This window comes from Gobio gobio (genome assembly GCF_949357685.1).
Source record: "Gobio gobio genome assembly, chromosome: 5".
Taxonomy (NCBI): domain Eukaryota; kingdom Metazoa; phylum Chordata; class Actinopteri; order Cypriniformes; family Gobionidae; genus Gobio; species Gobio gobio.
Window position 1 is genome coordinate 25,499,746 of NC_137101.1, and position 72,089 is coordinate 25,571,834.

The 72,089-nt window shown below is 37.9% G+C and overlaps 1 protein-coding gene across 5 annotated transcripts; it reads right to left on the bottom strand.

Annotated features, from left to right (window-relative positions):
- Positions 1 to 36,580: 36,580 nt before the first annotated feature.
- On the bottom strand, positions 36,581 to 53,301 carry gata3 (GATA binding protein 3). Of its 5 annotated transcripts, none has more exons than XM_079817232.1 (6): positions 52,986 to 53,301; positions 46,565 to 46,925; positions 45,014 to 45,547; positions 42,669 to 42,814; positions 40,790 to 40,915; positions 36,581 to 37,990 (listed from the first exon to the last, which is right to left on the bottom strand). In XM_079817232.1, the coding sequence occupies exons 2-6, from the start codon at positions 46,791 to 46,793 to the stop codon at positions 37,700 to 37,702; spliced, it is 1,326 nt and encodes a 441-aa protein (XP_079673358.1). In that variant the 5' UTR covers positions 46,794 to 46,925; positions 52,986 to 53,301; the 3' UTR covers positions 36,581 to 37,699. The 5 variants fall into 5 exon arrangements, with proteins under 5 accessions (XP_079673358.1, XP_079673361.1, XP_079673360.1 ...); XM_079817235.1 differs by lacking the exon at positions 42,669 to 42,814 and adding an exon at positions 42,569 to 42,609 and having other exon boundaries at positions 52,986 to 53,259; XM_079817234.1 differs by having other exon boundaries at positions 45,071 to 45,547; positions 52,986 to 53,149.
- Positions 53,302 to 72,089: the final 18,788 nt, after the last annotated feature.

The window sequence follows — 72,089 nt, forward strand, 5'->3', positions numbered from 1 at the left end:
CAATGCACATCAAGAAAGGAATGTTATTTTACTATTTAAGATGATACGTATTGGTAGCCCGTCCGGAAAACACGTAACCCCGGGACGTTGGGCTTTGCGTGCCCTGTGACAGTGGTAAAGTTATGTTTAGTTAGACATGTACACAATGTAACATTGTATTTGATCTGTAAAAATGCAATAATATCACATATAAAAATAAATTGTACTCACATTAGTGTGTTGCTTCATTCATTCATGTAATCTCATCCTGTCTGCAAATCCAGTCTCTTGTTTACAAACAAATCCGTGGTTAAATGAACATACGTGCAATGTCTTCTCCACGTGAGCTGGATATTCATTAAAAATAAAGTTCAACCACTCATTTCTAATATTAGAATCCGAAGGAAGCTTATGCACCGTCTGTGTTCTTCCACAACCAGGCACAGCGCAATATCTTGCTATCTTCGGCATGTTTATTGCTCGGTATCGCGCTCAGTTTAGCTCCACGAGTCTGTGGGCGGGGCTACAGAATCAGGCGTTCATATTTATCTGTTGAGGTGACGTTTCAGCATACGATGACATCAAGGGTCAACATATTCTGCTGCTGTCAATAAAAGCTTTTCTTTGACTAACAAGGTAGTTTTCAGCTCTGAAACTTACAGGATATTCTTATATCCCGATGAACTTTTATATACCAAAGGTTCAATGGAAAGTTGATTTCTCAATTCATCACCCCTTTAACCTTCATTCAATAACTAAAAACATCAAGTGTCTATTGTTGAGTATGACATGTATAAAATCAAGGCTGGAAATTTCTCTTGCCTTCAAAAAGACGTCAGAATCTTTAATGGTGCTATATACACGTGCCGCCACTGGCCAAGCACACGTAAGTCTCTCTACCTGCAATTTGAACCGCGGTCAATCACCCGGACACCGCCACTCACCTTTCCACCCGTCTCCATGGCGACAGGGCACCGTGCGCCAGCGCTGTGGTCAGAGGACTGTGTGTGTGGGGTAAAGTGAGGAGTGTATGTGAGCACTAATCTGCCGTGGGGTCACGTGCAGGGGAGCATTTTGTAACCTTAAGTGAACGTTTTGTAATAGTTAGAAAGTATTTTGTATCAGTTAAGGCAACCCAAAAGAGCCACGTGGGGCAGCCTAAAGACCCCGTTCTAGTTAGCACGATTAGAGAACTGCTGGCTGCAGGGGGGGTTGCCGGGTGTCACAGATCAGGAACTTCAGGAACGCAGAGAGCAGGTGGCCTATCAGGATATGAAAACACACACAATCTTACCTTTCATTCCAAAATGCTATATGTAGGGCAGTCACATTGGGAACCTCTCTAGCTAACAGAGGACAATTGTGGTGTATACGTGTGTCTTTTAAGGGGCTAAAACTGGTATGATGGGAATGAGACATCAGATTGAGACATTTTGAGGGGGTTTAGCCGTGAGCTATTAGCCCAAGGCCGTATCTCCCTCTGTGTTCCCAAATCATTGCACCTGGACTAAATCTAATAAAGAGATCTACACACTCCTCAGGTCACAGACATTTACTTTTTTTTTTTTTTTTGAAAATCTATTTTAAAACAAGTTCTTAGTAATGTAATCGTGTTCATGATGGGTTTGAAACGCCGTCATTTAAAAATGCAAAAATTAAATGGTTAATGATTAAAATAATTTTTCTATATATACATACATACATATATAGTATAAATTTTTTTTAATCATTAACCATTTAATTTTTGCATTTTTAAATGACGGCGTTTTCAAACCCATCATATATATATGATTTCATGGGCGTTTCAAACCCATCATATATATATATATATATATATATATATATATATATATATATATATATATATATATATATATATATATATATATAATATATATATATATATATATATATATATATATATATATATATATATATATATATATATATATATATATATAGTATATATATATATATATACACATACATACATATATAGTATAAATATGATACTATATATACTGTATGTATATATATATAAATATATATATATATAGAATAAATATTATACTTTATATTATGATATTTTAAATAAATTATTTTACTTTTATTTTACTTTTTTTAAATTACAATTATCACTTGAGTGTATCAATTAAGTGTAAAATTACACTTATAAAATAATTAGGGTAAAAGTACCTATTAAGCTCACCAAAGTCTACATTGAGACATTTTGGTGCACATGCAACTTGAAGCGAGTTAATATTTAAAGTCTGTTTATGAAATATTTACATAGACGTTCAATGTGGGTTAACTTAAAGGGAGCACACTGAGCTTTATTGGAACAGCAAACCTTTTTTTTATTAATAAATATTATTAAATTAAATTTAAAAGGACAATTTTGCTCTTATTTTGTATTTTGTATTTTGTATTTCATACATATTTTAATATAAACAGCTATTATTGAAAATATCTATGAAATTATACTTTTTCTTATTGATGTCACACTGAAGCTGTGATTTTCATAGTAGTGCACCCTTTAAGCTCACCTTAAAATAATATGAAATGTTTAAAAATTACAGCAGTGTAAAACCACAGAACATCAATAAACTGTAAATTTATAATATAATGGATTTAAAAATACAAGCCAGTAATGCCTGTGAGTTAATATATTAGTGTAGCACACAATCTTATTTAAGCTAGTAAGCTAACAATGTTCCGTAGCACCTGCGCTATGTTGCTAAAACTGTCTTTTGGATCAAACTGTAATTTTTTTCCCACATCCAGGTTCCAGGTTATAATATGCAGTCTAAAGATTAATCTATTAATTTTGCAGTAAGAAGTTATTCAAAATAAAGGCTTAAACATAAAAAAATTGCACATTTAAGGGGCTCCTCTTTTGGTGAAAGTTTTCAGACAGCTTTCAAAATGGCCACCAGACAGTGTGAACACATGAATACCCATATCTCAGTGTGTAATGATCTGATTAGCTTGAAATTACAGGAGGTATATAGTAACAAACATATCAATTGGTTAAGACAGGATGATAAATATTTGTTTTTCTTTTTATAATCTGAGCTCAAAGATTGTAGTGTGCTTACTTGAGCTTAATAGGTACGTTTACCCTAATAAATAGCATTTAGGTTTTGGGGAGTCACCTAAACTTGACTTTTCATAAAAAGGTCAAATTATCTGATATAAACATATTGACCTTGACAGTCATGACAGTTTGTAGGTTTTCCACTCTATTAAACATTTTTTCTGTTTCTGCATATTCATGCTATACACAACTTTAATTTTGTAGACAGAAGTGTAATAAAGAAATAAAAAATCTAAAAAATAATAATGAAACTTTACACCAAGCTTAACTTACTTATTAAAGGTTTTTTTTCTTCATGATATAAGAAAAAAACATATTTTATTATTGAATGTGCTTGAAAAAAAAAATAGGTAGGTTTGTCATTGACCTGAATGTCATTGTATTAGAGAGAAATCTGCAGATAAATTATCCTTTGGTTTGATATTTAAGGTGTGTTCACACTTGTAGTTCGGTTCAGTTGGTTAATTTGGTCCGGATCAAAAAAAAAAAAACATTAGTCCTGGTCCGCTTAGCGTTCACGTTTGCATTTTTAATTCAATTCAATTCAATTCAATTCAAATTTATTTGTATAGCGCTTTTCACGATACATATCGTTTCAAAGCAGCTTCACAGAAAATGCATCTACATTACAATTTAATTGATTTGTACATGTTATGCATTTCAGAATTGCACATATACAAGCACACAGATTAGCTAACTATCTATTATTAATCAATATAATAGCTATGGCATAGAAATAAGAATACAGTTTGTTAATGAATACACCGAACACCGAACCTAAAGATACTGAACCTAAAGACAAGGGGATACACTCTAAAAAAGAATGTGTTAAGATATGGTGCTATATAGCACTAAAAGTGGTTCTTGGTCGTAATCACAGGGGAACCACTTTTGGTGCTATATAGCACCATATCTTAACATGTTCTGTTTATGGTAGCAGTGATATATAGCACCTCAGCCAAAGAAGCGGTGAAGAACTGCTGAAGAACCACTGAAGCACCAAGGGTGGTGCTATACAGCACTTAAAGAGGTTCCCCTATGATTACGAGCCAAAAACCACTTTTAGTGCGATATAGCACCATTTTCTTTTTAGAGTGTATACATTCACAACCTGATTGGCTTTTATTCTGTATATTTCGAGACGGAACTTACCGAACATCCAAAACAATGCTGTGTGCTGGACTAAATGCGCTTGTTGTATGTGCGTAGCCTATATATATGATGGTATTTTGACCAGCTGAGAACTTGTGAAGAGCTTATAAAATGTATGAAGGAGTCAAATCAGTTGCAGGAGTCTCTCCGTCACACACACAATTGAAGATCTGCTGTGAGGAGGCGTGGTTCTGATGCCTGTACCGAACTGTGATGGGCAACATTGTGACTATGACGTGAAGTAAAAAAAGGTATGCTTGAGCATTCTGTGCTGTTTTTGGTTCGTTTATATGTCTTTGGACATATTTCATTCGAACCGCATCAGAGTCAGTTTGGAAGCGGACCGAGACCCACCTTTTCAGGGGTCTCCATCCCCTTGTTTGGTGTGCACCAGGGTTCGCATCTAGCGCTCACACACGTTCAAATGAACTGCACTAACAGAGCAATCGCACCAGAGTTCGTTTTAATTTAACCAAACAAGCCAAGTGTGAACACACCCTTAATCTATTCAATGACATCCAGACCTATTAAAGTGCAGCCTAAGTGTCCAAATACTTTCGGGTCGACCATAAACCCACTCTCCTATTCACCCCATGGAAAATAAAACATCAAATTCAAATCTTACCTGCAAGAGCGAGAAACCACTCATGCGAGAACACACACACGCTCACACACAATCACAAAAGCCTATTGTTGAGCTCTCAAAACTGCAACAACTGACTCACCAAAAGCACCCAAGGGATGTACCCTTCACAGCTCAATCAATTCAGAACCCGTGCATCCACTTCAAACAGTCAAACACACATACAGTATATAAACAAACGCACTGTTTTTATGAAAAAATACAATCTGAATGGAATGCATGCAGTGTACAATAACCACACTCAATAACTCTTATTTGTATTGACCTGTGTGTGTCTAAGAGCTCTGGGAATAGTTGTAGACAACAGCTCTAGAATTACGACAATTGAAGCTACTTATTCTTCCCCAATGTGAGCTTGAAAGGAGGCCTCTTTAAATTATCGGCTCAAACTCTCTCTCTCACACACACACACACACACACACACACACACACACTGCTCCAGAGAGCCTAATTAAATCACATTGATTTGGAGGTGCATTACAGTTCCCTAGAGCGATTTAAAACCACACTTCCAGAACAGTTACAAAATCTACTTCATAGATCACCATCAAAACAAACTGAACTGACCTGACCTGAAAATCATACAAACCTTTTTTGGTGCCATATGGTGGATTTCATCCGGAATAAAACTAGATTTTTAAACTAACAACCCTGATGATAGGGTGCTGTGGGTGGTTGCTAGCTCATTGCTGTGGTTGCTAAGGTGTTGCTATGGAATTCCATGGGTGTTCTGTGTGGTTGCCAGTGTATTGTGGGGGTTTCAAGGGTGGGTGCTGGCCCAAGTCTTGTGGTCTATATGACTTGGGTTTCTCCTTTAAAATTAGTCTATGGGATTTTATTGCTCTTTTGTTTTCAACAAGGCAAAAAAAGTAAAAGTACACCTTTCCTTAACCGCTCCTCAACAAGCCACGTGATTTGAGGTACAAGTTATATATATAGTCCACAGAAAACTATTCATATCATTGTGAAACAAGACAAAGGTATGTAATTGTCAAATATGAAGCTTTGCAATTGTGTGTGTGTGTGTGTGTGTGGGCATGTTTTTGTGAAATATCAGGACACAAATGTGTATAATGACATGGGTATGACATAGGTATTACAAAAAGAGGGTAAAATATGAGGACGTTACCCATGTCCTCACTTTTCAAAATGCTTATAAATCATACAGAACAAGTTTTTTTTCACAGAAAGTGAACTGCACAGTCTCCTGTGAGGGCTAGGTTTAGGGGCAGGGGCAGTGTAAGGGGATAGAAAATACGGTTTGTACGGTATAAAAACCATTACGCCTATGGAATGTCCTCACATTTCACAAAAACAAACGTGTGTGTGTGTGTGCGTGTGTGTGTGTGTGTGTGTGTGTGTGTGTGTGTGTGTGTGTGTGTGTTGTTGCAAAATATTTCCACTTGGGTCCAGTGTGATTTCAGCCAAGATTGTGTGAGATTCACTCTCACACTCCAAACCCTGAAATCTCTCTCTCACACACACACACACACACACACACACACACACACACACACACACACACACACACACACACACACACACACACACACACACACACACACACACACACACACACACACACACACACACACACACACACACACACACACACACACACACTTGAGAAATCCATATTCACACTCAAACCCCACAGCTGAGAAGACTCACAAACAGCCCTAAAAACATGAACACACATTTAAGAAAAAAAAAAAAAAAAACGTGTTAGGTTCCACCTAAAAAAAAACTTGAAGAGACAAACTTTCATGGTATGAGAAAAAAAAAACTGTGTGCATGAATAAGAGAAGAGGAAGAACGATGTATAATTCATTCACCAGTGATTCATTCACCTGTAATTATAGTTTACCTGTTTGAAATGTGACTGTTAGTGTGTGTGTGTGTGTGTGTGTGTGTGTGTGTGTGTGTGTGTGTGTGTGTGTGTGTGTGTGTGTGTGTGTGTGTGTGTGTGTGTGTGTGTGTGTGTGTGTGTGTGTGTGTGTGTGTGTGTGTGTGTCTTAAGAACATGGCTGCAAGGCAGCATGGTTCGGGTGACAGAGAGTTCAGAAATGCAGCGTTGCATTTTTCAACATTTACCTCAGCATTTTCTACTGTGTGCACACACATAAAAGAGTTACAGTGGACAGTGTTACATGCCACGTGCGTTTAGTGGAATGTACAATCCCATATGAGCGAGAGAAGAGACAAAACGCAGTACTGCAGATAAGACATGTAGAAAGCTAACGTGAAACGCATTACACTTTCTCTCTCTTTTAACATCTGAGCCTTCCAACTTTATTTATCTAACTTCTGCAGGAATGTGGGACTTTTCATTGTTTTGTTTCTCCAGCCAACAATTACAGGAACAATTTCATCAGTGAGGAATTTTTATAAATGACTTGAAGAGGACAAATCAAAACAAGAAACAAAGACAGAAAGAAAGTGTATGAGATTAGCTTATTGAAGTATAGCGACACTAACACTGTTAAATTAATGTTCCCTCAGTAGAGAGGCATAGCATAGGTTTTCGTAACATTTTGCTTGATAAAAAGCTTGATCTTGATGTTGCATTGTATAACACAGACTTGCATGTTATCAGGCATAACATCACACAAACAAATCAAACATGCTCAGAACGTCTTCTTTAGTAACACTGAGATGATTTATTTTAGCCAATCAGTAAGTTTGAACTATTTATTTCGCGAATCAGTTTCGTTTAGACAGTTCGTTAAATGAAGATTGGTCAGTTCATTTTAGTCACCAAATAAACCTTTTTTTAAAATATTATTTTATAATTCCAAGATTCCATATTTCTGCTGCCTTCACGTGATATCGTTAATTTCCCACTTCCCACTTCTGAAGTCGTAAATTACGGGCTCAACGCATTCAAGTGCTTTGTTGTCAGAAAGAACAGGAATCATGGAGGACACCAGGTTTATTAAAGGCAAATCTAATTAAGGATTAGTTCACTTCAAAATGAAAATTTACTCACCTCCATTCTCATCCAAGATGTTTATGTCTTTCTTTCTTCAGTCAAAAAGTTTTTTGAGGAAAACATTCCAGGATTTTTCTTCACATAATGTTGAAGGTCCAAATCAATGCCGTTTTAAAGCGATTTGAAGGGCTTCAGAGACTCTGCACGATCCCAGACGAGGAATAGGGTCTTATCTCAGAAAACGATGGGTCATTTTAAAAAAAATTACAAATTAATATACTTTGTAACCTAAATTGCTCATCTTGCGCTGCTCTACGGCCGCCAGTGATTGCGCAATCACGTTAAGGCGTCACACACGTTGAGGAAGTACCGCCCCAAGCGACTGTGTGAGAACTAATACAAACGCCCTTTACCAATAAACAGTCCATCTCAACTTCAAAATCGGCCAACATCATTGTTTTACAAAAAAAAAATTTATTAGTCTTCGCATGTGCTCTTTGTAAATGCGTGGGCGGTACGTTTTCGATGTGATTGGCACTGGCGGCTACAGAGCACCGCAAGATGAGCAATTTAGGTTTAAAAGTATATTCTTTTTTTTTTTCTTTTTTTTTGGAAAATGAGAGATCGTTTCGCTAGATAAGACCCTATTCCTCGTCTGGGATTGTGCAGAGTCTCTGAAGCCCTTCAAAGCGATTTGAATGTTGAAGCTTTGCAATTGTGTGTGTGTGTGTCTGTGTATGTCTGTGTGTGTGTGTGTGTGTGTGTGTGTGTGTGTGTGTGTGTGTGTGTGTGTGTGTGTGTGTGTGTGTGTGTGTGTGTGTGTGTGTGTGTGTGTGTGTGTGTGTGTGTGTGTGTGTGTGTGTGTGTGTGTGTGTGTGTGTGTGTGTGTGTGTGTGTGTGTGTGTGTTGTTGCTAAATATTTCCCCTTGGGTCCAGTGTGATTTCAGCCAAGATTCAACCTTCAACATTTTTGGTTGCCATTGAAGTCTATGATGTGGAGAAAAATCCTGGAATGTTTTCCTCAAAAAACATAATTTCTTTTCGACTAAATATAGTAAAGTAAAATATAAGGAAATTTTCATTTTGAAGTGAGCTAATCCTTTAAAGCCAAAATGATATTTAGCATCCCATATAAACATTCACAACTCTATTTAGATCTAATTCTGGAGTTTTGGTCAAATACAGGCTATTTACGCTATGTATAAAACATATAAAATGCTTCAAACGGTTATTCATATATGTAAATATGCACTACTTTAAAGACAAGACAAAAAACTAATAAAGAATACCAGTCACAGCAGCAATCGTTCTCCCCTCTGCCATGTTTAAAGTTTATGGTCCGCCTAACTTGAAAACTTGGGTATCAAAATTTGTTTCTCAGCACGTCCTGATTTTGCAGAGTTAGACATGTTCCTGGGTCAGCATATTTTGTTGATCCTGGAACAACATTCCTGTCCAAAAATGTAATGCTAACCCTAGACCTAGCCCTAAACCAAACCCTACCCATAACTTCTACCTAAAATCAGAAGGAAATGATAGGTGAATAACACTGATGTGGAAGCACCTAACCCTTGTTTTACGTCTAAACTTGACATAAACAGTAAACTTGTCCCTCAAATCTGATTGGTTGTTTGGAATGTTGTTCCAGGATTAACAAAGATGTTGATCCAGGAACAAGTTGCACTTGGTGAAATCAGGTTCTGCAGTTTCTCAGTAGTAAATACGACTTGAGAAGGCATTAATTTCCGATTTTCTACTAGGAAACTTGTATTTACGATAATTCCGAGAGCATGTGAAGGCAGCATTTGCTGTTGGGTGTTTTTTGTTAAAAGTGCATCATCCGGGTATTTAAAGTGCACTTCTTGTTGGAAGAAAGAAAAGAAAAAAAGAAAGAAAGAAAGAAAGAAAGAAGGTAGAGACAGAGACCAGTGAGTTCATGCTACCCTGCAGCAGTTCTCCGTATCACTCCAACATGCTACAACAAGTCTGACCCAATCCTGGCCTCAAGATCACCTCTCTCTTTCTCTTAAACTCTCCCTCTCTACACCCCCCCCCACCTCCCCCTCCCCCTCTCAGCTTCTCGTTTCTATCTATATCTTTCTGTCTGCCTCAGGTGAGTGTTTCATTGGTCCATTTATAGAGACCTGCTAGGAAACCAAACATATCTTTTTCTCCAAACAATCATCCAGCTCTAAAAATGATTTACGAACCATTTAATAATGAACTACGTATAACGCCCAATGGCATGATTACGTAAAGTACTTTGATTGTATCAAAGCCACACAAGACGCATGGAACATCATCACAACACTTTTTTCCAAAATCTATCAAGGCTGCCTACCTAAACAACATTTTACAGCATCATAGATACTGACGGTATGCAAATTCTGCTATGTAAGTAAACTTTTTTGGCCAGATTCTAATGCATATCCGTCACAGACAAGGTAATCCCAGAATGCATTGTGGAAAGCTCAGCAAAAGAAATTCATACAAGACAATGAACAAGGCAAAAGAAATACTGATTATAAATATACATTTAGGCTATATTACATTTTATTATAAAAATAGAATGAATAAAAACACTTAGTTAGCTTAGCAATTCAATTTAATTTACCTAACAAAACATCTTTAAAAATCCCAAATAAAATACAAGAGACTTAAAAGAACTTGTCATTTTTTCAGCCACTATTGGGATATTGTATCAGTTGGGATATGCTCCTAAAAGGCAGCTACCTGAGTAAGTAGCTAATCTTTGAAACAGAGCTAGCAATCTTTGTTTACATCTAAACTTCTGTGTAAGTTCTCAAAGTGCCAGGGGAATAAAGGAAAATTAGGGTGAGACATTAATTATTAGATACGCTAACTTGTGAGGAGATTTACTACTGCAGTACAGCTAAGTCAGCTAGCATGTTAGACATCTCTGCTCTCTTCTACTGTAACAAGCTGTAATTACAAAGACAGCTATGACAATGGCTGGCTGCTAGTTATGAGGAAAAGAGTGTATGTATGTGTGTGAGCTAAGTCACTGAAGGGAAACAAGCACAAAGACTTGTAACCCCAAGCTGATTTGAGCAGAACCTCGGAACAAAAAAAAATCTGTCCTCTTTCTCTCCCACCCTCAGCTTTAACACTCAACTAGTCAGCGCTAAGTCTCTCGGAAAACTCATTGTTTTAGGGAAAACATTCCCCATCCCCCGCTCCAAAAACACCCCACCTCCACCTCTGCCCCTCAACCTGTTTATCCAGTACACACATACGTAAACAGTGTTCGACCGTTAGCGTCAACCACCTGCCTTTTCCTGCTCTGCGGCCTGCAGTAGACCAAGCAAGACCGAAAAAGAAAGGTAGAGAACAAGAAAGAAATACAGAATGTAAGAAACAGAGCGTTAAAACAAACATGCCAGCAAGAATGCCTTCTGAGTGCTGACAGCAAAGCATTCCGCATTTCAGCTACCCTCGCCAACTCAACCTCGTCCATAAAGGGGAAACGGACGGCCAAAAATCAACATCTCTATGTAGCAAGACTTTGTTGCTTCTCAATTTTGCATAGTTCTACTAAGTACCTGCAGACTTTGCTGTTGATTGCAAAATGTGTAAAGGCAGTATGCCAGTGTTGTTGCATGATACAGTCATACAATGGCATCTGGTTGCCACAGACACCTTTCTTGTATCAAAATAGTGCATTAAAATGGATGTAAGCTAACAGGTTGTCCAATTCTGAACAACTCCATTCCCTTTATCATTTTTTAGCCCCAATGCACTCTGATTTACACTGTAAAACCGATGTACATTTAACACAATATTGCACACAATCAAAAGAGCTTCCTTTATTCTTCGAATTGTTATTCCGTGCTGGTAGTCTTAAACTTTTTTATTGAACATTAAAAATCAGTGGTGGTCATTTAAAAAAACTACATAAATGAATGAAATATTTTGGCTAAATGAATCAACTGTTAAAACTCCCTGCAGTTGCACCATGAAAAGTTTTGACTCCCTTCTAAAGATTCCCTCTGGTATGATCTGTTTCAAAAGTTACCTCCATTAAGGTTTCTTCATTTTCCAAGATTCAGCTTAAAGAGCATTTGGATTAGCTTTCCCGAGTGTCATATGAGATTTAAATTGTCAGAAGAAGATTCCCGCTACTTGCAATGAACGCCAAGTTTCTAAATATAAATGTTTGATATAGAATGGCTTAGAATCACTGTCAGTCAACTTGCTGACTTAGACAGAAAACCCCGCCATGCAATCTTATTGACCAATCAGTGTGCCTGCCAATAGATACTATCAGTCAATTAGAGGAGTGATCCATATGCTACCCCTCTAACTGGCACTGCATTACTCGCCATCTTTAATAAGAGGCAGACCGAAAGTGGAGAAAAGTTCCAGAGCTTGGGATAATTCAATTTCTGTCCACATTCATTGGAGTCACATTGAGTTATCAGTATATCAAAGTGGACAGGAGGCGAGTGCTGTCAGAACTAAGAGGAGACAAGCCAAGTAAAGAAATGGGCACACACAACATGTCATTCTAACGCATTCTTCCTTAATAATGTTGAGAATTAAGAACTGGATCCATATAAAATATGTCAGTCGATTGAAAGTCTCACAACCATCTCGGACTGTGACCCACCGACGTACACTCTTAAAAATAAAGGGTGTTTCTAGAATAACCATGTTTTTTCCCCCAAAGAACCTTTCAGTGATCAGTTCTTAAAAGACCCTTTTTTTCTTAATTTGAAGAACATTTTAATCTAAAGAACCCTTTTCCATTGTAAAGAACCATTTGTGCAATGAAAGGGGTTTCATGGATATTGACGGTTCTTCATGGAAACGTTAATGCCAATAAAGAAATGAAAGCTTTAGCGTAAGTTCTGCCAGGAAGATTCAATGTTATGTCACTCGTGACATTCAGGCCTAACCATTCATGTCCTAATTCACAGAGTATAAAATATGGTCACTTACTCATGTCTGAGTTCGCAGATGCTGATGCCGACATTCACCTCCAGCCTCCCCACCACCACCACCAGGATGGTCCCCGCCTATACCTCCCGGGGATCGGCTGCGCCCCTGCCTTCAATCTTCAGGCAGGAAATGCAGAGTCCGTTACCCTCATAACGAAAGCTAAGGACGGGGCCTACGCCAAAGAACCTCTAATTATCATACTTGCTGGGCTATCAATAAACTTGTTTCTTTTTGCACTTCATCTGGCTTCCGAATCTTTCTGGTAGAACCTACTATCTGAGCCTGCTGATTCAGCTTTGGTTCTATGGAAATTACATAACACGATGATCTCATGTTGGGCACACAAACTCATGCCCATGCACGGCTCTGACACTGCCAGGCATTATTTTCTCTCTGCTCAGACCAATCAACTTTTGAGTGCGAACAAATTTGTCTTCTGTGATATTGATTCCTTTCTAAACTCACAGACAAACTGTAGTTGTTGAAAGGCATGTATTATCTAGGGGTGCAATTAATTTTCCCCTCAAATGAATAAAAGAATAATTAACGGAATCATTAAGGAACCAGAATTGTTAAGTGAAATCGGAACCAGATTAGCTACATTGCTTAAAATTCCCACCCCCTACTCACAAACCTCCAGGAATCAAACCATGCAGCACGTGGAATCACAGTGGTTAACCTGAGGCCTCCCTGCATTTCCATTTCCTCTCCCAGTGAGGTGTCCCTGACCACAGCCACATCTAGTGACCTCAACTCCAGCCTCAACTCAAATGCTTCAGACAAGGACTGTCTAGAAGGCAAGGTGTCCATTGCCAGCTGATGTTTTCAGCTTTAGAATAAGCAAACCGCCTTCAAAAAGATGAATATATACTCAGAGAACCAGACGAGACGCTGCAGATGCTGCACTCTTGCTCCGTCACATTCCCACTCTCTCTCTCCCATGCGGTCATATCAGGGCAGCATTACCTCAGGAAAAGTCGAGCACTACAAAAACACACACAGTCTCTGCTGAGCTCCCCGCCTACTAAACAAACACAGGCAGAGATCCCCAAGAGTCCATGTCCCAGACAAACTCACTCCATCTTTTTCAGTGAGGAAGTGAGAAAAAAGAGAGTGTAGGGGATTAAAGGCATGGGGAAGCCCTGTGTGAGTAACTTCCGCAATCAATTCTTCAAACTATCTGCAGTATGTTGAAAGCAGAACATTGGTACGTCCCTGATGGGACACTATATACTACTTAACTGCTAATTGACTACACAAGAAATAGTTGTAGTTTCTGGGAACAGTGCAAAAGAACATTTTATATATTTAGAAGTATATGCACCAAAGAATTGTATAGACATTAAAAAATGAAAATACAACTCAGATAACTTCTAATCCAATCTATCCATTCTCCAAAACGCTTGTCCTTGGTAGGGTCGCAAGGATGCTTGAGCCTATCCCAGCATCTTGGGACAAAGGAAGGGATTGCAGGGATAACACTCAAAGACATACACCCATTCACACTCACATTCAAATTCAATATAGGGTCTCAAATTCACCCTGCATGTCTTTGAATTGTGGGGAAAACCACTCATATATAGGGTCAAAAAAAGGAAAATCCACACAGAAAAAGGCTTGTGAGGCAACAATGCAATCTACTAAGCCACTGTGCTGCCCTGGCCCACCAATACAAACCTAAATATGAAACTATACTATCTAGGTTTAACATTTTATAAAGAGTCAAGCTTGTCCAAACAAACGTAAGTGCCACATTGTGTGTCAAGTGCATATATTACGCTGTGTGTATAATTTTTACAGTGTTTTATGACTGTTGCATGTCAGACTGATCCCCGATATGATCCCAGTGAGATCTTGAGTAAAAGCCATGGTACACTGTGCAACACTACATGGTCTTAATCGTCCGGCTGACAGCTGAAAGGAGCAGTCACACTTCATGACAGCAAAATTTGTGACTTAGCAAGAAATTTGTCAGAGGTTAAAGTGCATCACGAAGGCAATTAATCTGCTGTTGGTGAATGTCACACTAAGCGATTAAAGACGTGAATGTTTTTAGCATGTTTCTATACAGTTTCTATATAATTGCTAGGTGGTTGATTGAGTGGTTGCTTACCAAATCTCATTTGGTCAATGAAATTCTATGGGATTTTTTGGCCTACTATATTCTAATCTGTTTGATCAGTCAGATCATATAGAATATTAATAGACATCTCCTTAACAAACTGTAATAGTTCCGTAGCGCAAACGTGTGGCATGAGTAATGCTCCAAATTTAAAAATCTAGGCCTATGTTTCAGGGCAAAGAACGATTTTTTTGTGCTAAAAAATAGCAGAGACAGTCCCAAACACACAAATCATGGATAAGGATGGTGACTTTTCATTACTGGTTACGTTATAAGAGAGTATTAAAGACATGCCATAGCAATGATGATGACTAAGAAAAGACTGCCAAATGCGACACTTCAAACTCACTCATGCTCACGACTAGTCTATGCCAAGAATCTATCGTTAGGTGTGTGGATGTAGGTGTGTGTGCGTGTGTTTATGTGTGTGTGTAGTGGCCGCCAAAGGCTAAAGCAACAAAATGAAAAATCTCAACATCAACACCTGTCTCTTTGCTCGCCTAGAGGAAAATAGTATTGCTCAGAGGTAGCTCTTTCATATCTTACGAGGCATAATAGAGCTCGTAGTTGTAACTCAACTGGTTGTTTTGTGCTTGCAACACAAATGTCACAGGTTTAATACAGTTTTGCCCAATCGCCAAGGCACTAAACCACATTCTCTGAACCAAATTCTCAAAGGCCTAAAATTTGTCGAATAAGTCACTCTTTCTTTCTCAACAAGTCCAAGCAGTTATAAACCATTTGCAAATCTCATGTACTCTTTTTGCAAATCTCTAAACACATTCTCACTCACTAAAACACATTTTGTACTGCTGTGATGCACTTGTGTTGTAAAACGGTTATACACAACTACAACCCAGTTGTCATCGTTTACACACAACGGCTAAAATTGCTCACATTTGTTTCTAATGATGTGATCAAACAAACTGTACAAAATATATGCCGGCTTAGGTTGCACAGGTGGCACAGGTGCACTGAATCTTGATACCAACCATGGATGGAAACAATCTGAGAGGGAGAGGAAGGGTCAACGTGATTTAGCCATGACATGTTCCAGGATCAACTTATGATTTGAAATTACTCTTTTTTAATGGAAGTTCCCCAAACTGGAAGTACCACCCATAATTCAAAACGCAGTAGGCTCATCAGGAATAAGGTGGATACAACGCAATACAATATGATACTTACAGTAAACAATATATTCACCTTACTTAGTCGGGATTACTATAATTGTTTACGTAACTGCAGATTTTGTTTACTGTATACAATATAATTTTTTTTCAGTAACTACATGCTCTTTTTTTCTGTAACTATGCTCTGCATATGGTGTTCTCCATTTTGTTATGTAGTCTTATAAATTATCTGTAGTGTTTAAATGGGGAAAAATCAAAGATGACGTCAGTAGACTATGGGGTGCCGCAAGGATCCGTGTTAGGCCCTCTGCTATTCTCTATATATATGCTGCCACTTGGTAATATTATAAGAAAACATGGAATTAATTTCCACTGTTATGCTGATGACACTCAATTATATATTTCATCACGACCGGATGAAAACGCTAAATTATCTAAACTGACAGCGTGTGTTGAAGATATTAAATACTGGATGACGTGTAATTTTCTGCTATTAAATTCAGATAAAACGGAGGTGTTACTTATTGGTCCAAAAAACTGCCCACAAAACCTCTCGCAATACAATTCTACCTTGGAAGGATGTCCTGTCACTTTATCCACTACAGTAAAAGACCTGGGTGTTATATTAGACCGTAACCTGACATTCGAAAATCATATTTCATTTGTTACAAGAACGGCATTTTTCCATCTTAGAAACATTGCTAAGCTACGTAACATGCTATCTATTTCTGATGCAGAAAAGTTAGTTCATGCATTCATGACCTCGAGATTAGATTACTGTAATGCTTTATTAGCTGGTTGTCCTGCATCCTCAATAAACAAACTACAGTTAGTCCAAAACGCGGCTGCTAGAGTTCTTACTAGGTCAAGAAAATATGATCATATAACACCAATTTTATCATCTCTACACTGGTTACCTGTGAAGTTCCGTATCAATTACAAAGTATTGCTACTAACCTATAAAGCCCTAAATGGTTTAGCTCCAGTGTATCTAACGGATCTTCTATCGCCCTACAATCCATCGCGCTCTTTAAGATCACTAAACTCTAGGCTTCTGGTCATTCCTAGGATATCTAAGTCCACTAAAGGAGGGAGGGCTTTTTCACATTTAGCTCCTAAACTCTGGAATAGTCTTCCTGATATTGTTCGAGGTTCAGACTCGCTGTCCCAGTTTAAAACTAGATTAAAGACGCATCTCTTTAGCCAAGCATTGACATTATATTTATCTTTTTATACTACAGTTAAATCGGATCAAAAGCATTAATATAATATTCTGAACAGCAGCTACGCTAATCATTTCCCATCTGCTTTTCTGTTGTTATCTCGGGACACTAGTCCCGAGGTAAATAGTTCATCAGCTCCAGTTTGTATCCAGCCTCTCATGGAGACTTCGGATGCCCCGACACCTGTGATGAGACGACTCCACGCCTGTGAAGAGACGACTCAACGCCAGCGTTGTTATGGCCTAAATTAATACACGATTGATTCACTTTTTCAAACATTATTCTTTAACATTGTCTTTCTAACATTTTTACTGTACATCTATGAAATGCACTTTCTGTAAAGCTGCTTTGAAACAATGTGTATTGTGAAAAGCGCTATACAAATAAATTTGAATTGAATTGAATTAAATATATTGACCGGCTGTGTGTATGATCTGAAAGCAATGTTTAATTATGAGGTGAAATAGTTTTTAAGGCCATTGTTTGATTTTGCCACAAGAGTCAGGGGGTTTGTGAATGTAGTTTGAAGGTTTAATGTTGTGAGAAAATGCGTGAAGGTTTCAATAAATGTGTCTTAGAAATTGGGAAAAATTGTAATAGAAGTTTATACAAGCAGCTTTAAATAAAAGTTTCATTTTTTGTCAGTATGTTCAAATACTTTCTCCTTTCCAAGATAATATGCAAAAACAACTTTAAAAAGGCCACTGATAGATTTACTCCCCTGAAAAGTGTCCACAGTGTGGCACTATCAAAACATTGATCTGGGGTGCGTTTCCCGTACAACGACGTAACTCACTGCTTAACTACCATAGTACGATGCATTGTTGAAAAAATCAACTAGCTAGTCACGACTGTTTCCCGAAACCGTATTGTCGCAAATATGTCGTTCAACCACGTTGGTTAATGATGTCACGCAGGTGGTGGAGTAATAAATGCTTTTAATTAATTATTTTGAGATCGAATTCATGCTAGATTTTTTGCTACACATTATGGATATGGCACCTGAGGAATAATAATTCAAATTTTTCTCAGTTATTTTGCTTTATTTCCAGATTCAAATAGGCTCTTTTTTACGTACTAGAGCACGTCCGCACATGCGCACTCTTCAAAAACGGTGCTTTAAATCTCTTGACAAAACTAAAAGGCATTAATGACATTTGTATGTATTCTAAATAAAAGATATAGGTTGTACTGAATGTCAGCTTGCTTATTTTGCTCAAGATAAGGATTTATTAAGTCCACATGTCATGCAAACAAGAAACTATGCTTCTAACCACAGGTAGAGCGCTGTCGTTGCAACCACACAAGTTTGCGACGCTGTTTGCGAACGTTCGTTCGAACGATGGTTTCGGGAAACACTGACTGGTTGAACTATGTTGATAACGATGGAACTTGCGACCATAGTTGGCTAACGATGCTTTTGGGAAACGCACCCCTGTTTGTTTGAACTACCTGACACAGCAACACTGGCTTAACCAATAGCATTGAGTTTGGAGCAGGGAACAACCAATGAGAGAAGATGGGAGTGTTTGAAATCTGTTGAAAATCCTTTTTGCAATCCCAACTGGTTACATCAGTGGTGCAAAAATTACACATTTCCCCTAATAAAATTAATGTGGACAGCAATTTGTACTTGGAATAATTTAATTTAATAAAAATAATAATAATAATAATAATAATAATAATTTAAATCCATTTAAAAAAAGATTTCAATTTTCAAAAGAAGAGAAGAGAAGAGAGAGAAGAAGAGAAAATTGCTTTTTTTGTTGTTATTCTAAACTGCGTTGACAGGTTCATGCAAATAAGGTAATTTTCAGGTCACAGTTTTGCCTTTGGCATCTAAAAGTCTTGTGTCCGTTAGGATGACTGCTCGGAAAACACAAACACATACATTGAGGATCATTCTTCCCATTTCATTGTGGTAATGGTAACATGTATTGAAAAAGTATGTGGAGTGTTTTGCTACCGACTAAAAGGCTATAAGAAAAAGTCAGTTTATCATACCATTTTTATGATGATTTCACAAAGGGAGGGGTACATATTCTAAAGGTTTGTTCATTGGATGGTTCTTGTAAGTGAACCGGTTAAAATAAAATAAAAAAGACTCACAACAATTGTATTGTGAAGAGGTCCAATTCATTTTAGTTAACCTATTAATTCGGATGGTTCATCTAAAAATATTTTTCATGTAAAAATGTAGTTTTTTGGGGGGTATAGTTAACATGTAGGTAGTTTTTTTTTAGCAGCTTTTATCACAGGTTACTGTTTCAAAGTAGATTCCCAACAATGCATTTTAAAACCAATTCCAGTTTCACCGCCAGACAGTCACTGTTATGTGTATGTTATTGGCTGCTCATCCATTCAGAAGCTTAGATTTGTTTGAAAGAGGATCTGTGTTTATGGTCACACATATGCACACACCTTTCCCTCTCTGGCCTTCAAATCACCCCTCATACCCACTAAAGACGTGCTCTTTCCCTCTCTAAAAACCCCAGAAGCCCCTTCAACTCCTCCTCTTCTGTCTCTCTCTCTCGCTCATCATTCACTCCATCTGTCGCTGTTGTCATCTACCTGAACGCCCCCTCTTTATGCTTTACCAAGTGTGAACTGCTGAACTCTGCGTAAGTGTGTGTCTGATTACCGTAATGCCCCATTCTGTCCCTGTCTACTGATGAACTGATGAACTTTTAGCACCATGATTCCCCAAGCTTTCAAAAGCCACAAGTATTTTACTGCATGTGTGTTGGAAAGTACAATTGTATTTCAGTGAAATGTTTAATCAGATGGTTCAAGTAAAGAAAACCAGTTCAAAGGTTTAACACCTTGGTTAAAATGGTCAAGGTGTTGTTTGTGTTTGTTAGAGCATTGTAAGATGGGTGGTCAAAAGAGTGCATGCTCAAAATTCTCAATGATTTTTCCCCCCACTAGTTTTGTCAATCATTGGTTAAGAATCATGTTCAATTACTTGGAAAAGTAATATTACACATCTACTCAACAAGTCGCATGATTTAAAGGCACCATTCATATCTGTATTGGTGCTATATACTCCAAAGTTTAATAGGCTACTTAGAATATACACAACAACAAAGGTTCCAAAAGGGGAGTTTCGCACCAATATTTGGTTCCCCAAAGAACCTTTTGTGCAAAGGAAAGATTATATGGATGTTGACGGTTCTTCAACGAACCATTGATGCCAAAAATAACTTTTATTTTTAAGAGTGTACCCCAAAGTTTGAAGGGTTGGTTCACCCCAAAATAAAAAAATATCCCATAATTGACTCACCCTCAAGCCACCCTAGGTGCATATGAGTTTCTTCTTTCAGCCAAACACAATCAGAGTATATATTAAAAATATCCTAGCTCTTCCAAGCTTTACAATGGGAGTGAATGGTACCTTAGACTTTGAAGCCCAAAAAAGCACATCCATCCATCATAAAAGTAACCCATACGGCTCGAGGTGGCAAGTCCTTCTGAAGCAATGCGTATTTGTAAGGAAAAATATAAATTTTTATAACTTTATCAACTATAATGACTGGCTTCTGGTAACGGCCATACACGAGTCTAGTTCGGACAGCAGAGTGACCTCTGACCCGACGCATGACGTATAGGCGAACGCAGAAGAGCAGATGATAGAGCGAAGCATCAGTCACATCAGTCACAAAATTTTTAAAAGATACATTTTTTAAAGAGAAATGTTGGAGGAATTTGATATAGAAGAGGGGCTAGAGTTTGTTGCCCAGCCCTATTTGTTTGAACAGTGAGAGGCGTCTAGTTAACTGATATAATCACGCTTGTGATTATAGTTAATAAAGTTATAAGCATGGATATTTTCCTTACAAAAATGCATCGCTTCGCTTCAGAAAGCCTTTATCAAACCCCTGGATGGATGTGCTTTTTTGGGCTTCAAAATCTAAGGTACCATTCACTCCCATTTTAAAGCTTGGAAGAGCCAGGATATGTTTAATATAACTCCGATTGTGTTTGGCTGAAAGAAGAAAGTAAATCTTGGGATCATTTTCAATTTGGGGGAACTAACCCTTTAATAATAATAGTAATGCTTGCCTAACTCAACACCACTAATGAATACATGAACTTCTTTATCCAAAATTATTCTTTTACATATAGTATTATTGCGATATTCCACCAGAGTGTGACTATTAGTGTGTGTGTGTGTGTGTGTATACGTGTGGCAGCCGGCATGTAGTCTCGTCGACTGGCCACCCTGCAAACCCCCAGGCTTCCCCAGTCGAAAGAGAGATGATTATCTGTTATCTTCCATGTTTTGACGGGAGATTATGCTAAAGATTTACGATTGCTGAAAAGACAATGCTGAACACCGCATTCTCAAGTGGCAAAAGAGTGTTGAAAACAAACATACAGCCCACAGATAACTGCTCACCTTAGCAACAGAGGGACACCATTCCCGACGTTTTAAGCACAACTTCACAGACACTGCTCATTACAACATCACCACAAACAGCTAAACCGCTCTCATTTTTATCAGCATGAAGCATGTTTTTTCACGTACAACTTGGCTTCAGCCTTATTAAAATTCTTGGCAATAGTTCATTGGGCTGGGCCACAAAAGTGCCGAACTAAGAATCTGAAATTAAACTGACAGGCTTTGTAATTGAAGTCAATTGTGGTTATTGTCATATGTGTTATACTGTTTTCAGATTGACTGTTAGGCTTTAATTTTCCGTGATGACTTTTTGCAATGATAATGATCGTTGTGATTATAGCATGTTACAGAGATATAGGCTATCATTTCATTTTGTTTTATTTCATCTAATCACCAGGCCACACAGAATCTGCGCTCGCAAAAAGTTGCACAGAAGTTGGCTTCACAGTCAGTTAACTGTGTTTCTTATTTAATATTTTGGCTAATGTGATCATGCTTTTCGCTATCAATAAACGGGTCAATCAAATTTCCTTGGATCTATTAATTTATATAGAAGTACTGTACATTTAAAAATGCAATTTTTTCTGAATTATATATATGCAAATGTGAAAAAGAAAGTGCACCCTTTGTATGGTTTTACGTATAGAGATCATTATTTAACAAAAATAAAGCCAAAATGGAGAATCCATGTGTGACAAATTAAGACAACCCTATGACTTGTAGAACCACCTTTAGCGGCAATAACTTGAAGTAATCATGATTTTGGCTGACTATATTCTTTACACCTTTGCTTCAGTTCATTGAGGTTTGTGTGCATCTGTTTGTGCACAGCTCTCTTAAGGTCCCGCCACGGCATTTCAATCGGGTTGAGGTCTGGACTGGGCCAGTGCAATACCTTGATTCTTTTCTTTTTCAGCCATTCTGTTGTAGATTTGCTGGTGTGCTTGGGATCATTGTCCTGACCCAATTTCGGCCAAGCTTTAGCTGTCAGACAGATGGCCTCACATTTGACTCTAGAAAACTTTGGTATACAGAGGAGCTCAAGATCGACTTAATAACTGCAAGGTGCCCAGGTCCTGTGCCTGCAAAACAAGCCCAAATCATCACCCCTCTACCTCCACCACCACCACCGTGCTTGACATGCTGATATGCTGTGCATTATGGCCAGACATCTCCACTTTGGTCTCGTCTGTCCAAAGGACATTGTTCCAGAAGTCTTGTGGTTCGTTCAGATACAAGAGCAAACCTAAGCCGTGCTGCCATTCTTTTTAGAGAGATGAGGCTTTCTCCTGGCAACCCTTCCATACAAGCCATACTATTTTTTCTAGTCATGAACTTTAGCATTTAACATGTTAACTTAGGCCTGTAGAGTCTGAGGTGTAGTTCTTGGGTTGTCCGCAATTTTGCTGAGCATTGCACATTGTCTGACCTTGGGGTGAATTTGCTGGGACGTCCACTCCAGGGAACTGTCTTGAATGCTTTCCACTTGTCAATAATCTTCCTTACTTTAGAATGATGGACTTCATATTGTTTGGAAATGGCCTTGTAACCCTTCCCAGATTGATGGCACCAACAATTGCTTCTCTAAGATCATTGCTGATGTCTTTCCTCCTTGGCATTGTGTTAACACACACCTGAATGCTCCAGACCAGTAAACTGCTCAAACTTCTGCTTTTATAGCGGTGATCACACTTGCTGATGATCAATTAATCAAAAATATTTGATTAGCAGAGCATGACTGCTACTTACTCTCTTAATTCCTATGGAAGAAGTGAGGGTGTACTTAGTCTTTCACACATGGCATCTCGGCCTAGTTTTTGTTAAGTAAATAATGACACGTGTGATATGTCATGTTTTATTGTTCATCTGTTCATTTGTATTTACCTAATTCTAAGACCTGCCAAGAACCAGATGTTTTTTAAATATGCTCTGATATGATTATTTTCCACATGACTGTATATACACACACACACATATGCATACATATACAGATTTTTGTTTTAGATTCCGTCTCTCACAGTTGAAGAGTACCTATGATAAAAATGACAGACCTCTACATGCTTTGTAAGTGGGCAAACCTGCAAAATCGGCAGTGTATCAAATACTTGTTCTCCCCACTGTGTGTGTATATATACATACATATAGCCCACAAGACAAAAAAAACAAAGCTGTATTTATAAGAATGACCCTGTTCAAAAGTTTATGAACCCTTGATTCTTAATACTGTGATGTTCCACCACTGTTTTGTATTTTTTTTTTTTTTTTTTGCGGGTGGTTCTTGAGTCCCTTGTTTGATGTTCTTCAGAAAAATCCTCAAGGTCATGGAAATTCTTCATTTTTCCAGCATCTTTGCACGTTTGAACCCTTTCCAGCAGTGACTGTATGATTTTGAGATCCATATTTCCACACAGAGGACAATTGAGGGACTCAAACACAAATTTTAAAAAAAAGGTTCATACATTCACTGATGCTTCAGAAGGAAACACGATGCATTAAGAGCTATATCGTTTCTTGTGGACTATATGTAAACATCTTTTATGTAAAATATCTAATTCAGAAATTAAAAATAACATGCATTTTGTATGATCCCTCTAATTTTGTAAAATGTATTCACATTTCTTTTAAATCCTGAATATATAAATGCATGTATTGTCTAATTAGGGCCTGAATTTTAGCACAGGATTGTGGGTATTGCATATCATTTTACTCAATCTAACAAGTTCCATGCTTATAATGTATGTGCTAAATTCCTGCAAACAAATAATAGAATGTAGGTTGAATGAGAAATCTAATATAAACAGTTTGGTAATATATTATAATAGCATTATAACTGGTAATATTAGCTGGCGTTTACTATTAACTGGTCATTTTGACTTTATCGCTCAATTCTGATTCTGTTTCTCAACAATTGCGGCGTTCAAACTTGCAATTGTGAGGAAAAAAAGTCAGAATTGTGAGATAAAAAGTTGCAATTACATTTGTTAACATCTGATAACATACATTTAAAACAAATCTAAGAATTAGTGACATTAGTGACAAAAATATTAGTTATTATTATTCATAATTATTATTCTAAAAGATTGTCATTTTTCCAAGTGTTATACTCTTTAAAGCATAGAAAATTCAGCTGCATGTTAATCACCTATAGGCCTTCTGTGAAACAATGCATAGTAATTACAGGGGGAAACCCGGCCAGACAGATGTGTAGTTGTTTATTTTTTTTTTTCCAACACAGGCATCTCTTTATGTGTGTGGTTAGACTAGCTCGGGTTTAGGTGTGTCTAAATGCGCATGTGGTTTCAAGCAAATTACTGTTCAGGTATGACAGTAAGAATTGTAATAGGTCACAACACAGACCAGAGACGTGTGTAAAAGTTCAAGAGTATGTTTGCGTGTGGTTAATTTAGGTAAATATGGAGTGGTTTGTTGGAGACCCACATGAATCCCATGGTGTGGTCATATAACCACTGACACACTTCATTGAGCAGTCACCTGATGCCGAATTAATAAGGACTCCCTGGCCATTCCAGTGAACGAAATATCATAACGTTATAACGAAAATGCCTGGTTAGGCCCTCATTAGCAGATCTAATCAACATTTTGCATTTAACTCAGCCGCCGCTGCCATATCAAGTCTAATAAGAAAGATTTCCACCCTTTAAAACAATGAACAGGAAGGAAATCTGCACCGCTGACATTCAACTGCTCAAATTCTTGAGTTAAGCCAAATGAATAATTGCATTACAAGCAGAATCTTGGCTCACAAATGGCATCAACAGAAATTTTTATTATATCGTGAGTTGCTTTTGAGGAAAATAACTTGAGCTATGGTAAAACAAGATACAGTAATGCAAATGTACATGCATTTTTGACAGCTGCTTTATACAAAACAAATTAGTGTGCATTCAAGTTCTAGCATTCAAGTTTTATTTATATATTCATATATATATATATATATATATATATATATATATATATATATATATATATATATATATATATATATATATATATATATATATATATATATATATATATGATACACTGTCGATTTTGCAGGTTTGTCCACTTACAAAGCATGTACAGGTCTGTAATTTTTTATCATACTCTTCAACTGTGAGAGACGGAATCTAAAATAAAAATCCAGAAAATCACATTGTATGATTATTAAGTAATTAATTTGCATTTTATTGCATGACATAAGTATTTGATACATCAGAAAAGCAGAACTTAATATTTGGTACAGAAACTTTCGTTTGCAATTACAGAGATCATACGTTTCCTGTAGTTCTTGACCAGGTTTGCACACACTGCAGCAGGGATTTTGGCCCACTCCTCCATACAGACCTTCTCCAGATCCTTCAGGTTTCGGGGCTGTCGCTGGACAATGCAGACTTTCAGCTCACTCCAAAAGATTTTCTATTGGGTTCAGGTCTGGAGACTGGCTAGGCCACTCCAGGACCTTGAGATGCTTCTTAGTTGCCCTGGCTGTGTGTTTCGGGTCGTTATCATGCTGGAAGACCCAGCCACTGAAGGAAGGAGTAAGAGTAAGAGTAATTTCCACCTCCATGCTTCACGGTTGGGATGGTGTTCTTGGGGTTGTACTCATCCTTCTTCTTCCTCCAAACACGGCGAGTGGAGTTTAGACCAAAAAGCTCTATTTTTGTCTCATCAGACCACATGACCTTCTCCCATTCCTCCTCTGGATCATCCAGGTGGTCATTGGCAAACTTCAGACAGGCCTGGACATGCGCTGGCTTGAGCAGGGGGACCTTGAGTGCGCTGCAGGATTTTAATCCATGACGGTGTAGTTTGATACTGATGGTTTTCTTTGAGACTGTGGTCCAAGCTCTCTTCAGGTCATTGACCAGGTCCTGCCGTGTAGTTCTGGGCTGATCCCTCACCTTCCTCAGGATCATTGATGCCCCACGAGGTGAGATCTTGCATGGTGCCCCAGACCGAGGGAGATTGACCGTCATCTTGAACTTCTTCCATTTTCTAATAATTGCACCAACAGTTGTTGCCTTCTAACCAAGCTGTTTGCCTATTGTCCTGTAGCCCATCCCAGCCTTGTGCAGGTCTACAATTTTATCCCTGATGTCCTTACACAGCTCTCTGGTCTTGGCCATTGTGGAGAGGTTGGAGTCTGTTTGATTGAGTGTGTGGACAGGTGTCTTTTATACAGGTAACGTGTTCAAACAGGTGCAGTTAATATAGTTAAGGAGTGGAGAACAGGAGGGCTTCTTAAAGAGAAATGAACAGGTCTGTGAGAGCCGGAATTCTTAATGGTTGGTAGGTGATCAAATACTTATGTCATACAATAAAATGCAAATATATTATTTAAAAATCATACAATGTGATTTTCTGGGTTTTTGTTTTAGATTCCACCTCTCACAGTTGAAATGTACCTATGATACAAATTCAGACCTCTACATGCTTTGTAAGTAGGAAAACCTGCAAAATCGGCAGTGTATCAAATACTTGTTCTCCCCACTGTATATGTATATTAGTGCTGGGCAATCGATTAATCGTGATTAATTGCATCCAAAATAAAATTATTATGTATATATAAATACACACTGCTTCATGTATATATTTTAAAAAAAAATTGCATGTATATATTGTATATATTTATATAATTTATCTTATATATAAGTATAACATATTTTTCTTAAATATATACATGAAGGAGTGTGTATTTATATATACATAATTATAGTACACACACATATTATGTAAATACAAACTTTTATTTTGGATTCGATTAATCGATTGCCCAGCACTAATATACAATATCTATGTATAGAGTTATAGTATAATTTTGAGGTTTATAAATCTGGTCCTTTAATAAATGTAATAAATCTGGTTATTTTATATCACTGAGAAATTATTATACTTTAAAGATTTTAATTAATTGTTTTCATTTTTATTTCTAATTTATATAATTTAGCAAATCATAATTTTTTATTTAATTTGATTAAATTTAGCTGCAGCTAAATTTAGCTTTTAATGCTGCATTCACGCCATGCCGCAATTACCGTAAATGTAGCTCCGTATGTTTTAGAATCGCTCTCGCTGTACTTTAATGTCATACACCGAACAGTCTGCACAGCGCCGTTTCAAGTTGAACTCACCTGTAGTGGTCACATGGTATAAGTCATAGGTCTCCGAAAATTACGAGTTTCCACGCTATATTTACAAGTTCAACAAAGCACATGAAGGCTTTTTACAGTTAGGAATCGCGGTAATTACGGCATGGCGTGAGTGCACCTTACACCATTTATTGATTTTATCAGTAGCCTACAATTAATGAAATTTTCATGAGCCTTTTCATGAAGATTCAGCACACAGACCATGACCCAATGACAGAGGTGGACAAAGTACACAACTCTATTACTTGAGTAAAAGTAAAAGTACTACTGGTCAAATATTACTCCGTTACAAGTGAAAGTTCTAAAAACTGATTTTTACTTAAGTAAAAGTACAGAAGTATTTGTTTTTAAAAGTACTTGAGTATCAAAAGTAAATTTCCTTTTTTATGTCAATGCATTATTTTATTATCGTTGCATTGTTGTATAAATGCACGCTATGCCATGGTGGTTTAAGCCAGTCAGTGATGCTCCATCCGACATGCTAGCATAAGACCACCTTAAACTAATTTCTTTACATTTGTGTAGAGTGTGTAAAGTATTTAAATTTTAAATTTCTTTTATAAACGTTACAAAGCTCTTTACAAAGCTGCTGTCACTTTAAGGCTGAATGCATGGACCCTATACTCTGATACGCATACGATATTCTCTCTCTGTTTACTCTTCTCTTTCTCCCAGACATTTACATTTGTGAACCTTTTATGAGACATGCATCAAAGTGTATGCCAACTAAACTAATCTTTAATATTTTGAGAAAACTGAAACATACTTTTTAAGTACGGCACACTGCGCAGAGGAACCGCCTTCTTCCATTTTGCTGTAAACTGATCAGTGTTCAAAAAATGTTGGGAAACTTCACATGACCCTATACAAGAGTGATTACTGATAGGCTGTCTGCAAAAAAAAAACTTTTAAAGAAGAAAAAAATCATCCACCGACTTTAAAAGCTGCTACAGGAACGACTTTCTACTTTGAGGATCTTGATAGAAATGTAGTGGAGTAAAAAGTACGATATTTGTCTTTCAAATGTAGTGAAGTTAAAGTAAAAGTATCCCTAAAAAATAATACTCCAGTAAAGTACAGATACTCAAAAAGTGTACTTAAGTACAGTACTCAAGTAAATGTACTTAGTTACTGTCCACCTCTGCCCAATGATGGATGGATGGTTTGAAGACCAGTTTTTGTTCAGTTTATGTATTTCCCAAACAAGAGTGAAATATAACAGCCACCAAAACATGGACTTGCTACTTGCTATTGCTAATCAGTGGCAGGTGGTATTAAGGGGGAGGGATGTTCTCATTTTAGAGAGATTTGATTGGACAAAATCTATATGCACCTTAGTTTGTCCATTTTCTCCAAAATTAAAGACTATGGATTTACAACCCCAAATCAGAAAAAAGTTGGGACAGTATGGAAAACGCAAAAAAAAAAAAAAGAAGTGATTTCTAAATTTACTTTGACTTGTATTTCATTGCAGACAATATGAACACAAAATATTTCATGTTTTGTCTGGTCAACTTCATGTCATTTATAAATATGCATCCTTTCCTGTCATTCAGACCTGCAACACATTTCAAAAAAAGTTGGGACAGGAGCAATTTAGGGCTAGTAATGAGGTAAAATGGTTAAATAATGATGTGATTTGAAACAGGTTATGTCAACAGGTGATTGTAATTATGATTTGGTACAAAAGCAGCATCCAAGAAAGGTCTAATCCTTTAGGAGCAAAGATGGGCCGAGGATCGCCAGTTTGCCAACAAATACGTGAGAAAATTATTGAAATGTTTAAAAACAATGTTCCTCAAAGAAAGATAGGAAGAGATTTGGATATTTCACATTCAACAGTGCATAACATAATTAAAAGATTCAAGGAATCTGGAGGAATTTCAGTGCGTAAAGGACAAGGGCGCAAGCCTAAGCTGAACAACCGTGATCTCCGATCCCTCAGGCGGCACTGCATCAAGAATCGTCATTCATCTATAAGCAATATCACCACATGGGCTCAGGACTACTTTGGCAAACCTTTGTCAAGTACCACAATACGTAGTTACATCCACAAATGCCAGTTAAAACTGTACTGTGCCAAAAGGAAGCCCTATGTTAACAGTGTCCAGAAGCGCCGTCGACTTCTCTGGGCTCGGAGGCATCTGGGATGGACCATCACACAGTGGAAACGTGTACTGTGGTCAGATGAATCAGTATTTCAGGTATGATTCTGGATCATCCAGACTATTACCAGCAACAAGTCCAAAAGCCAGGGTCTGTCATGGTATGGGGTTGTGTCAGTGCCCTTGGCAAAGGTAACTTGCACTTCTGTGAAGGCACCATTAATGCTGAAAAGTACATAGAGATTTTGGAGCATAATATGCTGCCTTCAAGAAGACATCTTTTCCAGGGACGTCCATGCATATTTCAACAAGACAATGCAAAACCACATTCTGCACACATTACAAAGTCCTGGCTGCGGAGGAAGAGGGTACGGGTACTTGACTGGCCTGCCTGCAGCCCCGACCTGTCTCCAATAGAGAATGTGTGGCGCATTTTGAAGCGCAAAATGCGACAACGAAGACCCCGTACTGTTGCCCACCTTAAGACTTGTTTGCAGGAAGAATGGGACAAAATTACACCTGAAACACTTCATCACTTGGTGTTTTCAGTCCCTAAACGTTTTTTAAGTGTTGTGAAAAGGAATGGTAACATTACAAAGTGGTAAATGCTTTACTGTCCCAACTTTTTTTGAAATGTGTTGCAGGTCTGAATGACAGGAAAGGATGCATATTTACAAATGACATGAAGTTGACCAGACAAAACATTAGATATTTTGTGTTCATATTGTCTGCAATGAAATACAAGTCAAAGTAAATGTAGAAATCACTTTTTTTTTTTTTTTTTTCATTTTCCATACTGTCCCAACTTTTTCTGATTTGGGGTTGTAAAATATAAAATGTGTAGTGCATATGCCTATTTATAAGAATATATAAGCAGTGTATATCTGCTAGACGTTTATTTTGTCAACTTTCAGGACAGTAACATGGCCTCAAAGCTAATATCATGAACTACCATCAACAATAATGTGACAAGTTTGGCAGGTCAAAAACGTAAAGTAAGCACATATGAAAACTATATGGCTGTCCAGAAATGTTTTTTCCTGGTTGTTCATGGAGTTCCCCTTTAGGTTCTTGCTTACACATAATTGATGCCTTTTTATAGCACAATAATGAGAGGAGAGAGCTTTCTTCCAACAGAAGCATTATTTGGATTATAAGATCCTGGTAAGAAGTTAAAACATGTTTACACATATTAAAACTCCAGGTTGAAATCTCAAGGAAGCCAGGCTGAGGTCAGATGTTCAAACACACAGCTTTCATAGTAAAAGTTATGTCAGCCACAGGTAACCGCCTCTCAGGTGCTTGTCCCCATGGCAACTACGATATTTACAAACAATTCCCTAATTTCCCCCCCCTTTTTCTGTCATCCTGGAAAAAGAACTCAGCTTGATTCATATTTCAGTCAAATCGAGTATAGGTTAACCAAACACAAGATAAGTAAAAAAGTCCCGTGTTGGGTTACAAAGCTGTTTGTATGTTTTGATGTCTGCCTACCTTCTTTTTTTTTAAATATACCTTTTATAATATTCAATATGGCATCTCTTTTGATTACAGATAGGAGAAATATACACGTATATATATATATATATATATATATATATACATATATATAATAAATGCAACAGATGCTAAATTGCATGGATTTTGCTTTCCAACTTGGGTTGTTTTCTTGTGTGCATGTCACAAATTAAATTCTGGTTAATATTTCAGTATTAGCATTGTTGATGGTCATATATGTACACACTAACTTACTAAACTATAAATAAATAGTAAAAATTGCTCAATTAAAGATGCTGTCTGTAACTTTTTTTGTTTTGAAGATTTACAAAAATTATATAATGAGAATGTACAACATGAATCCATTTTCCAAACTGTGTTTTTGTCTTACCCTGAATCATTGTGGTATGCTTATAATAAGTGTTTATATTGGGACTATTTCAGATCGGACTGGTAGGAACCGCTGCGGAGGAGCACAGTCCCAGCGTGACTCACCATAGACATAAACAGAGAGAAGTAGCTCCGGCTGCAATGTTCTTCTAGCCTAGAAATATAGACGCATCCTAGCCGCAGAAAATCTAATTTGCAGCCAGGGTCGTCTAGCAACTCTCCGTTGGCTTGCGAGCTGGAAAAACCAAACTCTGGTCAGGCCAATCACATCGTGTATAGAGTCGGTGCACTGTAAAACGTAATAAGTTGACTTTACTTAGAAAAAGTGAGGAAACCGATTGCCTTAAAATTTTCAAGTAAAGCAGCGTATTATTTTTTTGTCTGCAAAACTTAACAAAATTTGTACAGAAAACTTGTTAATGAAGTATACTTAACTCAAAATTATTAGTTATGTTAACTTGTTATTAGTGCTCACATTACTAGGAAAATATTAGGAAACCGATTGCCTTAAAATTCTCAAGTAAGCTGAACTTAAAAAAATAAGTGAAGACAAAAAGCAACAACTGAACTCCATTCAACACTTATTTATTACTTATCAATAGTCTACAGGTACTACACTGTATAAACAATTAAGTAAGCATTACTTAATTGCATTAAGCTGTTCTTACTTAAACCGTTTAAGTTTTGTCAACTTAATTCTATCTGGGATCTGAGGAAGTGTACTCCCAGAGTGCATTGTGGCATGAATAAATTAATTGCTTCGTTTTACTATTTTTAGCTTTACTTTACTATTTGTCTTTTGTCAGTATAACCCGAATAATGACAGCAAGTAAAATAGTAAAGGTGGTATTAATAATAAAAAAATAAATATATATATATTTTTTTAAATCCTTGTTACCATTGTTGTGTTTTGCATGCTGAATGTTGAAGTCTGTGTGTGACACACTCAAGCATGGTCAAATGATATTGTGACAAATATAGAGGGATTATATCAACTCAATTAAAAGGTTATGCCATAAATATTAGCAAAAATAATGATAAAAGATCATTATTTGACATTAAATATAGTTATGTTGTATAGCATTAATGGACAAATATTTGATATATATATATATATATTACTTCCCTTCTTTTGAAATCATACAACTATGATTTCTTGTTGCATTGCTGCATTAATAGGAAGTTAATTACTCTAAAATGAATGAAGTTCCAAGTGTCCAACCAAAGGGAACACTAATCACAATTATGGTGAGAGGAAGTGGAGGAAATGAGTGATAAATCTATACAAAATTGCACCACCTCAAAAACACTTTGCCCGCCCGCCCGTCCGCCTGCTTGTTTTTTTGCTTTGGCAAAATGGTACTCAAACCAGTCAAGTGATGTTTACTTGAGTTTTCTAAGTAACGAAGGCATAGCATGCAAATAGTTCAGATTACTTAATTGTTTTAAGTAAGTTCAACAAATTATTGGACATTAAGTAAAGTTTACTAAAAAAGTCTTAGTTAGAACAACGGTTGGATTTTATAGTGTGGGCGGGCTTAACATAATGACGGCAGAGTTGCCACAGTTCCGCGTGCTACTCGTAAACAAAGAAGCTGGCGAACAGTGGTCTTTCGAATCGCGACTCTGGAAGACTTGGAGTTGAGCTTTTCTTTGAGAAAATAGCAAAGAACGGCACTGAAGTCATTCTTAAGAAAGGAAGATGTGTTCGGAGTTTTGCCGACCAGATACGACGAATGTTTAATCTATCTATGCGCTTCACCTTCTTCGTTGCTCTGGTTGGTTGTAGCGCTATCCTATTGCGTGCAGAGGGAATTTGAAAGAACCGTTTACAACGTGAGCAATGCCAATGGTGAGTTCCCAGACCCAACATCTTGATGTGGGTCTGGTTTGTCAGGCTAATGTTCTTCCACGAGACATGCAGTTCTGTTTATTAACCGCTAGAGCGCAAAAAGTTACGGACTGCAGCTTTAAGCAAAAAAAAATTTAGATGTTAGCTAGCTTATGGCATTGGTTATGTTAGTAACTGCTGTCAATAGACAAAAGACAGTCATCTGACAACAAATACAAAAAAAAGAGTATTTAGTCAATAATACACTAGCTTATCAAGTCATGCAATCATTATTTTCCTGCTCACTGCACCGTGTGACTCAGAAGCGTCAAACCAAAGTCGCCACAAAAAGCTTCATTTCTGAAGAACCCAAAACTCTGCCTGCTGGTTTTGCAGTGTCATGATATTTCGTCTGCTGGGATCCTGTACTTTGCATGCTAACGTGAAGGAAATAGTTTGAGCCGCATGTTGTTTAATTGACGGCACTTACTATAAATGGAATAAACTTTAAAGTTTGTGTTTTTGGAAGATTCCCACCAAAAAACTTTGACCTTTTAGCTTTCTTTAGGGACTGTTTGAATATCTGCTAGCATAATTCGTATGCAACCCAAAGACTTTGAGTTCCAGATCACAGTGTTAATGCACAAAATATTGAATACGGGTAGAACAGAACAGCTAGGGTCAGTCCAGTATAATAAACACAACGACTGCCATGTGGGTATGCTCAGTCAAAGCGGAAGCTAGCAAAAGTGAGATTATGATATGTTTTTTGATAAGACATGATGATTTAACACGCCAAAACTGTTGCCTCAGACGTTGCACTCTCAGTCTCGTAGAACCAGGCATCTGCATATACACTCTTGTCGGTCGGCATAAAGCTTTTTGTTAAATTCTCACTCTCTCTTTTACTCGCTCTCTATCTGCATTTTCATGTCTCTCATTATGGCCATTACAACAGTAATGAGCAGTAAAGGGCAGTAAAGGGCAACAGGACATTTTAACACATTCATATTTGCAAAACTGAACCTGACGCGGGTTTTTTTAAACACAGATGTTATGCTAACAGCCATGCCTTTAATGTATAAAAAAAAATCATTACAGGGTAATGTTTTTGTCATTTTGAGTGTATGTAAGAAACTGTACGTGTGGGTCCTTGGCTTCACTATGGCTGGGGTTAGTTCCTCTTTTTCTTTTTTTCTTTTTTTGGACTTCACAGAGAAAGTTTCTTAGCATGCTAATGTGCCATCAGCACAGGCTGCATGCAAATGTACGAAACCACAACAGCAACTAAAAACAAAATGTATGCAGCTTCTCTATATTCACTCTGTTGAGAAAAAGAAACATGCAAATGAATCGTACAATGTTGGTTGATAGTCCCTAACTGACCTGTGTAAAATGTAGCATGATGCTAATTTAAAAAACGAAGCTTTATTTGTGTATTAGCCTACTAATGTTTGTTTTTTTTATATGCCTGGTGGATTGGACATCTTAACCATGATGAAATATGTTTGCCATCGTGTGAGTAATGCATAATAAGAATTAGCTTTGGTTAATGATGAATGTTTCTTTGAACTTAGCAAGTTCAGCATAACATGGTAAAACTATTAAAGATAAAGTACTATTAAACATATGTATTGTTCGCATTACGTACAATATTTAAGTTAACAGTTCTTCTACAAAGTGAACGCTTTATAATCAAACACAAACCCTTAGGGCAGGTCCTTTCTTACGACCCATAAAAACTAATGGAGTGAAGACCATGGCTAGCTACAATGGAACAGTAAGCAATGACCCTGCAAACCCACAATGAGCCACTGATCAAAGGCAGCAGGAGAAAAAAAGATTTCCTCTTCATGTAACGACTGCTTTTGAACATTTTTAACGTTCTTGCGTTGTCTCTTATTGATTTGCAGGCCAGATTGAGCATTGAGTATGTCTAGTGTGCAAGTCTAGCCCCTTGTTCCGACTTGTGTTATTAAATTGAATGTTCCTTTTTATCATATTTTAGTTCAAAGAAATTCAACCATGTCAAGATCCAAATTGCACTGAAAACTTACCCTTGAGATGCCAACTTAGGCCTCATCGCACCACAAAACCACTTTTTGCAGCCTTATTAGTTTCTTTTTCTACAATTTACTGTGTAGTAGCAGCCACAGGTTGAGGGTATTTTTTTTCTTGCACTATTCTACCCATAAGGCTTTGCTTCTGTTAACCATGCTTTTTTTTTTGTACTTGGCTCTCTTACAAGTTGTCTTTAACTGTAAAGATAAGTGACTGCTCTCTCTCTATTGCTCTCTCTCTATACAAATATACATTTCATTGCCATATTCATCACTGAATTGCTTCATTCCTTTTGCAGTATCGTTGATCGACTTGAAATCAAGTATCCCCACCGGACTACATTGTTTTTGACGGTTTTTTGAAGTGAAGAGAAACATACAATTTGCTTAGGTTACGTTTTTCATTGAAATGTACATTATGTGACGTGTTTTATCGCTATGGATTGATTTAGTTATTGTCAAATTGTTTATACACAGTTCTTCAAAATGGTTACCGATTTTATTTTCATCATAAATTGGACGGAAAGACGAATTTCAGTCTCCTGACCGCAAATACTCTTATTTCTGTCCTGACATGTTCAAAAAGCCTTTCTGGTGTGACTGGCATGCTAACAGCGGTGTTGATGGAATGTCAAAATCAAACTGGTAGCATGAGGAGTTTACACAGTTCACACAGTTAGGCTGTGTGGAGTCGAGTCCCTCACAACATGTCTGTTTATTTCTAGGCTTCCTGTTGGTATGCAGCCAGAGGCATTCTGGGTAAATCTAGAGGTGTCCTTGTGGCTAGCAAAAAACCATGTGTCAGATATCACACATTCGTAGTGACATATACCCACAAAAGCTCACTCTCGCATTCACACACAAAGTCGTATGCAAACACGCACAAAAGCGTCCGCCGTTGCGTTCTCGTGTGATGTCAACAGAGATTAAACTAGTTTATTATTTTCAAAGAGGAAAAAAAATTACGCAACAAAAAGCAAGTCTTTTTTTACACTAGTGATTATTAAATTTGTACAACCATTCAGTCTGCATTACATAAAGAAATAATTCTACATCTTTGTTTCTTTCGTATTTTTGGTACTCTGAATTATACATACAAATAACAAATACAGGAACTTTTTTCACAATGCATATAACCTGGGCCCAAAGAAGTCTTTCAGATGTCTGTGTGTGCGTGCGTGTGTGTCTGTGTGTGAGTGCGTGTGTGTGTGTGTGTGTGTGTGTATGTGTGTGGGAACACAAACCAATTGCCCAAGACCTATAACACATCCAGAAGAGTAGCTGGAAGTCTGCAAAACAGACCTGACTACAAGTTTTAATGCATTACACACCCTTTCCTTTCTACTTTTCTTCTCCCTACTTCTCGTCTCCTACTTTTTTCATCATTCGGATAGAAATCGTGGCCACGTCGCCACGCCGTTCCATCTTCCAAGGTTTAAGTCGTACCCTTCTTATCGTTAGCTGCCCACGGGCATTTCCTGTCCTCGCCTTTTTTCATTTTGCTCTTTAAAAAGTCTTCATTAAATGTATTTCAGACATTTTATTTTTACAAATATATGCAGAGTTCATCTCCTGTTGTCATTCACAGCTCGATTCCTCATGTCTCACGGGGAGGGGGGGGGGTGAAGAATAGGAGATGCGTAGAAGAAGAAAAGGAGCAGGTTTGGGAATTAGAGAAGCTTATTTTAAAGTCTCGTAATGGTTGTGCCTTGATGCCCACAGGAAAGATGGCATTTGTACACAAATGAAGGTTGACATCAGCGCGAGGCTTCATGATTGGAGGTGCGATGAAGAAAGTTATTGTCTTTTCTCTTTCATTCTCACTGTCTCTCCCTCATAATGCGGGGTAGGGGGGGTTTAAGCAGGGCATACCGAAGTAGAGAAGGGGTCTCGAGGGGGGGTCATGTGAGAGAGCTGGTTCAAGGTCGGAGGGTTGCGGCGGGTGACAGGCTTCAAGGTTAACGGTGCTTTGAGACGTCCACCGTGAGGAGATTAGGCGGTCGGAGGTAGCAGGGTGCTCTAGCCCATCGCCGTCACCATACTGGAGGGGTGGTGGGGGGCGAAGGACAAGCTGGAAGAGGGGTGCATGGGGGTGGGCGTGGTCAACATGTGGCCGGAGTGCGAGAAGGGAGGGAACGAGGTCATGTGACGCGACAGGGCGGCTGGGCTGAAGGAATGGTTCTTTTCCATCAAGTTTTTGGAGAAATCGTCCATGCTATCATGGGACTTTTTGCTCTTCTTGGACTTGCTGGACATCTTCCTGTTCCGGGTCTGGATGCCCTCCTTCTTCATGGTGAGTGGTCGGTTGATCTGCGAGGAGAGAGACGACAGATTTTAGTAATGGCCACGGGACCGTCCCGCTTACATAAGACAGGAGCATAATGGAAAAATGTCCACATTATTTAGATTTTCATAACACATCCAGAGGAACACTTTATTGCAAAGAGATCGGTCCTCCATATTTCTGAAGACCTAAATCCATTTATGTTTCTTTCAAGTATTAACTTAATCTCAGATGTTTCTCCTAAAAATTCCTAATGAGAAATAAAAATAGACACAAAGGACGCAGTTGTTGATATATGGTCAAATTAATGTGGATAGCATAGCTCTTGGAATAAGGAGTTCATAATGAAATTTCGGACTTTTGATGATATCTTAGACTTTGGTATCGGAGCACAGTTTGAGTCATTTCAAGAAACATCTGAGAAGTCAACCGCGTGTAGTTCCAAGCCTGTTTGACTTTTTTTTTTCTTCTTCATGTCCATACAATGAAAGTCAAAGGAGTCCGATGTTGTTTTGGACTCGTTGACATCCATTTTATGGACAAATACAGTAAAAGCGTTCTTTAAATTATTTTAATTTGTGGTCCACAGAAGAAAGAAACTCATACAGGTTTGAAACGAGTAACTAATGACAGAATATTCATTTTTTTGGGGTGACTTATCCCTTTAAGCAAAAGTAATATTCTCTCCATCTAATCTCTGTAATTGCTGTCTTGAAGAAACAATTGAGATATTAAACAGATCTCGTTTACAATTTCTCCTTCCTACGGGCAAGTTGGAAGCTGACACCTCTTTTAAATCGCGGTTTCTGGGATTAGGATTTGGTTAAACAATAAGGGTCACTTTACACACTCATCGTGAGACCCTTTAATGCTTTATTGAGTCCAAGCATGTTCTGATGGTATGTAATAGAGCTTCATTATAACACAGATATGCCGGTGTCTTTGTTCGAGCGAGCGTGTCTGTACATACGAGTGTGAGTGTCGGGTCATATCAGGACTAGGCTGGATTTAGCCTCTGGTTCCCTGACGTTAGGCATGGACGGTGCCGGTCTTGCCAAAGAGAGAAACCCCAGACTCTGGCCAGCCAGGTTCAAGCGCAGTAGCACTGCCACAACCGTCTGCCAAAGCCTGCCACTTTCACCCCAGAACTGGACTGTTTCTTTCTCTCTCTCTCTGTCTCAAAACACTCTAGAAGCTTTGTACAAGAGCTGTTAAGTGATACTAAGAAGTATTTGTTTATGATGTTAATGAATTTGATTGTTTTTGAGACTTAATACACCGTGAACTTTCTACCATTATTTCACCATTTGATTTAGAAAAGATTGATACATTTTGAGTAAATGTTGTATATGTTGAATCTAATCATTCACTTCAGCAATGTACTAATTTGTTAAAAACGAACTGGATTATATCAAATATATATCTGCAAAAAAATTCAGCCACACTGTACTCTAAATATCTGCATTGACGTCTGTTATCGGAAAACCCATATTGGCCAACCACTAGTGTAAATGTGAGTGTGCCAGTGTGTGCGTATGTGTGTGAACTCACACCCCAAAGCGAAACTGTTAATTTAAAACATCTCCATTGGGCATCACAGAAAACACATGCTTATAGCTGTCGGCTATTAAAACCACTCTTATACATTGTTCAGTTATGCTTTTTTTGGGCTTAAAATGACCACAGAAAGAAATTGAGAAGGAAATGGGGCAGAAGTCTAACCCCAGACTGACAGACATACAAATACAATCACAAATCAGTTCTTATGACAAACCCCTGTCGGCTCAATGAGAGATGGGAGTGGTTGTGATAATGCAAACATGCGAGTTTAGTGAAGAACACTCCGCTTAATTTAGCAGGCAAAATCTGGAATTCGATTCAAAGCAGGCCGGCCTTAACAGAAAATACGACATCCCAAAACAAACTATTTTTCCAATTACCCAAACTCTTGGATGTTTAATACGGTAATACATGTTATTTGTTTCCCTGATAAGCTAGGTCAAGTTTAGGGGATTTTTTTCTCGAATTCTTACGAAACAGTCAAAACCAACATGGCAAAATGATTTAAAAGGGAGCTTTTGCGTGACTAGTAGGGGAGTGTAACAGGAGCGTGGGGCCTCAAAGTGTGATGATACAGGATACCAGAGCTGATTAGGTAGAATGAAAATGTTCCCCGGCATATGTTTGACATAGAAATACCAGCAACTGAAGTGTAATTCAATAGTACAACGGTACTAGCAGTTTATCTCCAACATAATAGCAAAAAAATAAATAATAATATGAGGAAGAACGAAACAAATCTCAGTGGGTAATTGACTCAAAAGTCCTGAAACCATTGGGGAACGTTTAAAAAACGTTTAGAATGGGTTAAGATGTCCCTGGGGTTTGTAAATCGCAATACTATAGAAGGGCCAATCAGACAGGCCTAGGGAAAAAAGCTACTTTTTCAATGGAAAGATAAAAATTAAACGGGTGTGATTGATTAACATAAATCCGTAGTCAATTTTGAGTAGTCAATGCATGAGCCTTTCACTTCTCACAATGTTGTGAATGTTGTGAAAGAAAGAAAGAAAGAAAGAAAGAAAGAAAAAAAGAGAGAAAGAAAGAAAGAAAGAAAGAAAGAAAGAAAGAAAGAAAGAAAGAAAGAAAGAAAGAAAGAAAGAAAGAAAGAAAGAAAGAAAGAAAGAAAGAAAGAAAGAAAGAAAGAAAGAAAGAAAGAAAGAAAGAAAGAAAGAAAGAAATGGCATGACATGAAAGGTGCCATCATGCAAAGAGAAGATAGAAAATATCTTACTAGATAAGTGTAAGACAGCTATGGAGCTTACATTGTGTAATTTGTAATAGAGGCCGCAGGCATTGCAGACGGGATCGCCGTTCGCATTTCTCCTCCACAGTGTCGTCGTGGTCGTTTGACAGTTTGCGCATGAGGTCCCTGCTCGTCTGGCAGCAGACTGATGGACAGACACAAAGAGAGAGAATCACGGTTATTACACTTATAATATAATAACTTAAGATGATGATTACATTCCTACAGTGCTAATGGCCCCCAACCCTCCTGTTTCCTGAGCTTGCAAATGGTTTTAAGCGATGCAGAACTATGTGAGAGGAAAAGAGATCTCCATAACACTGGTGCCTTAAACTCTCGGGTAAAAATAGTGCCTTGCACACATGCCCTCTCAAACCTAAATATTTACAGAGGACATGAAAGCGCTGGTTTAAATAGTGCCCATTAAAGCTGATGACATTTTCCCGTTAAATGATGGAGAAACAGCGGCTCTGCATGAAATGGATCCACGTTTAAACATCACCCTTCAGTTAGATATTAGCCATCTTTATTCACATCAATATGCTGCACTAAAATAGCTTGCTCTAAATTAACATGCATTGATTAAAAGCAGTTAGAATTATTAATTATAAGCAGTTACTGACATAATCAATTATCATAAGTAAAACAAACAAAAAAATAAAACAATGGGGGGAAAGGAAAACTCAAAAGAAATGCAATGAATTTGTAGGGATCAGCAACATATTTTGAAATTGACTGGGGAGGGGGAACAAAGCATATGCGTTTAGGGTTAATACAGAAATGCTGAAGTAATGACAAATGATTCATTAATGCGTCGTTTAATTCAATTTCACTTAATAATTGATTGGCGTTGTCGAAGCGTCATAATAGGCGACGGTAGTGTCAAATGCTGCTTATTGTGATTGGCTGTTGTTGCTTTTCTTCGATCGGACTCGCTTGAGAATGATAAAACACAGCTAAATCGTATTTCCAAATGAATTAAATTCAAATAAATTAGGCTTGTTTTATTTATCCTGTTTTATTCCTCTTCATGCTATTATTTTCCTTAGTAGCCTATTTGGGCTCAGTGAAGATCAATCTGAAGTCGTGACTCCATGTCTGCGCGTTCTCGCCCGTATGTTTAGACTACGGGAGCGAGCGCTGTTGTTCGAGGAGTTTTATCTGCAGCGCTCAGATATCCGCCAGTCTTTTCCTGGGAAGTCGGCTTTTCACATTAGAGAGGGAGAGAAGGCCAATGCCAAAATAGCAGCGCTCGGACTATTTCTCTGCGCCTCAAGAGCCTCGGCTCTATCCAAAGCCCGAAGAGAGACGTGTCTGCTGCTGCCAGGCCATTGAAAACGCAGAGTTTTCTCTCTCTCGCTCATTTATTAAATCCCTGTGAAACAGTGTCCCTGATGAATGGCGTATTGTCAGAATTGAACCTAATTTCTGCAGACATATTTGACCTGTTCGAGCTTATCGCCTCCTACGCGTAGCTACTCATTTGAGATAAGCGCTCGTTTCACTACACTTTTAAGTCTCTCTGTGACAAATTTCGTTATGCTGACAAGTAGAAACAGTGTCAGCAATATTTGTGATAAAATAAAATTGGTTGGGGATTTGTGTCGAGCGGGGGTGGGGGGAATAAAAATAAATAAATAAATAAATAAATAAATAATAAATAAATAAATAAATAAATAACCAAGAAAAAGAAAAAATCATTATTATTATTGATGATAATAATAATAATAATAATAATAATAATAATAATAATAATAATAATAATAACTGCTATTGCTTAATCTAAAAGAAACGAGACCTGCGCTTGGCGAGTCAATTTCTTGCAGCTAACACTTCTTCCTGGGTAGAGAAAGAGAAAGACAGAAGTGTCATTAATACACTGCTATAGAGCAACATACCAGCCTCCGCTTGGGCTTGATGAGGGGTCGGTTCTGTCCGTTCATCTTGTGGTATAGTCCGCAGGCGTTACACAAATAGTGACCGGTGCCATCCCTCCGCCACAGAGGAGTCGAGGTGGCCCCGCAGTTAACACATTCTCTACCCTCTGCCAACAGAGACACACACACGCATGCACAACTGATTTTTTAGAACCACTAAAACACACTTCCATGCACAAGCACAACTACACAATCTTAGGCCATGCCACTAGTGAGCATACTAAACACCAGTGGCCATGATTTGTTAAAAACAGAATATTATTAAACATCATTTTACCCATAATACACACAAAATAATTACCAATAATTGTATTCATATTACACATTCATTATTTTTCATATCAAAATACACACACAGGCTCAAAATTCGCATTGATATAAAATGAACATGGAAATGCATTAATAACTCATTGTTATTATTATTAATGCATTACCAAATAAAACATTATCTAATATGACATCACTGAGCTTAACTTCTCAATCGTCAAATATGACATCATCTGATAAGATCTACAAATAACTTAGCGGTTCAAAGTAGGCAATGCTGTGAAAAAAATGTATTCAGAGATCTTCAGAAATGTTTATCAAACGTATCATGCTCGCGTTGAAAATACTGCATCATTCATTATAGGGAATCGCAAATGTAGCCTATATTCTAGCTGGATAAAGACTCAATTTCCAAAGAAACAACCTCCCGGTTCATTAAACCACGTGACTAGGAATAATTATTATGATATGTTAAAAAGTAGATTTTAGGCTATATGGCTGAAATCGTGTTAAATAGATTCGGTAGCAGTAAGTGGACGCGTCGGTCTAATTAACTCATTGTGTAACCTGCTCTCTTTACGTAATTAAAACACCGTAGCGTTTGATTGGCATTCTTTCCGTTTGACTGACAGGTGAAGGGCGCGCGCTTCACATGTTCAGTGACCCACGCCTCCGGTCGCTCCGCTGAAACGAAAAACAACCTAGCCGTGCACCCCCCCACCCCTCCCTGCACCCAGCAGCATTTCTGCCCTCATTTTGCTCTACAAACTGCCCCAAACCCACAAAGCTCGCGAGCACATTACCACAGATAGTGACACACGTAATAACAGAGTGCTTTGCTGCATCTATAAAGGAGCGAGCTACACATGTTTTGCTTCAAAAACAAAACCTAAAAAGAACAATACTTGTGTGTGTGTGCTACTCACATGCTGTGCAAAATACTTATTTACACAATCATTTAATTAATAATCTGTAGGCTATCTAAAATGTAGAAACTTAAATAAAAAATAGTAACGCACAAGTTAAATTAGCCTATAAAAGAGCTGAATAGATATGTATGTATCATAGAAATCAATCGCTATAAAATGGGAGCAGCTAATCGCATTCAAAAAGCTGGTTGACCTTTTGAAATCATTTTCTCTGTGTGTTTGGATAACACTCTGTCTGTGCATGTCGGCCGTGCATTGCGCCAGCTCATTCGTTATTCCGAGCGATCCGCGGCGCATCCGGACTCTATCAAAGTTTCTGCGCAAAGTAAACAATGCAACTGTCGCGTGCAGCAGTCTGAAAATAATTGGATTAGCTTAAACATATAAACGCGAGAGAGATGGGGCCGTGCACTGCGAGGCACAAGAGGAGCAAGAGATGAGACACACACTCACACACACACACACACACACACACACATAACATCTACATCCGGAAAACCCTAGCGCTCCGTTTTAAATGTGCATATGCTGAGCGACGTTTAATAAATCAGGGAAGCTAATTCCGCTTTGTAGCCAGACGACATTAGATATAATATTCTCCAAAGCGGAATATAATAATGGAATAGTGTAAGGCGGGCGTGTTAACAACTCTTTCATTTATGTGAAAGAGAAAGTCTGTTGCGCATTGATTATTTTAAATTGATACCACAATAAAAATATCATAAATTAATTAGGCGAACAGGATTCTAAACTAGCTCAAAATAATAATAATAATAATAATAATAATAATAATAATAATATAAATTCCATATTCATTTAAATATAAAACGTTGTCTTATTTATCATAAATCACGTCAGATTTAAAGAGTGGAGCCATTGGTGCTTTTTGAACAAGGGATGTGGACTGTGCCCAAATTTGATAGCCAAGCCTTGGCACAGACAAAAAATAAATATCCAGAACCAAATCAATAGTCTGGGAATTGATAACCTGGGAGGCTGTTTTTGAGGAAAACGAAAAGAATGGCAATTGCACAATAATAGATCTCATGGCTGAATGATCTGATTATGATTATGTTAGTAAAATCAAAGGGTAGTAAAGCGCACGCCTACCTGAACAGGACCTTGTTTTTGGTCTCGTTTTGGAACCATAACTAGAAGGGGACCCACCTATCAGGCTACTTGGTGGAAAGAGCCCCGGCCCGTAATCGGACACATAGGAAGGGTAAGTGGCGATGGGATGGTGCGCGGAGGACGCGCCCGCTCCGATAGAGGCCATGCTCCGACTATGAGCCGAATCCAGCTTCATGCTTTCGGCCAGAGACACCTGGTACTTAATGCACTCTTTGTCCTCCTGCCGTACGGATGAGCCCGAGCCTGACGTGGAAATTGAGGGGTCAGGGGACACATCTTTGGGTGGAGTGGGGGGAAAGGTGAAGAGGTGTGGGCTGGGGTGGCCAGCGGACAGCGAGGAGGAGGAGGCTGGGGGGTAGACGGACAGAGGCCCAGGGGAACTGTGATGTATGGAGGTTTTGGGGAAAGGCCCGAGGTTCCAGGGGGAGGTACTGTGGTGAGAGCCGATAGGTTTACTTCCATCGAGCCAAGGAAGAGAGCCGTGCAGCAAGGATGGGCGACACACCTGACTACCTGCGGAAACAAAAGACAAGCCTGCTGTTAGGACAGGACGAGGTGGGGCTGTGGGATTCGTCACATTAAGATAACATGTGTTTTGGAAACACAATTCATTTCTGTATTTAATAAATATTTGCAAAGCCAACACAAAAACACGGTCAACGTAAATATTTGTACAAGTACATATTTTTACGTTCACACCTATCTTTTATTTTTAGGCGTTGAAACCTTTTTTAGGCAAAGGCATTTTATTGCATAAAAGAACTAGTGCAAGTTGACTAAATGACTAAACAGTGAAACTGCACGTAAAGGCCTACATTACTCTCAGAGGCTTTCGATGGCGCTGAGAAGGGTCCCAATTAACATCCCTCACGAGTTTCGCACTTTCAAACGACTTTCGATATCGTACCCACCAGTATCTACTGATGATGCACGGATTTGGAAATGTTTGATATGTTTAGAGATAGGGCAATGCAATCGAGAAAAAAGGTCACGCTTTCCCCCATTCCGCTCAGGAAGTCATGTCAATAAATTAATGCATTTTTTCTTCCGCTCTAAAATTCAAGTAGCCTACATTGCGAGAAAATGCACTTCATGATTTAAAGACTGATTAAAAAAATAATAATAATTCAATTAAATTCCAATAAGCTAGTGCTAATATAAATATTCACCTAAATATAGCTAGATTATAACATATTTTTACCAACACAGCCTAATATATATCAACTGTTTGATCACATGTTAATTCAATTAAAGGATTTCTCAAATTAACGGAATACATTGCATTATATAATATCACACAATTATTGTATAACCTAAAATGTAAAATAACCATAGAATACTAGAAAGATGTGAAACCAGTGACACACCACTTCAGGTAAGCCACACGCAAACAGTCATCTGAATTTTTAGTGCAATCCTAAGCAGTTTCTGTCATACATTTTATTAATTCAGAGTTAGAGCATAGAATAATAAGGTGAAAATAACTCATAATAAAATTAGGACTCGTTTCGTATAGCCTAGCCTACTTACTGTGAGGTGGCGGAGGGTACCTCTGCACGGCCCGAACCGAGTTCCCGTAGTACGGGTGGTTGCTCTGTCCGTCGATATTAAACAATACATCCACATCTTCCGCGAGGGGATACTGCGACGGGTCCATGTAGGAGTGCCCCAGTCCTGGGTGGTGTGTCTCGGGATGCTGGCCGTTAATGACCGGGTGATGATGGGTCATCCAACGGGGTTGCTCCGGACTTACTTCCATCGTTTTCTTTTTCTTTTTTTAGCAAACGTTCATACAGTCACCGATACACACAACACGAAAGTTCAAAAATGTCCAAACTCCTCCTTTGTTTAATCCACTGGTTCGATTTTTTATTTTTTTACTTCCGATCACCTGAAATTGAACAAGACAATTTGTTTTACAAAGTCCACCCGTTCGTTTGTGTTCTTTCTGTCATTGGCAAATCGTCAGAAGCTCGTATAAACTGGATCCGTCCGTTCAATAAACGCGCATTAACTTCTGAAAGTCAAATGCATTTATACTATTGTTGGTCATAAGTCCGCGTACGCATCCAAACGCGCGTCAAGTTCCGCAAGTTTTTCAGTTGCGCTGCGTAGACTCAACAAGTGAGCTTGACGGTTCAGGCCGAGCCGGGTCGATCTGGATAAGTTTTCTGCCTTATGACTGAACACAAGTTTGATCAAATCTGTGTTTATGCGCAGTAGTAACTCTCTTCCCTCTTACTCTATTTCCATCCCTCCCTCTATCTCTCTCTCTCGCTCTCTCTCTCTCTAGTGCTCACTCCCTCTGTCTCTGAATGCACTGCTCTCTCTGTGTTTTTTTACAGTGAAGGCATTCTTTCAGGATGGCGCCAGTCAGCTCAATGCTCGCAGACAGCTGTGGCGCGACGCAACTTAAGGAGGGTCTGTGGTGTCATCAGCAGGGGCGGGGCCCAACAGCCTGGACTAATTGAATAAAGTGGGCCAGGGAACGATGACCAGGAGCTGCGCCCAATTCTGCTTCCCATTCATATACATGGAGTATTTTAATTTTTTTGAGTGGACGTCTGAACGTGTAGATGTTAAACACACTACAGATAAAAACACAAGCACGATAAAATGCATTTTAGGTTATGAAATTAATATTTAGGCTTGGTTTAAAAAAAATCATAAATAAAAATTGGTTCATAAATGTGACCCTGGACCACAAAACCAGTCATAAGTAGCAAAGTATATTTGTGGCAATAGCCAACAATACATTGTATGTGTCAAAATTATCGCCAAAATCATTAGGACATTAAGAAGCCTAAAGATCATGTTCCATGAAGATATTTTGTAAATTTCTACCGTAAATATAAAAAAATTGTATTATTATTAGTAATATGCGTTGCTAAGGACTTCATTTGGACAACTTTAAAGACGATTTTCTCAATATTTAGATTTTTTTTCACCCTCAGATTCCAGATTTTGAAATAGTTGTATCTCTGACAACTATTGTACTATAGGCTACTAATAAACCATACATCAATGGAAAGAATATTTATTTCAATTTCAAATAATGTATTATGACTGGTAAAGACCCTTATGACTGGTTTTGTGATCCATGGTCACAAATAAAAAAGGTAAAACATCTCTCAGAAAAAAAGGTACAAAAGCTGTCCCTGGGGTGGTAAGCTATATACCCTTTCAAAAGGTAGGCTACACCTTTGTACCCAAATAGTCAATTTTAATAACTAAATGGTATATTGGATTTTGTTTGAAAGGATATAGTCCAATTGACAGCTTTTATATCATTTGTTCTGAGAGTGTAGGATAAAAGCATATAAAGTATAAGAATATAAATCAGGACCATGGCAGCGTCTGAACTAGAAACATAAACATGTCTTCTCAATCTCTCCCAACATTATTTCTTAAACTGATTTTTTTGGGAAGTATTTATTAAGGTTGCTTCGATGCATAACAATAAATACAAATAGAAATACGGAACTATCAACATGTCCTAAAGGGAACCATCGTTCCTGCTGTGGCCTGCTGTCTTTTGGGTCTATATGACTGTGTGTGTTATCAGTGGCAGCTTCTGTGGAGTGTATTCTCTTTTAAACTGTGACAGTGCGTCCTCTCGCGGTGACAAGCACGTTTTTCTAATGGTTCCCTATATGAGTGTTCAAAAGAGGCTCTTAAACCCTGACTGCGACATAGTCCTTTCTCTCTTCCCGCACTTTAAACACAGGCTTTCCCCGGCTGCTGAAGTCTTGTGTTCTTTAGGGTATTCCTTGAAGGACACCAACCGAACGACTGCATCATTATTCATTTAAGAGGCCATTACATGTAACGCGATGCAAATACATTAGCGTTTCAGAATGCGCGGTTAAAACTTTAACCTTAATATGTGAACGTATTTATTCTGACAGATGCCACATTAGGGAGCAGTCAGGTAGATTATTCGCTTTTACTGTACTGTAATAAGGGGGCTTGGCCCTTAGGGTGATACTATTTTGTCTGTAATGCTCCGGGTTGGCCGACCCGTCCCCACGGATTGACAAAATGTAATTGGGCTGCTCGTTTGATGCTCCGTAATGCGCTGAGATGATGGCCAGCCCTGCCGACGCCGCTGGACGTGACGTCAGTAAACAGGCAGGAAATATACTCTACGCATTGGAGGTAAAATATGTGCTCTGCAAGCTTGTGTTTCTCTCGCGATAGTAGCCTACTAATTTCTAGGTGTCCAGAAAACGATAAATCCATGTGCTACTCAAATAATGCGTTTTCAAATGAAAAATAAAGCGAGTAATACATTCTATTTTATATAATAAAATATAGGCTACAATAATTTCAATTCCTTAAGCTTAAAAAAACAACATATTTGAAGAAAAACTGATTGAAAATGCTTATTCAGGAAATGTGCATTTTCTCTCCCTCCCGAACGAAGAGGAAAGCCTCTTCTTTCGCTAGTAAAGATCGAAGTTGGATGGAAAGTGTTGCACTGGCTCACTGTCATTGTCGAGCTGTCAGCGGACGCGTGTAATGATCCGCGCGAGCTATTATCCCGCGCGCGAGCGTACATTAGAGGTACTCGAAGGCAACACGCGACGGTAAAAGTGAAATCCTGATTATGTGTTTTGTTTCTTGACTGAATGTCTTAAGCTTAGTGCGCGGGACATGGATGGAAGCCGTTCCGAACGCTACATACACGATGTGTCAGAGTTTGGGAAGTATTCGAGGCGCCCTCACAAGAAAATGTTGCCATTTATCATACTTCGGGCTGTCAAAACAAAATATGGAGTACAATCCCATTATACAGCTGTAACGTGTTACACAAGGGAAAGAGAGAGAAAAAAAATTGGCTAAATAATAAATAAAAAAAATCTATATGCTAGCCTACACAGGCTATATATTATATATAGCCTAGGTTAGCCTGCCTATATAAAATCATATAGATAACTAAATGTGAAACACACACATACATTGTTTATATATATATATATATATATATATATATATATATATATATATATATATACAAATATATATATATATATATATATATATATATATATATATATATATATATATATATATATATATATATATATATATATATATATATATATATATATATATATATATATATATATATATCAGACCCATTCTTTTTAGCTCGGGCCACCATCAGGCTGATTCATTGACGGCACAGTAAATCGGTGGTAGACAACGATACTGGGTCAGGTTGAAGATTGGGTAGATAATTTGTGAATGATTATGTCAGGCAAGGCAGATTAAAATCAGAAGGCATCACACTTTTCACTGTGGGTGAGAACTTAAGACCCGGCCGTTTTATTTTAGTCTATCCTATAACAAGGGTTAGAAGATGTGCGCTGATAACACGCTTTGTTTTTATCGAGCACCATTTATAAACACATAAAAAGCCTTTTGTAATAATTTTGGTGAAGCGTGTTTCTGAACGGCCGTGTAGATAATAAAATCCGAAAGCATGACAGTAGAAACCATCACAAACAACATGGTGCAAAATAATAATAATAATAAAACATGAAACTGCTTTTATTAGTAGGCTAGTAGCAGCAGCACTGTTGTTGTTATCCTTTTTTTGTGATATACAATTTAATTAGGCCTGTATAATAAACATAATCAAAACAACTGTCTTTTCTCATCCGCTTTCATTTTTGGTTGATCGTGGAGGCGAGTGCGATTGTTATCTTCTTTTTTGTTATACATAGGCTACACACACACACACACACACACACACACACACACACACACACACACACACACACACACACACACACACACACACACACACACACACACACACACACACACACACACACACACACACCATAGCCTATATATGTCCACAGACGTCACACACACATCATATATATATATATATATATATATATATATATATATATATATATATATATATATATATATATATATATATATATATATATATATATATATATATATATATATATATATATATATATATAATGTGTGCGTGTGTGTGTTTATATACCCTCCATATAGGCTATGCACACGTTAGGTTGTATGGGGATGAATCAGATTTTAACGCAAGCCTCCATGACGTCTGTGGCCAGTTGAAGATGAGGAGATTTGATGAAAGGGTCGGCCTAGCCTGCCCAGGTAAAGCTGTCCAAACAGAGCGGGGTGAACCAGAGGACACACACTTCACCCCAGCTACCGAATGATAAAGGCAGGGGAGGGGGGTTCAGTATAGCGAAACATGAGCGCTGCACTTGCAATATTCACGCATTTAAGGGCTTGTTCGTCACATTTATTTTTAAGCAACAAAACGTTTCTCCTCTCAGTTACCAGCTGTGGAAAATCACAAAGGAGCTTAACTGTAAAACGCAATTTGGGGGGGAAATATTGTGTTGGTATTTGTAATACCAGTGGGCTAATGTTATAAAACAACAACTATTATTGAAAACAATTTAAAATGAAAACATAACATAGGGTAATTAATAATAATAATAATGATGATAGATAAAGGATAACTCAAGCAGACTTTGTGACTCGTGTACTTCGTCTTTTCAAGAACGAACTTTCTTTCTGAATTCACATGCTGTGTGATGGTGGCCTATGTAGGTTATACAGCAAATTCTTAGAACCCAGTCGAGGAGGTGAAATTCTGATAGTCGTGTCATAATGAGAGTTTGACTTATTTCTAAGAACTACTGACAAAAAGGTGTGAGGGAAAATACGCGAGTGCAGGTTTTGTTTTTGATAATTTGCCGCATCTAAAGACAGTTTTCATTTGGTGCTGATAATGGCAAACTCGACATTATCTGCAACAGGCCAAACAATTAATTCGTTATTATTCGTTCCCATTAATCCATCTCCGATATATTAGCCTTCGAAATATTAATCCGTCTGTTCGTATAACATCACCCCTGCTTTGGGCCTAATATATTTATTTGATCTCCACTGGTGCTCTTTGGGACGTCGCATGTAACAACTTCATAAACAAAGAGGCGCAGCGCAGGAATATTGTCGTTCAAACAAAAGTGCATCTCTTCCTCTCGGTCGAGTGCTGATTTGAGGACATGGTTTCAGATCATTTCACTGTGCAGCTGAATGGAGTGGCCGGTCTCGTGCTATCAGGGAGAAACAGCTGTTTTACGCGCATTCAGCTCCAATCAATGGAAGCTGCTGCTCTCTACATGCAAATGCAAACCAAACGAGCTTGCGCCCATGAAAGACGGCCTATGATGTGCCTTAATGTCGCGTCCTCTTCTTTCTGTTTTCAATGCTCTTCAAACCAGCAACACAAATGCATCCTCTCTCTTTCTGCCTTCCTCTCTCTCTTTCTCCCTACACACACACACACACACACTGGAAGCGCAGTTTCAGCAAATCCACTTCTCTTTATGACCCATTGCGGGGCTAATCAGATCAATTTCACGGGTTAAGGGAAGCATACTTGCTCACACTCAGGTGGTAATAGATCATTAAAATCCTTCATCTAGAGGACGGTAGGCGGGAAAATGACTCTTAAAATACAAGGGCGTCCATAAAATCCCACCCCAATTGACGGAAAGTGGACGTGGGTGCTGGTGAAACGCATAGCCTATATATGTCGGGTGAAATGAATAAGCTCATGAGAGTTGTCATCTACACGTCTGAAATTGTTAAATGACTGTACCACCCTCATACAGAACAAAACAAGCATGAGTGTCGATGTGAAAAAAATATCAATTTATTAAACAGAGACAACCGCAACCCAATTGTAGCCTATCTTGCACCAAAAAACATGAAATGGAGGGACAAAGCATCAGAAGAACTGGCATGCATAACGCTATGGAAGCAAATCAATGTATTCGACAGTTTCTGGGAGCTAGGCTAATTGTAGAGAAGCTAGAAATTAGTTCAAATAATCGATGGAAAAATATCAATCCGAATATTTACTGACCTGCGGAATTGTGGTTGACGCGTGGTCAGGCGTTTTTTTTCTGATGGGCTTCAGATGTGAAGTGACACACAGATGGAAGTGCCGATGGCATTTACAGCAGGAGAGAGAAAAAACCTGGCTCCTTTTTTTTCTTCTAGCCTATACACACACTCATTCCGTCTCTCGCGCGCGCACGCACACACACACTTACCGTACTTACTGTACACCAAGCGCGAGCTCTTCCGGGTCGGTGCAGGCTGCGGAGTAAAAACACACACTTAATCTGAATGGGAGCGATCACACGCGTCCGTAATGAACCTTTTTAACAGAGAGAGAGAGAGGGGGACGTGGACGCACGGGCAGCGGAGAGGGAACAGGTACCGCCCGCGTGCGCTCGGTACGCCGCTTTTCTCCTTGAGCCGTAATAACGCAGTCCGTTAGATGCCAGACTGATGCTTTATAATGCATGAGATGACTGATAGCGCCTGACACGGTTTGACCATTTGAATTTCTTTTTCTTATTCATTAAACTCTTGCGTTAGCTATACATTTTTTATAATTATTTTTTAATACGATATTCGTTGAAATGAACCTGATATGATGTTTTCCATGTGTTTTATATAAAATACGCGGAAAGAAATAAAACACGCGGGTTAACATTTTTATCCAGGAGATAGGCTATTTTACTAGAAATATGATAGGTTTTGTGATTTATATAACATAAACTATTCTTCATAAAAGCAATTTAAAGCAGATGCTGAAGGCTACAGAATTATGATGCGTCTGTTTCGATAATTGCAGCCAATTCCTAAACAAAATATTTGGTAAATCCAGATGTGATTATCTATAGATTATCAGTAGGACCTAGGTTAAGATTTTTTGATTATCGCTCTTTCTGACATTTGACAATATTGAAATATTACAGTAAAATATAGATATGGACAAATAGGCTATTCTGTTGCAGGTTTGCAGTGGTAACTCACAGAATGTCTTAGCCTTTGAGAGGCCTTTGAGAACGTCAGAAATCAGAACACATGCAATGTAATCGCGGTTCAGTAACACTTCCTATTCGAAATACAACCATAGTGTTTTTCTTCGTGTGATGTGCTGATTGCAGATGACAAGCAGCTGTTTCGGGTAACACGCCCATTTATTGACGGAATGGCTTTCTGTTCTCTTCATGGGGGGGTTTGGTGGGGGGGGGGGGGGTCGATGATGTGCAACAAAGAGACAGAGAGTTACAGAAAAAAGAGATAGGACGGTGAAACGGAAATGACAAAGAGAAAGAAAGAAAGAAAGAAAGAAAGAAAGAAAGAAAGAAAGAAAGAAAGAAAGAAAGAAAGAAAGAAAGAAAGAAGACTTGTGTGTGTGAATTGCTCTCACGTTGCGTTGAGGCCAGTAAACTGATCACACCAATATCTGTCTTTGGAGAAGAAATTCAATTAAGGTCGTAAATTAAAGATAATTGACTGAAACGGCACTATAAACTTACAGCAACATCGAGCCAAAACGAGGCTCTTTAAAAAAATGAATTATTCAATGTTTCCAAAGCAAGAAGAAGATCCTCAAATGTTATGTATTTGATTTAATAATGGAATTAGGCTAAGGCACATCCAGAAGATAATGATTTGATAATCTGTCTCAGTCTTAAATAAAGTGCTTAGTAAAATAAACAGCACCCTAATATCTATGTAAAAATGTTTTTAATATGCGTCGATGATGAATGCGCATAGATGGAATAAAACAAAAAAAAAGTCAAATGAAGAAATATTGCACAGATAATTAGAACATATTATAAATATGATAAATACAGATTAACGTCAACGGCGGTTTTAAACATTTTTGAATTAATTAGTTCAATCTATTTCTTTTGAGAGCAAATTAATTTTCAAAATCAATTTGCTCTCCTTTCTTATTATCTTTTATCTCGAAATGCATACCATAAATAAGATTGATCTGCAGGGGAAAATACTGACTTATCGACATCATCCATTTCGCAGATATAACAAATATTAGTTAGCCTACCTTGTGTGTGTGTGAAATATAAAGTAAATAAAATGAAAACGCATTTTGCGTTAGGTTTTGGGGAAATGCACAATATTATTTATATTATTCTTAAGGTTTGTGTGAAAGGCAATTCTGTGGCGAGCATATTTTTTAACAACACACACGCACACACACACGCCGGCCACACAAACACACTGTTGCCTCTCGCGCCGTGAAAATCAGTGATTAATGTCGTATAGTTGACGTGAACCTCAGCGTGACAGTACAGCTGACAACAGCCAAGTGTAAACCTTGAGTTTGATACTAACACACAGCGCTGTTTATTCCACTAATTTATTTATTTATGCTTTTGGTATTTATAACTCTCTCAGTCTTATCGGCAGATAGAGCAGGGGATTATGATATCACGTTTATAAAGCGATTAATTTCAGCAGCAGAAAGCGGGGTGGTCTGTTTAAACACTTTGAGCCAATGTGTCGCTCAGTCGAGTTGTTTGGACAGCCTCTCAATTTGCGCCTAACCGTATTAATTTATCGCATGTTTATCAGTCGCTATAGATCTTATTCGTGTTAGCCACCCGAAGGTTTTATTATTGCCATTATTGACCATTATACTGTGTTCAAAACCATCACTATATGGTAAAAACTGCACATTGACAGTTAATTCCATAGGCTTTTTTGGGGAAAGAGGGGCATCAAAAATATTATTTTTTCAGAATGTAATGTTAAAATCAGTGCATATAGCCACAGTGTTGCCCCTCTCTCTCTCTCCCTCTCTCTCTCTCTCTCTCTCTCCCCATCTCTCTCTCTCTCTCTCTCTCTCTGTTTTACCATTCTCCAACCGTGTGCTCTCCCTACAACCATAAGCCTGTTTTTTGTTCCAGCTGCCTCTTCCTCCCGATTTGATTTGAAAATATTAGGCCAAGGTGGGGAGAATTATAAACGACTGGCGCTTATCTGCTCCGTGCCCAGATCCTGCAGGATCAGAGAGTCTGATTAAGAAAGAAGGCAGAGCCATAATGATGAGGAATAATGAATCCTTATCTCGCGCCTCCAGATTATCTGCCTTTCAGCGCGCCATGTTTTGTTACATGGGATAATTTATTGCATCTAATACATCACAATGAATCTGATGGGGAAAAGTGATGGCCAATGTTGTGAAAGAGGATGCTTTTTTCATCCCGGGGCAATGAAATGCCTTTGCGATTTTTAATTGGTAAAAAAAATAAGGGGGTATCTGATAAAAAAAAATAATAATAAAAAAAGCAGAGGTAATCTTGCCTTCTAGTGTTCAAATGCCGCACTATAATTAGTGTGTCAGTTTCGACCAGAAATTAACAACAACGACCTGCCATCAACTGCAAGGCTGGTAGAGGCAGAGAGATCCTAATTTCGCATGATTTATTTTTCACCAAGAGGAGATAATTAATCATAAACACCAAAAACAGTGCAGTAACGCGGAGATAACGCAATATTTGCATCTAAAAAGATTCGATGGTGCTAATTCTCCTCTACATCATCCCTGCCTCCCCCGCCTATCCAATGAAAACCTCCCAAGATCTTTCATTTTCTATGATTAATCTTAGTGAAATATCATTAATCACCGAGCAGGGATTGGTGGTGTGAGGGGTGGGCATGAGTTCGGTTCACCATGCTTGTGGCTTTGGCAGCAAACCGTCTTGTAGATATTGCAGGCTACCTGAGCTTTAACGAAAAGCTGCGATAAAGGATATCATTATGATACCAAAACCTTGATATCAAAATAAGATAAAAGATACAACACTAGATACATCTTGTGGTTGTGGCTTTTCCTATCTACATCTTATCAGCCGTTTGATGACACAGGGAAGCAAATCAAACCGCAAAAATTAAATAACAACAAAACTAAGTAAAAATAAAGAAATAATAAAAAATAATAATAATCGAATTCATTATTATTATTATTAAAAATACACCTATTTAAATACGAATATTTTGTCTGCTCTAGACCCATTGGTGTAACATTTTTCTGTCTATTGTTTTGCATTTTTTATTTAAGAATATTTTCTCTCATTTCTTCTCACTATATTATAGCACCATATGCTTCCTTTGTATATTCTATATATTATATTTATTTAGTTCTGTGGTTTTCTAGCTTGATTCGTCATTTTCTGCTGCAGAGATTTTATCGCATTATTTATTTCCCCTATATCCAGCATCTCAGGGCACGTCAGAGAAAGAGAAGAGGGGGCAGAAACGAAAAGAGAGAAAGGATATTAGAAAAGGACGTGGAAAGAGAGATGGGTTTGAAGAAATGGGGGATTTCTCACGCTCCGTTTATATTGTATAGGTCTACGTAATATGCAAATTACACTTCTTTTTTTTTTTTAGTTAGGCCAAAGCATTTTTTTCTTGATTTATTTTTTCTCCAGAGAACCCAAGTATATGGATTTCCCATTGGGTTCCTTTATAGGATAGGCCTTTTGGTGACGAACCAGCATTTATCAAAGCACATCATCATACAGCCTACAGTCATAATAAGCCATCTTTTATTTGTAGAACTGTTTGTTGGTAAAGATGCGCAGATTGGCAGGAGAGAAGAGAGGGTAACAGAGATGGAGAGAGTGAGATGAGTAGATTAACTAATGAAATGGATGACAGGGGAATTGGACACAAATGCGCGCGTTACATCATTGCCTGCTCTCCAGGGGCGCGCGCACAATGGCATCGCTTTATCTGCACTAAACCTGCTCTAACGAGACGTTTATTAAAAGTGTCCTGACTTACTCCCATGTGAAATGGATTTCTGATTTGCCTTCCCTTTACACATGACATCAAACATGGCCACAATCGCCCCGGTTTCACCTGGAATTTCATTTTTTTGGGGTTAATGTAAGCAGTTCAGAGGCCACTCAGGAAGGCTTTTGTCGAAAGGTGTCCGGTATCCTCGCCTTTAACGATTCAATAAATACCAATATTTCTCCTTTTCTCCGTCTCTCTCCTTTTAATGTCGCCTTTACTCGCTTGATGAATTCATTTAAGTATTGTGTGGGGGGGAGAAGGGGTCTTTAAGCCTCTTACTCAATGGCTATTTGTTGGTATCTCGAGTGTGTGAGAGAAAGCGGAGAATAGGGAGCCTGAGAGAAGAGGAGGCAGACTTGATTTTCATTGCAATCTTTGGAACAAATAGCGAACATTTACCGTTTACACGCCGCCTGGCGACGCGCTGGCGCTGCAGGCTCGAGCGAGCCGGTCTAAGATGACCAGAGAGCCTTTGGAGAGCGCGAGCCCCCGGCTATCGTGTTCTCCAGATCCCCCCGCGCGCGCGCGGATCCGGTTTCAGGCCGGGCTTGTCCGCGTTCTGCTTTGCTGCCGCGCGCCTTTAAATGAGTGTCAAAGAGCCAAATATCAAATAGCATCGGGTCAAGCCAATTTGAAGAACGCCCCCTCCCTCATCTCCACTCTAAACGGTCCAGCTTAGCTCCAGCCGGTGAAATTAGGTTAGACAAACAACGGCTCTTTCTCTTATATTCGTCACAAAAAAACCGATATAAATACAATTTAGATCGTGTTGATTTGGTACCTTTGGTATACGTGAATGAAAACGAGGCTGCGATGGACGTATACTAACAGAGTTTAATAGGTCTTAGATCACGTTTATTTTTCATTTCCACCCAGATAGAACAGGTAGCCTTACGTATGTAAGATGTCTGCTAAAGATCTGTTAATCTGGAAAGCAACTGCTGTGTAAAAACATCTAATAAACGTCTTAGAAAAAGCAGTAGGCTAGGCTATAGGCTACCTAAACATCTTAAAGACGTCTTCTAAATGTCTATATGACATAATAGGATACGTCCTATTGCAGATGAGTAAACACTCTAAAAAAATTACATAAAAATACAATGGACAAAAACTTTCACTAGCCTATATATATATATATAGTAGCCTATATAGATCTATCGACACCGCAGCAGGCCTAAGAAATATTGAGCTGGCTGAACTCGTTTTCAATCGCTTCAAATCAAAAATGGCGTCTACCATGAACAAGGTCCAGCCCAGCAGCTCACTCACTAGACGGGGTCGCGTTTATATTCTAATTTTTCACGATAAAAACAGATCTGACAAGCTGACATAATACGTTCACAGTGCAGCAACAACGTGCGCCAGTTCGAGCTTCCGCCGTCATGTCTCAGATTCATCAACAACTTTGATCTCCAATCACTTTACTTGTATTCTAATTTATGCAGTGCAATTAATCTGGGTAATTGAAAAATACCCATTGCCTGTGAGCACTGCGCCGAGCTAAATCCTCTCCGATAACGGATTTTAAAAGCACAACCTCCCCATCTTTATAGGCGCACTAAAGCACCAATTCATTATCGCCCTTAAATAAATATAAAATAGACAGTGGCACCTTTGGCAGTAAATATATGCTGCGTTTCAAAATACAATTTTGTAGTGGGGAAAAAAGGAGCGCGGTTTGTGAGTTGGCTTTTTTGATTGACACCCTGTCCCCAGGATCATGTTTAATCCCTGCTTCACTCCAGCCTTTTCATAACTCATTTCTCCGCGAGAGATGGGGACCCTGATGGTTGCCTGGGAGACGGCGATAGCGCTAAGCCATTTCCATGTCTGCAGCCCATTTGCAACAAAGGTCGTCACAAAGTCATTCCCCGACACAGCGCGCGTTTATGATGACACTTTCCCGTTCTTTTCTCCTCGCCGAGCGCGTGCGAGCGCTCCCCAACATCAGCATCTGATGACGCAACTGCCCTTTCTGATCAAAGGAGATGCATGGCCTCGTGTAGGTGTCTTTATGCTATACTCCCCCCTCTCTATCACTCCCTCCCTCTCTAATGCGCAAGGAGAAAAATGCCTTTACTTTCAGTCTAAATAGGCCTACTACAGAGAGCGCGAAGCGCGCTACCGTTTTATTTTGACATTTTTTATCGACAATCTATTCCACCCTTTCAGGAAGAAGAATGCATATTGCATGACTGGGAAGCATGCCGGGAAAACTGAATAGGCTCAAAAGCTGTGCTTCGGTGTCATGCGACAAACCTCGATGGCATACACTAGCAAGGGAGCAGGGTCTACTTATGGTTTGCGCATATGATAATTACATTCATGCATTCTTTTATGCATGCTTAAGTGGCTTGCTTGTCTGTTCGCATTGTCATTCATGCAGAGGAGACCGGGGCTAGTTGTCACATTGAGGAAGTTAAATTTATCAACTATTTTGTTCAAAATTAAAATCAGTATTGTGAATTTTATTCTCAAAACTAAAACCCCAATTGTCACATATGTTTATACTAGCTGTTGGGCAAACAAGTGAACACAATAAAACCACACTGGCATGCATTCAGCTAGTAAACGAAAGGTTGAACTGTGCTCAGACAAGGGCAAATTATTACAATAGAAAAAAAATGCTGGGTTAAAAACAACCCAAGTTGGGTTGAAAATGGACAAACCCAGTGATTTGTTAAATGTTTGCCCAATGTGCTGGGCAGTTTTATTTAAAAACTATATGGCTGGCTTAAAATGAACCCAAAATAGGTTGGAAATGAAAAACCAGACACATAATTGCTAGAGGCAACAATAATAATCAAAAGGTCAACCTTTATTAATTATTGCTTATGTATTGCTTAAGCAATTAAATAAAAGTTTATTGTGTAATTATTGTGCATTAAACTTATTCATAATGTTAATTTATTAAGCATATTAATACATGTTAATTTCCAACATACTTTGGATTAATTTTAAGCAAGCAATACAGTAATTTTAAAACAATAGTTGAGTTAAATAAAACTACCCAGCAAGTTGGGCAAACATTTAACACAACCGCTGGGTTAAAACAACCCATTCACTAGGTTAAAACAACTCAATTGCTCCAGCATTTTGTTGTTTGTCAAAACAATGATATGATTGTCCTTTTATTTTGCTGTTGTGTGTATGTGCGTGTGTCTGGTAAACCCTACATTATGAAGACAAAATGTCTCCACAAAGGTGGCAATATCCAAAGGCCTGGTCCTTGTTGGAACATTTTTGGTCCCCATGAGGAAAATAGCTTATAAATCATACTAAGTGATGTTTTTTGAAAATGTAAAATTGCAGCTGAAGTTTTCTGTGATGAGGTTTAGAGGTTGGGTAGAATATACAGTTTGTACAGTATAAAAATCATTATGTCTATGGAAAGTCCCATTATGAAAGTCCCAACATGAAAACAAAAACAAAATGTGTGTGTGTGCGCGCATTTCTTTTTTCACTGTTTCAGTTAGGCCTAAAAAAACAACAACAAAAAAACAATAACAGGCTGTTAAATAGGAGGTTCTTATTGTGACAATTTACCCCATATCCGTGACAGTTCAAAAGATCAAGTGAGTTACTGAACTGTCTCTTTCTTGGGCGAGAAACGGTGAAAATGTTCAAAAACTGTTATTGTCTAAAATGCGTAGAGGAATTGACTAAATACACCGTGAGAAATAATCAATGGAGTAAAATATGTGACAACTAGCCCCGGCCTCCATTCACAGTGCCCTTGCATAGCCAACCATGATATGGTAAATATCCACCTGTTCATACATTTTTCTTGGAATGTTCATAGAAAATAGCTTGTTCAACAGTTTTGTGGCGACAGATGATGACGCCTCACACCCCTTTGCGAAGTGCACTACGAATCCCCCCTCCCAGAATCGTTTTGTTTATTCTTTCTCTTCTTTCCTCATCAGAGGCAGAAAGTTTATAATAAATGTCGTAAGGGCAGAAAGCGATGCGAGTTGTGGAAGGCAGATAGAGCGTTCATTAGTGCCTTTGGTGAAATAATTACCTATCTCCGCGCTGCACCTTCACGCTGGAAGTTCGCGTGACGCCCACCAGGCTGATTATGTTAAATCCACGCGCGCGCGCGCCAGTTTTCAGGCTATTGATCAGGCTATTCAAACATCACGCGCGCACCCTCTTTAATTGCACAAGGAGCTTCGGGCTGAGAAGAAACTCGAAATAAATAAATATTCTAATTAAAATGTATTCGAAATTCCTCCGCGTTGGTGTCATATCACGTCCTTAATTGCTTTTGAAGCTTGTCGTTTCAAAACAATTGATAAAGAAATGCGCTACCTTTGCGTAAAAGGAAGATAAGCTCCGAGAGTAGCTTACAGTGCCTCCGATAAATCACAATTTCACTCTCACAAAAAGTATGCAGTAAACACATACAAAAGAAAAACTCTTTCTGAATTCAAAAAGCGAAATATGGGCCGTTAACCTTAAAAGGTCTGTTCACAATCTTACAGGTCGCAAGGGTAAACACATTGTATATGCCTTAAAATAGTCAGGGGTTAATGACCAAAATGTGCCATATATGGACAAATATATGAAATGAAAGGAACTTTGATGCACAATCCCGTGATGAGCCTATCTCTACCACATCCTTTTTCATTGTCCTAATGTTAAATGTTTCTTCAAACGGGCTGATAAAATCCTTTTAGCATTGTGTCTTGATAGCATTGATGGCCTGCTGCATGCTTTAATGAAAGCAAATGAGATTACATCCATAGTTTCGGGTCAATTGATGTGGAATATGTTTAACCTTAAAGACCCACTAAACTGCAGCTTGTTTTACATAATAATACATTTTTAACTAAATAGTAATTTCCCCAAATACTTAACCTGCAATATGTTTCATGTTTAGTTCTTGAAAAATTCAAGGCAATTAAAAAAAATGACGCAGCCCATGGTAATACATTGAAAAAATATGCCACATGATTTTAGATAATAATTGGATTGCTTTAAGATAAGCATATAGTGGATTCCTAATAAGCCATATACGTCAAATTATGGATAAATCAAATTCACATTAGAGTTAATGTGTCTGTTGATGGTTATTAACACCGGTGTCTTGTATTGTAAAGTTTACCAACAGGGGGCGCCGTGATTTGATTTCATCTTCTTCATCATCATCATCATCCTCCTTGTATATTAGTCTTTGTAGTAGTAGGCAATTAGTTCAGTGGCTATTTTTGTGTAGACTGTTGTTTTTGTGTTTGCATGTGTTCTTTTAAAGTCTGAAAAACTTTCTGTCCTGTTCCACGTGCAGCCTAATCTTAGACAGCATGCGTCAATTTGCGTATAGCCTACATTTTACGTGCAAATGAACAATTTACGCAAGTTAGCGTCTAAATTTGTCGAATTGAATGATAATGTGTTAGAGATCAAGTAGGAAATGCTAGGGAAACAATCCGTTTAGTTTTTTTTTAATTTCTTTATGAAGATGTGGTAACATTTACAATAAGGTTCATTAGTTAACTACATTATAGTTAACATGAACTAATAATGAACTATACTTATAAACCATTTATATATCTTTGTTAATGTTAATTTCAACATTTACTAATGCATTATTAAAATCTTGCTAACATTAGTTTAATAACATGAACAAACCATGGACAGCTGTATTTTTATGAACTAATGTTAACAAAGATGAACTAATGCTGAACAGATGTGTTGTTCATGGTTAGTTCATGTTAACTAATGCATTAACTAATGTTAACTAATACAACCTTTTTGTAAAGTGTTACAATTTATAGATTTGATCTCGCTGCCAGTGTTAGTTCTCAAAGTTAGGCTATACGTAAAAAAAACAAATACAGTGACTTAAAAAAAATCTTAATATCTTATGTCAAAGTGGGAATGTTTAGATATTTATGTCTTTTCTGTTTTTAAACATACCTCAGAAAGCTATAACTGAACAAAAATACATTAATAAAGCACAGACAAGGAAGTAGGCTACCATCTCGTTGCAAATACATAACAGAACCTGTTAACGTCAAACCAATAGCTGTTATTGATTATCATTAGACATCTGTATATATGGTGTATTAATCTATCTGCCATGAAATGCTTTGTTTTCTCTCTTCTCACCTTTAGAGGAAACTTGTGTCTCTCCTCTGACCTCTCAATGTGACCTCTGACCGTTGTGGAAGCTGTGAGTGACGTTTATCTTCTAATCTGCAAAAACTAACATCACTCTGAAGAGCCTTCACAACATGCATGTATATAATGTGAATGTAATTATATGTAAGTATACATATACAGAAGTGCTTGATGAATTGTTTTCCTTGACCATCAAAAATGACCTGATACCAGGATATCATCGTCTACATTTTGTTTAAATTAAATAGCCAAAAAATGAAATACTGCAACAAGCTGTTCATGGTCGTTTCATGGATTTTCATGAACTTGAGGGGAATTGACTTCATATATTCACTAAAAATCACATTGACATCAGTTACTTAAATTATAAAAGCGAAGCTCTAAATAGTAGAGTGCTAGATGTTTGCACATACCTAGACTAATATTTTGTTATCAAATCAATTTACATTACATTTTTAAAATGTTTAAAATATGTATAAAATGTATTTTTGTTTACATAAAAAAATAAAAAATGTAAATGTATTTTAAGTTTATTGCAGAATATGCATATATATATATATATATATATATATATATATATATATATATATATATATATATATATATATATATATATATATATATATATATATATATATATATATATATATATATATATATATATATATATATATATATATATATATATATATATATATATATATATAAACTGCAGCTTTTGTGGGGTGTTCCCGGTCTGCAGTGGTCAGTATCTATCAAAAGTGGTCCAAGGTGAACTGGCCAAGGCTCATTGATCCACGTGGGGAGCGAAGGCTGGCCCGTGTGGTCCAATCAAACAGGCGAGCTACTGTAGCTCAAATTGCTCAAGAAGTTAATGCTGGTTCTGATAAAAAGTTGTCAGAATACACAGAGCATCGCAGTTTGTTGCGTATGGGGCTGCATAGCCGCAGACCAGTCAGGGTGCCCATGCTGACCCCTGTCCACAGACGAAAGTGCCAACAGTGGGCACATGAGCATCAGAACTGGACCACGGAGCAATGGAAGAAGGTGGCCTGGTCTGATGAATCACATTTTCTTTTACATCACATGGATGGTCAGGTGCGTCGCTTACCTGGGGAACACATGGCACCAGGATGCACTATGGGGAGAAGGCAAGCTGGAGTCGGTGTGATGCTTTGGGCAATGTTCTGCTCGGAAAACTTGGTTCCTGTCATCCATGTGGATGTTACTTTGACATGTACCACCTACCTAAACATTGTAGCAGACACCCTTTCATGAAAACGGTATTCCCTGGTGGCTGTGGCCTCTTTCAGCAGGATAATGCGCCCTGCCACAAAGCAAAAATAGTTCAGGAGTGGTTTGAGGAGCACAACAACGAGTTTGAGGTGTGTTGACTTGGCCTCCAAATCCCCCAGATCTCAATCCAATCGAGCATCTGTGGGATGTGCTGAACAAACGGGTCCGATCCATGGAGGCCCCACCTCACAACCTCGTAGTTCTTTCCCTGACTAAAGCCGTTAAGCACACACTCTTCATTCACATTCAAATACTTTTTTTTGCATCAAATCAAAGTTTGTAATGTTGTGATTCACCCCGTAGCTGATTGGCTTGGTTCATTGCTTATAATGCCTTAACAAACACTTATTTGAAATCCCTATGGGAGAAATGAATACTTCCGGAACCAACGCTGCTGAAAAAGTGGACGGGCACTAATGCACTCTATAGTGCTCAGCCTGCAGTGTATTCATTTTATAAGGTTATTTTGTCATTCATCATCAGAGTCTGATGCACCCCAATGACATGGGATGCACCTGTTTTCTCAAACAAGAAAATATGTAGGACGGGACTTGATTTTGTCTATCAGGAATTGAATGGATCATTGGATGGTTGTGGTTTGCTATTGCTGTGTCCTGCCCTTGCGTCAGTTAACACATCCTCAGAGGGGAAGATATTTTGATTAAATATTATGAGGGCACGTGCATAAAAAAAAAGTTGTGCACAGATAAATCCTTTACGATGAATGCAATATGCCATAAAATAATTTTATAAAAGTTTGATTTCATTGTGACTTTAAAATACGAGTTGCAATTTGTTCAAAACATCCTAACTGAAGCACACACTTAGAATAGTTTATTGTTGTGTACGCTATAATAGTTATCATTCTAGTTATTGTTTTAGGTGTGAACAGGCATTTAATGTCCGAAACAGTTTTGAAGCCATTGTACGAATTTAGTATCGAATATCAAATCCATAATGTTGTTGTGTCGCTTTTACATTTATAGTCATGACCTTTCCGCTCATCTTGTGTTAAAGGCATGCAAACATTTCATGGGTGTTTTGCTATAGAAGCTGCTTAGAGCTCATAGCTATTGTCTGTATATACACCCTCCTTTAACAAGCAGCGCTGGATACCAGTCTACATGTGGAACGCATTTCTTATCACCATCCAGTCCACTGCTAACTGCTCCCTGCTGCAGCAGAACAGTCATTTCTGCTTTGAAACGAATAACAATGCAACAATAAAGGCCTCAGTTTTCTGTGATAAGCGCTAACATAAAGAAATGATCTTGCTACGGTAAAGGCTCATTTAGCCAGCCGTATCTGTGCGATTAGCGGAAATGACAGGTAGTGAGGGGATATTTGAGGAGATTTTAAATGAGTTCAGTGGTGGAGAGTCTGCATCAGGTGGAACACTTCAAAGCTGCTGTGTGGGAGCTAAATAGTCATATTGGCGGAGCTACAAAGGGACAGACTGATAAGACAAGTATTTTACCCTGTTTTACCCTTCATATGTGTAGATGATGTAAATGTACTTTCTTGAGTATATTAATACATTTTCAATATTTGTCCTCATTATTTCTTATCTTGCTAATTTAAAAAAAAAAGTGTGAAATCTTTGTTGCATTCTTAAACTTTAACTTATTCAAAGTAGTAGCTCAAAAATGTAATTGCTTTAGGTCTAAAAATATTAAACCATGTAGTATTTAGTCTATTTTAAAGAAGAAGCTAACGTTTCACAAAAATAAGTTTGTATAATATTTCAAATGATAAAACAACAATACACTGTAAACCTGAATAAGTTGGCAAAACTTAAAAAAAAAAATAAGTTACATCAATTTTTAAGTTAAGGAATTCAAAGTTTAAGTAAGCAGAAATGTTTTTTATTTTGTACTTGTACATTTTAATCGCGCTTAACTTTAAATATTTGAGTAAGCTAATATGTACATTTAACTTCAAATTATCTTTTTATATTAGCTTTAGGTAAGCTTTAACTAGCTAATTTAGAAAATGCTAACATGCTAATTGGAAGCACAATGCTTTGATAGAATTAGCATAGTGCTGAAAGAGTACGGGCATTTAACTTTAATCTCAAACTAAACTCACGCTCCACTCATTGATAAGCCCCGGAAACCCTGCATAACAGAAAATCTTTTAAATTAGCATAGCAAAAACATACTTAACATTCATCTTGCACAAAACAACATAATTTGAGCATTTACTCTCCCTTTTGAGTGCCATGGCAAAGCATGCTGGGAAAAATCCCAGCCCAGTTTCAGTTCAAATTAAATTTGTCTAAATTAAAGGAGCTGTATGTAGGACTGTGGCCAAAACTGGTACTGCAATCACTTTCAAATTACTGTAGAGCGGTGTATCCCCTCTCCCCCTCCCCCTGACTCGAGGTTGCCAGATAGGCTGCAGGATCCAGCAGGAAGGTAGGCTGCTAACGTTACACGGAGCTTTCAATGGCAAGTGACGAGTCGTACACAGTAAGATTTTTTTCTTTCTGTTAATTATGTTTATGCTTCAAGAGCGATGTTTTGTGAAGTAATTAAGAATCGCAAAAGTGTACTAATGGCGATTAGCCAAATATAATCGTAAATATGAACGCTCGTATGTGACAGTACGTTACATTCCCACATGAAAAAATACTATAGTAAAATTACAGCAAAGCTAAATAACATTAGCAATGGTCATACAGGTCAACTTGCAGCATGTTTTGTCCACTATATATGCGAAGAACGAATGAGGAATCATTTTTACTGAGGTAACGTTAGGCTACTGTCTCAAATACGTTTTCACATTGCCATAATAGGCGTGCTAATGTTGTTTTCCTCAGCGTCCCAGCATAATGACAGAGAAACGGGCTCTGATAATGCATTACTAATGTTAGCAATGACGACTCGCCGTTTTTATTTACCAAACAATTCCTTAACGTTACCTTTTCAATTCAATGACCCACCTCCTCCATCTGCGCTAACCTAACGTTACTTTGCACGAACATGCATATCTTTGTTCGACTGTCATAAATATTTGAAATGTCCATTTACATTAAGTACAAGTTAGCCAAACATAGATGAACCTTACCTGTCCAGGAGAAAATTAGCAACGTTGGCATCAGTCTTCAAATTATTCTCCGTTTTCAGCCGTCTCTATCTTTCAAAGGCATCTCAAATCCTTGTTTTATTTCGGACACTGTCACGACGTTTTTCTGATTCATAACGAGGTCGTTTAGGTTTCGTAAAGTTAGACATTGTTTATCCAAAAAGTTTGTAGCTGCAGCTGTGGTAACTAGAGCAGAGCTGGCCACCCGAATGCAGAAACACTACTGACTTCGTGATTGGTAGATAGGTGGAGGGTGGCGCTTCAGGCCAAAACACAACATGTCAACATCAACATCAGTTGAGGGCTGCAACTTCACTTTTAAAATGACAATATCTTGGCCGGACAACCGTTGTCAGTGATATAAATATTTGAAATTAACATGATTTCTTAATGTCTAGTGACATATCAGGGCCATTTTATGATTAATTGAAATACATTTCTTACATACAGTTCCTTTAAATTAAACAAGTGCATAAAACTCAAAACAATCAACAAGTCACATAACTTAAAATGTGTCAGTTTTGTGAACTCAAAAGTATAAGAGTTCTAAATACTCATAAAAGTTCATTAGATTGAACTAATTTGTGTAATTTAACCAAAGCAATTAATTATTTTGAGCATTAGAGTTTACAAATAAAATCAAGCATTTGGATACTTTTTTGTGGAACGTTAGTGGAACTGGTAATCGCAGTAATGAACAGCACAATTGCGAATGTAATATTGCTTTTATAGATCGATTAACAGTTAACTTCTTCCAGTGTAAGGCATTTTATTTTGGGATTTCCGCCTGAATTTGACATATCCAAGTTTAAATGTTCACCCTTCACACATAGGAAATGTAAAATATTGGTATCATTTGAGAGAAAACCCCTCAAAATAACATAATAAGACTATAATACTTCATAAATAACATTGTATGTGTTTAAAATACTATAATAAACACTTAAAACTAGGCGATTTTTGTTTTTTTTGTGTTCAAACTCCTGTTTTTGAAAATCTGTAAATCAGGTTCTGTTTGCTCTAGCGACCTGCTGATTGTTTTGTTTGATTCCACTAAGTAACAGTTTGTACAAGAAAAAAAATTAGTTTTTTTATCCATCATCTTCTAAACAGAAGTTATTGAACTGTAACGGAAGGGAGGCAAAACTATCTTTTAGGGTCTAGAGGTGGATTGTCCTGCAAAAACAGGTTTTACAGACTGCATTAACCCCAAAATCTTATAAAATAAAATGTATGTAGTCTATTACAAAATATAACAGGATCTACATCCTCCACATTTATATAATTCTGTGCATCACCAGAAGATTTTGTCCTTTGTGTTGAGCATCACCTTCCCCTGACCTGCGTCTTGGAGATGTGAGGGCCTTCTGTGCCAAGGTCTGCTGGTGGTCCATAATCTCAGCATATGAAACAAAAAAAAAATCAGTTGTTAGTTAGTTGTTTGTATTATAATAATAGGCTATACATTTCACAATATCAAAATGTAGATTTACTCAAATGACTATTTATATACTTGCATAGGCCTATGCCAAACGCAGTTTTGTAATGATTTGTCAAATGTGTAATATAGTGCTTTTTTGCTGCTCTCTGAAGCACATTTTTCTCGCTAACCATAGTTTATTGACATTGAATGGCTTTTCTGAGGTAAATGTTGTGACATTGTTTACAATCTGTTTTATCCGCGGTTCAATCACTGATTGAGCGATTACATGATAAACATTAACTGGTTCTTTCAGCATAACCTCTGATATTCATTAATGTTTATTTTTACTGTAACTATAGTAGAAGAAGAGATGACCGTTGACACACTTCGCTTGGCATGAATGCCACACGCCACATTAGTGCGCCAAAACGGTATTTATTGTTTGAATTTCGTAATAAAACCTTTTCGTAATAAAAACTTTGAAAGCTGAGACTTTGTTTCATATCAAAAGTAACCTGCTATGTCTTTACTGTCTGCACATTGTCCGAGTCCTCTTTTGCTCCGCTCTTCACTGAGGGTGAGAGTGATGTGTCGTTCATGAACCATTCGAATCTTTAATATGACTCGAGAACAACGAGTTGTCTCAGAGAGCGATTCGTTCATTTTGTGTTGACCGCGCATGCGCAACATGCCATTATGTTCTGTACAGAAAACAGAAAAGATTAGTTCATCTCTCGAGTCTTCTCGTTCGTTCAAGTCCCCATAGGCTGAATGCAGAAACATTTCATCTCTCAGTCTCGTTCTTTTGTCACGTAAAGTGACAGCCGTGTTGCTTGGATACAGAAATGAGTTCACAACCTTCCTTACAAACAAGTGCATAGTTTTTTGTTGTTGTTTATTTCAGTTTTTTAGCTAGTAAAATTTATTTTCCTATGAAGCCTGGACAGATGGGTTGGTCAGAACGGATAGGCATAACAAAAGTTTATCACACATATCTTCTGATGATTTTATAATAATATATTACAACATGCAGTCAATTATACGACTGTAATGTTGTATATGTTGCAATACACTGAACCGGGAAGCGGTCACGTGAAAAAAGAACGAGACTCGAGAGATGAACAAATTGGATCGAACGATTTGGATCGGGAGGTGAGGTGAACTAACAGACTGCATACAGCATGAAGCTCTAGCAATTAATTAATAATTTCTTTCTCAAAGTTTGACCATGGCTGCATTAGCTTATAGTTTATTTTTTATTTCAAAAGTACTAAATGTGTTGAAAAATGTAACATGTAACAGTTTAATTAGATTCTGCTGAAATTAACGAAATTACTTGAAAAAGATTCGTTCATTTTGCTGAACGAGATTCAAAGATCCGAACTTCCCGCTGAATGCGCGTCCGTTGACAGCCCTGGTAAAACGGTTTTAAAGGGATAGTTCACCCAAAAATAAAAATTAGCCCATGATTTACTCACCCTCAAGTCATCCGAGGTGTATATGACATTCTTCTTTCAGACAAATAAAATCTGAGTTATATTAAAATGTTCTGGCTAATCCAAGCATTATAATAGCAGTAATATCTGCTCTGTTTTTGAAGTCCATAAAAAATGTGTCTGTCTGTCAAATAATGTGCTCCACGCGGCTCCGGGGTGTTAATAAAGGCCTTCTGAAGCTAATCGATGCGTTTGTGTAAGAACAATATCCATATTTAAAAATGTATTAAATTTTTTTTCTATGGCTCTGCATCAGCTGTCTCGCACCATCACTTCAGGCGAATAAGGTCAAAATACATGCAAAATACCGGCGCAATCATAGATATATACATAGATTCCTCATTAGTGCCTTTGATCGTGCCAGTATTTTGACCTTATTCGCCGGAAGTTATGGCGCTGGGAATACTAGATGACATTCGTCTGATAAGAGGTAAAAAAATAACAAATACTGTTTCGGTTTCTCGCAGAAACTGATCTTTTCGTGTCTTAAGACATCAATGTGTCGCCACGAGCCACATGGTTTAATAAGGATTCGTATGTCTATGTGTTTTTACTCTCATACTCTAAAATATCCCCATTGGCATGCATTATACGACTATCACACTGCAACGGTTGGAGTTAAAAATCTTTGTGTTCTACTGAAGAAACAAAGACACCTACATCTTGGATGCCCTGGGGGTAAGCAGACAAATATAAATTTCGTTTTTGGGTGAACTATCCCTTTAAGGTGCTTTCAATGGAACTACCAAATAAAATGGCAAAAAAAAACAACAACAAAAAACTAGCTGATTACCTTAAAATTCTGCCGTTAACACTTTCTCCAACAGGCGGATGCGATTAGACCGTTTTCTCATGTGACGTTCGACACAAAGCCCTCGTGGCATCTGTAAACAAATGCTGCTTCAATTTC

What these genes read in the sequence shown, in the direction of transcription:
- gata3 (XM_079817232.1), bottom strand. Translation starts at nt 46,793, where the DNA reads ATGGAAGTAAGTCCGGAGCAACCCCGTTGGATGACCCATCATCACCCG. An exon ending in AAAAACAAGGTCCTGTTCAG is followed by an intron (nt 42,815 to 45,013) that starts GTAGGCGTGCGC and finishes CTCTGTTGGCAG; the next exon opens with AGGGTAGAGAATGTGTTAAC. An exon ending in TCAAGCCCAAGCGGAGGCTG is followed by an intron (nt 40,916 to 42,668) that starts GTATGTTGCTCT and finishes TCTGTCCATCAG; the next exon opens with TCTGCTGCCAGACGAGCAGG.